The sequence below is a fragment of the Archocentrus centrarchus genome, chromosome 20 (assembly GCF_007364275.1).
Source record: "Archocentrus centrarchus isolate MPI-CPG fArcCen1 chromosome 20, fArcCen1, whole genome shotgun sequence".
Taxonomy (NCBI): Eukaryota; Metazoa; Chordata; class Actinopteri; order Cichliformes; family Cichlidae; genus Archocentrus; species Archocentrus centrarchus.
Genome location: NC_044365.1, coordinates 7,518,442 through 7,590,530, shown reverse-complemented (window position 1 = coordinate 7,590,530; position 72,089 = coordinate 7,518,442).

Genomic DNA, 72,089 nt, shown 5'->3' with positions numbered 1-72,089 from the left:
GGTGCACCCTTATTGATTAGCCTGTGATGCCAATCTCCAATTTGTTACCATATAATTTTTTGTGTCTGTTCTAGGATGTGGTTACTGTAAAGTACAGTACCAGTCAAAAGTTGTGACACACCTTCTAATTCTGTGGTTGTTAATAACTTAAAAATTGTCTGCATTGTAGATCAATACTAAAGTCATCAAAACTATGAAGGAAAACATTTGGAATTATTTAGCAAACAACAAAAAAAAGCATTAAATAAACCAGAAAATGTTTTATTTTTTAGATTCTTCAAAGTAGGTACCTCTTGCTTATATGACAGCTTTAGTTTCAGTTTTATGAGGTTGTCACCTGGAATGGTTTTCAGTTAACATCTGTGCCTTGTCAAGAGTCAATTTCTTGAATTTCTTGCCCTCTTAATTTGTTTGACACCATTAATTGTGTTGTGAAAAGGTAGAGTTGGTATACAGTGAATAGTCCCTATTTGAGTAATGTTCTAATCCAGGGGTGTCCAAACTTTTTCCAAGGAGGGCCAGATTTGACAATCTGAAAGTGCCAGAGAGCCAACAGTCCCTGATGACATTATTTTAAAGAAGATACATATATATATTGTTATTTAATACTTTCATTTCCATGCAGCAAACAAACACGAAGTAACCAAATGTAGAGCATAAAAGCTCTAAATTTCCAACTAAAATTTATAACATACAGAAACTGTAAAATACTGCTATATAATTCTAATAACAGAGCAACAGGTCAGCTACTGACACTAATGTGAAGGGCACAAAGGTACAGATGGCAGGTCTGGCTCCAGTGCAGTGGTAGACATACATAAAATGTTATGTGGATGGGAGTCACTTAGCCTTGATCTCAAGCAGTTCTTGTTTAAGTTCAGAACAGAGAAAATGTGTGCACATAAATATGTGAAGCCAAACAAACTGAACATTTTCTTTGCAAATATTTGCGTCTCTGTAAACTTGTTCTTATCCATCTGCCGGTGTTGTGCCAAAAAGTGATTACAGAAAACAAAAAGAACAAAAAAAAAAAAAAAAAATGATTTCCACAGTTTTTATATGATTTTGATGTTAGTAGTCTCTGCTTAAATTGGTAAGTAGACTGCAGTCAACAGGATTTATGAAGGCCTTTATAGAGCTGTTAAATTATATTTTTTGTAACTTCTGCTGCCTCTTGGGCAGATCTCTCTGAAATATGAGTTTTTACCCTGATAAATAAGTAATATATAAAAGTCACATTGCCAAAACATGACTGCAGCTTCTACCTGTAACAAGAGTGGTCTTTCTTGCTCAAAATGAATTAATATCCCCTTGGTGCCAAAGTGAATTCCGTATGTACGAAGGGAGCGCTGTATATACACAGGACAGCATCACTGGAGGATTTCAGCTTTCCAGGCTACCTTAAAAAGTCACGGGAGTCACGGGAAAAAGTCTCTAAATTTCTCACTAGTTGCTTTTTGAAGGGAAAAAAAGACACCAGGGGTTCTAGAAAGTCGCTAAGTTGGCAACACTGTGTGTCACCTATGACCACCACCCAAGGTGCACGGCATCACACAGCATGGGCCGTGATTGGTTAATCGTTCAGTCATCTTCTTTTTGAGGTTTTGAAGCAGTTGGCAGACGTCTGTTACACAACAGTGCCTCCATGAGTTAAAAAAAGAGGAATTGCATGCTGAGCTGTAGTCATTGCTTGGGCCGGTGGGCCAAAAATAACACATGCATGGACAAGACGTGCGGGCCATATAAAATCCGAGCTCGGGCCATATTTGGCCCGCGGTCTGTAGTTTGGACACCCCTGTTCTAATCCATATAATGGCAAGAACTACTCAACTAAGTAAAGAAAAATGACAGTCCATCATTACTTTAAGAAATGAAGGTCAGTCAATATGAAGACTTTACAATAAACTTGACTGGACTCACAACACTGATGCACTTTACAGGAAGGGCCAGAGCAGACTCTACCTGCTGAGAAGGCTGAGGTCTTTTGGAGTGCAGGGGGCACTCCTGAAGACCTTCTACGACTCTGTAGTAGCATCAGCCAACTTCTATGCAGCAGTATGTTGGAGCAGCAGCTTGTCTGCAGCTGAGAGGAAGCGGTTAGATAAGCTCATCAAGAAGGCTAGCTCTGTCCTAGGATGTCCTCTTGACCCAGTGCAGGTGGTGGGAGACAGAAGGACTCTGACCAAATTAACATCAGTGATGAACAAGGTCTCCCACCCCATGCATGAAGTTCTTTTTGAACTGGAGAGCTCCTTCAGTGACAGACTGTTGCACCCTAAATGCACAAAGGAGTGTTACCGCAGATCCTTCCTCCCAGCGGCTGTAAGACTTTAGAACCATCACTGCTCCCAACAAAACCACAGTCAATGGCATGCACATATTGTATGATGACATATAGTATATTGTAAATAGCCTGTCCTGTTCAAGGTTCAACACACAGGCACACCATGCACTCTTTTCAAGTAAACCCAAAACTGGTATATTTCTGTACAGTAATTATTATTATTATTATTATTATTATTATTATTATTATTATTATTATTATTATTATTATTATTATTATTATTATTATTATTATTATTATTATTGTCCTATTTTTCATATATATATATTTTTTTCAACAAGGTACATTTTTTATATCTGTGGCTGCTGTTACACCTAAATTTGCCCTCTGTGGGACAATAAAGGCTGTTTCTTCTTCTTCTTCTTAAACTAAGAATTCAGAGGTTAAAATTAGAATTTTGGTGACACAACCAGTTTTCTAAACTGACAAAGAAATAGAACTGTGAGAACAAAGTCAGAATTCTACCAACACATTGAGAATTCTAAGCTCAAAGCCAGTATTCAAAGATCATTTTCAGAATTGTGAGAACAATGTCTTAATTCTAGCAGCACACTGAGAATTCTAATATCAAAGCTAGTATTAAAGAAAGATCAAATTAAGAATTGTCAGAACAAAGTGAGAATTCTACCAACACATTGAGAATTCTAATGAGACAGTAAACATTTTAAACATAAAAATCCAATGAAAGTTAGAGTTCTAAAATTAACCTAAGAATTCAGAGGTCAAAATCAGAATTCTGATGACACAACCAGTTTTCTAAACTGGCAAATTCCATGAAATAATTGAAAATTGAAATAAATAAATTGGAAACTTCTGATATCAAAATCAAAATTGTGACAATAAAGTCAGAAGTCTAGCAACACATTGAGATTTCAAAGATCAAAGCCAGTATTCAAAGATCATATTCAGAATTGTGAAAACAAATTCAGAATTCTAGCAACACATTAAGAATTGGTAGATCAAGCCAGATATATCTATAACTGCAACCTGTTGTGCAAGACTGTCCAAAATTGGCACATCACAAGCATCTCTGCACCACTGCGCCAGTATATACACCAAGTATCTCTATCCTAAAAATATTCCCTTGAAGACTGTGGGTGCATTGGTCCCTTTTGTTGTTCATTGTATGACCCCATGACGACATACCATATGTCCCAGTTAAAACTTATCACTACAAGCCACCTGCTCTCCTGTCCAGCAGCTGACAAATGTTTGCTGACGGAGAGATCATAGATTCCTTGATCCTTTGTCATGGACCCTCAGCTTATTAGGGTCTTGCCAATCCACACAAGCCTGGTGGTTCACCTGGACACTTCCACTGAGGAGCGGTACTGTTATGATGATAGAAATGTCTCACCTTTTTCTGGGTGTCAAATCCTGTGCTGTTTCTGTATCTGCTCTTGGGTCAAACTTCTAAAACTTAATGCTTTTACTTGAATTAATAAATGCTGTAATTGTCCAAAATTATAGAATCAAAACTGGCATATGTGATGCAGTGTCTCAGTGCATAAGTCATCTTACCATCCCCCGTGTCTCAAGCTCACACTGACAATCTCATGCATTTTTTTTTTTCTTTAATGCCACTGTTTTTGTGTCCTTTGACCCCATCACTAGCATGGCATAAAGCAATTTAGCACCAAGAATAAAAGCTCTATGGTGTCCATATGGGAGCTGCTGCAGAAGGAGGTTCGATGTGTACTCTCTCACTTTCCCATTGCTCCAAAGACAAGGTGAGGTAAGTGTGGTGTGGTGCAGATGGGGTGTGGGTGGGGGAGTATTTGGTGATTGATTCCTGTCCTCAAAGCGAGTCCGATGTGAGTCCACAGAGAGCATGAAAGATAGAAAGAGGGGAAGGCGGACCTGGAGCTGTTTGCCTCCTCCTTCTCCTCTTGAATTACTCCAGTACATAAGTTGTTCTTCTTCAGCTCTGCTGTAGAATGGTGTGAGTTAAATACTCGATCGCCTGGCTTACATCCACTACAAAACCTCTCCTGCATATCCTTAGTAGCACGGAGATATTTTATACGTCGGTGATGTTTAAAATTAAAAAAAAAAAAAGCATGACCATCTTGTGTGCTCAGTCCACAGAGGAGAATACATAAAGTGGCAATCAATAGCAGCCCAACCATTACACTGATAGATAAGGGGCTGAAATTAAAAGAGACTTTAACACTAATGAGGGAGATAGGCAGAGACAGATACAGAGCTGTTTTGCCTTCTTTATCGATTAACAACAAGTGATGTTCTGGCTAATATGCATATGGACACGCTGAATAAGAGGAAAGAGTCAGGAAAAGCAAGGGGGGTGGTGCAGATTTAAATATTTATTTTATAAATACTTTGGACTTTTGTTAGCAGACGAGGATGACCAGGCTTTAATGTCAGGACATGCAAAAGTCTGAGGTTCCCCCAAACATTACAGTAACAGTAGGCCATCAGTTACTTTTTCATGCCAAATATAATTCTAGCATTATTACCAGCACCATCTACGTCCTTGCTGCACACACTGACCTCTTCTCACCCACCACTACCCTCTGCCTTCTCAGGTCCTTGATCCCCTTCCAAAACCCATAATGTTGTTTTTCTGCATTGCGACAGGAAAAAAAAAAAAAAGAAAAAAAGAAAAAAATCAGCCATTGATAGTCTCATTAGTTTTCCCATGTCCTTCCCATAGTGCCATTTTCATACAATATGAAGAAAGGAAAATAACAAATAAAGTGCTGTGTAAGGAAGAGGGAGGCAGCAGTGAGGAGGGATGGTGTGGGTGTTGGTAATGTGAAGAAATTACATAAAATTAAAGTTGCTTAGATTTATTACTAGGCTTCCCCCTGGATCTTAATTGGATATTCAGAAAAGCAATAGCACACAAAAAAGTTTGCTCTTCACTGCAACTGTTAGTTTGTACTGAAAAGTATTGCAAAAATGAAATAATTTTGGTATTTTTTTAATTACTGCTTAAAATTTTTCTAAACAGTGGCAGTGGAACTCAACAGATGAACTAATCTGTTCTCTCCTTGCACCTCTTGTCTCTCCTGTGTCAATGGAATCCTTGAGCATTACCTATTTACATACATTTTGATATGAACGTTGCTATAGCATGGGCCAGAGGTAGCTAGATAGATGCGCATATGGGGGACTGTAGTTAGGTAAAAGATAAAATAATAGGCCACGGAACACTTCTCAATGTTTGTTGATTGTTTGTCTTTGGATGGGTGAGTTGGTTGGGTGAGTTGGATGGGTGAGTTTGCTGCCGTCAAAACGCTACCGCCTTTTGACGGCAGCAAAGCCATGGAACACTTGTCTCTTACTTGTCTCTGTCTTTGGATGGGTGTTCTGAAATTCTGAAATGCTGTTATATGTTTTGACATGTAACAACAATAATTTGGTTCTTAATTGATTCTTGATTCTAAATTCATGTACAATGATTTGGTCCTAAATTTATTCAAAATTCTAAATTTATGTACAGCACTTTGGTCAACTGTTGTTGTGTTAAATGTGCTATATAAATAAACTTGACTTGACTTGACATGAATAATAAAAATAATTACTGCAGGTATGAATGCATCATGGATGGATGTTGAGAGCGGAGTGTGTGTGACTCTACTCTTGTGGAGAACTGGATGAGTTTTAATCGCAGGCTGAACTATTCAAAAAGCTTGACTAAAGAAGACACCACCCATCCAGGCAATCTGCAACAATCAGAAAATGTTGTAGTTTGCTATATATTAGTTTGTTTACATTAGCAAAATAAGAAAAGCATAGTTTGAACTCAAAGATAGGAGAAAAATGGAAATTTGTTACCTAGTGTTATTGATGCAGTTTTCTAACTAAGCTTACTAGCTTATAACTTAGCAGTCCAACCACTTACTTCCCCAACCAACCAAATATGGTGACCCCTGGTTCCAAAAAACAACACAGCTAATGTTATTGTCAAAATGTCTTAAAAATGATGAGTCCAGAAACGGATGGATGAAGTCACGGTGGCGATGTCTAACTATTATAGAGTCCATTCAATTCAATTCACTGTTATTTATATAGCGCCAAATCACAACAGTTGCCTCAAGGCACTTCATATTGTAAAGACCCTACAATAAATATATGCATTGCTATTAAATTAGAATTAGAACTAAAAATTAGAACTGCACACCTATAGGTAGACACAAACAGTTCATCGAGCAGTGTCAAGTGGCAATCTGTCCTCCCCGGCTGTGCTGTACTTCGATTTTGTACAAATAGAACTGCTTGTGAACTTTATACTCACACCCTGTATTACGATTAGCACAATCATCATATATTTAAAAATATAAATATAGTTTCTCTCTCATCAAATCTATATACAAGTACAAATAATGCCTTATGTGGACACACAGTGCTTATGGACCACGATTCAAAAAGTTCAACAACTGCAAATTTTGCTTTGACCACAGAAGACAACCACGCAGAGATTGTATTATGCTTCACAGCTTTTGTTTGTCAAAGGCTCAATTCAGATCCAACAAAGCGAGGCACTAGTTTGCATAAAGTTTCTCAGAGCTTTTACTCCACTGGTTTCCTTTTGCAGTACTTTTTTCTTACAGCTTGAGCTTAGTCAGCAAATCATACACAAAGCATACAGCGCCCAGAGACAAGAAACAACCTGGATTCTCTTGTAGGAGCTCAGACATGAGTAAGAACAAACATAGTTTTGTATTGATTACCTGTGACAGCAACCTTTTCAACAGGCTCAAAGATCTATGGGTATTCACTGAAAAACATACACAAAACAGGTATTGATTCCAGTGCATTATGCACAGTATTACGTCAGCGAAAGCAAAAAGAATTAGCAAAGTAAATTCCTCAGTCTCAGAATAATAATGTGCTGTAGCGTTGGGAAAGTTCAAAAAGCACAGGAAAAGTTACTGAGAGTATTTCATTTCCAGTATAATACAGTTCAGTAATTAATTAATTATATTAAATTGGAGACAAGATTGAAGCATCTTAAATGCCAAGTAAATCCTCAAATCCCTGCTTCTGTGGATCTTTTCTCATCTTTTCCTCAAATTCAAGAAGTGTGTTTGAATATTGACCTCAATTGTCTTTGAGAAAAGCATTTGTCTGTCTCTGGCAGATAAGCATCTGCCAGAATGAATTAAAATGGATCTCACTTTGTCATTTCAAATTACCTTCTGAACTTGTGACTAGCTAACTGTGACAAACTTAAAGGGCTTAAAATGTGCATAATACAAAGTGTACATTAGAATGGCTTTGAAGAATAAGAGGACAAGTCATTTCTGAAAAATTAGTCTTGTCAAATATATATATATATATATATATCCGGGGTGGGACTCGATTAAAAAATTAATCTAATTAATTAGGAGCTTTGTAATTAATCGAAATTAATAGCATTTTAATGACATTTAAATTTTTAACATGATAAATATTAATATATGTTTGGTTGATGAATGAATCAATATACATAAGCTTAAACTTCAAAATTTTGTTTATTTTCCCACCAGTCTACTACACAGACCAACGAAGGGTGGAAGTGCTCCTGTGATAAGCAAACTCCTGAAATTAAAGTTAAGCATCATAACTGGATAGTTTTATTCAACATTAATGTCTCACTTAATATAGTTAGAAATTAATCATTTGCTCAGCTGTATTCCTTGATGTTGAAATGTGTATGGTTGTTTTAACAGCTTATTTTGAATTAAAGATTTAAAATTAAACCACAAAAAGGAGCAAAAGTTCGTTCTCCGTTTAACCAGCTGCTTTTACACAGCTGTGCTTCGCACTCATGATTGCTAGGCAACATGAGCTATGCAGAGGTGAGGACACTGATATGAAGGCTAGCCACTCACTTCCGGCCTTTGCGATCTACGTGGGCTGGATCTTTCAAAGGATACGGCCTCGGAATTTTTGAGGTCGTGCATCTATACAATCTGTAGGCCTGGAACTCGCGCACTGAGAAAAGTTCCAGTGCAAAGTGCGATTAAAATGCATTAAAATTTTTAATTCGTTATTTTCCCCGTAATTAATTAATCGAAATTAACGAGTTAAAGTCCCACCCCTGATATATATATATATATATATATATATATATATATATATATATATATATATATATATATATATATATGAGAGAGAGAGAGAGAGAGAGAGAGAGAGAGAGAGAGAGAGAGAGAGAGAATTGAGGGGATTGCATTACCAAAAGGCAACACTGCAGACATTGAAGACAGCTACAAGTACCTTGGATCCCAAAGGAGAATGCGAATGACGAAGAGGCCGCTAGGAAAGCTCCAACCTCCAAGTACCTACAGAGAGTAAGGCAAGTCCTAAGGAGTCAGCTGAATGGGAAGAACAAGATCCTGGCTATCAACACCTATGCCCAGCCAGTTGTCAGATGCCCTGCTGGGAAAATAAGCGGCCAAAGGAAGCAATAGAAGCCACTGATGTCAAGACAAGAAAGCTCCTTACCATGCATGGAGGGTTTCACCCCAAATCAAGCACCCTGAGACTGTACACCAAGTGGAAGGAAGGAGGCCGAGGACTAGTCAGTCTCTTAACCACTATCCTAGATGAAACAGCGAAGAGCCATGAATATATCAGGAAAATGGCCACAAAGGATCATGTGCTTAGTGAGTACCTCAGGCGGCAGAAACTCAAGAAAGACGAGGAGAAAGAACAGGAACCATCATGGAAGGACAGGGCTCTGCATGGCATGTACCACCGGCAGATTGAAGACGTGGCTGACATAGAAAAATCCTACCAATGTATTCATCATTATTCATCACTGGGCTCCTGGACAGACTGAGGTTCAAACTGGAGGCATTGGATGGACCAAAACATAATTCTTAAGAATCTTCTACAGCGCTGTCTAGCTCATTCTTTTTCAGCTCATTCAGTGGTATAAATTCCTTCATCCTCCAGCTACTGTCTGCATATTCTCGCCACATGAGGAAGAAGATTGCAATGCACCAAGAGGACCCTATGCATCAGCATAGGGCCCAACAGTGGGACCTCATGGCAGTCAGGATGCCACTTAGCCTGTAGAGATTTATGTGTTCCTCCATGGAATGGCCTCCCCTGACCATCACTGACCCACTACCAAACCGATCATACTGAACAATGTTACAGGCAGCATAATCTTGTCCATGACTTCACCAGACCCTGTCATATTTGTTATTTAAACCTGTCCTTGGGCCACCCTCGTGAAGTCTGTTTCTGATTGTTTGGTCAGAGACATTCAGACCCGTGGTCTGCTGGAGGTCATTTTGTAGGGCTCTGGTAGTGCTCATCCTGTTCCTCCTTGAACAAAGGAACAGATATCAGTCCTGCTGATTGGTCAAGGACCTTCTACAGACCTGTCCAGGTCTATTAGAGTATCTGCCTGTCACCTGGAATCTCCTCCATGTTCTGGTGCTGGTACACAGCAAATCTTCTGGCAATGGTATGTATTGATGTGCCACCGTGGTGATGTTGGACTACCTGTGTAACCTCTGTAGGCACCGTAGCCAAATGAAAAACTAGTGAAAAGATGAGGGAAACATGTCAATGGCCTCTATCTGTAAAACTATTCCTTTTTGGGGGGGGTTGTCTCATTGAGGCCCCTCTAGTTCGTCTATTATATATATAACGTGAGTTGTGTTGTGGATAACTGTTGAGGACACAAATGTAGATGCATGCAGGAGGCCAACTGAGTGAACTGAAAACACAACTTTTATTAGATTGATGTATTGTCCAGAGAATACAAAGGAAAACAAAAACAGCATTAAATTTATTGAAAAACACACGAGTCAGCACAAAGAGACTCAAACAAACCAGTCCAGAAACAGTGTGTTTTAAGTATAGTGTAGTTAACTACAGTTAAAACTGTGCAGACCGATTGTCAAGAAATAATAATTTTGATCTATTTCAGTATATTAATGATTTATGTAAATTACTCTTAATTTAAGATTTGTCAACACATATATCCATATATACTGTACATCTGAATGTCACTTGAAGTGCACTCCTAGTTTCACTTAGTTTAAGAAACTGTAAGACTTGTCTTGTTTACAGAGAAATGTGGAGAATGTAGCTCACGTCCTACTGGTGAACATTTCAACACCAGCTCCTTGCAACATCCTGTGAGACTTGAAGATGTTGTGACGGAGGTTCAGTGAAAATCATATCTTTACAAACTGAAGATAGCAAATATCCAGTGGTTTGTGCTGAAGGGCATGTGTAAGACACATAAGCAGGCTTTCCATCAAGTACTTCAATAAAGCCTTTGAAGAAATGAGAAATGTGATAAAACTTAAATATACAATACAATCCAAGACTTATAAACAGTACACTTGTTTACATAGAAAGAAGAAATGTTTTTGGATGCTTGTGTATGTTTTGAAGAGACTTAATGTCAGAACCATAAAGGGAAACTAAACCACTGACAACTCCCATGTAGTTTCAAGCCATTGAGTTTCCACAAAATATTTTCCCAGTGTGCTGCATGAGCCTGTAGACACTGAATTCAGATCTGTTACTGAACTAGTTTAACCAACTCACATATAGGGTCACACTGTCAAAAGAAAATAATGATATGGGTAACTCTCATATTTGAAACAATTTAGTGACATACTCATCCTTCCAGCCAGTTTCTTTCTATTTTAAAAGTTGGTTGCATCAGTACCTTAAGTCCTTAAGGTAGTCCTTAAGAAACCTTAAGAAACACAAAAATGAAGAGAACAGTTGATAAAAGAGATAGTTAAGTGGATTAAACTAAACACAATTCTAGACTGACTCAATCAGTCCATTCATTCAGGCTTAGCATGTTTTGACTGTTGTTTTTTTTATTATTACACATTAGAAGAGAAAACATCTATAGATATACTGTAAGTCTTAGTACCATAATGTTGTCAACCTGTAATTGCCTGTGTTTTGTTACAGAGCTGGTGATAAACAAAGCTATTAAGAGATTTCTGATTTCAAAGTACTTCAAACTAAGATGTTTGTGTGGAGGACTGAGGACCCAAATGCTTACTGGAACTGGGAAACACCAGGGCAAGGAAAACAGGCGAACTGACAAAGGACGTCAGGAGACTAAAACCCTATATACAGATAGGGATAATTAGGGAAGTGGAGACAGCTGGGGAAACACACAGCTGAATTAAATCACAGGGTATCAGCCAAGGAAGCAAAACTAAAAGTAAAACACAAGGAACATGAACTCTCAAAATAAAATAGGAAGTAAGGTAACTAAACAGAGAAATCATAGGCACAAAAAACTGAATATATAATATTAATATATAATGAGGGGGCAATAAAACTAAAGCAACTGAGAACAGAGAGAAGACTAAATATACTTAGAACACTTGATACTAAACAAATCAAGAATCAATAGAATAAATAAACAACAAGAAAATACAAAAAAAAAAAAGGGAAATTATCCAGGTCCATGACAATATTGGATATTTCAAAATGGACTGCTGTGAAAATTGCTGCTAAGAGCTAATCAAAATCTTCAAGATTTAACTAAACTTGTTAACTTTGTGATGAATTCAGATGAGAAAACCACTGATAGTTCAGAAACGGCAAACAGACTCTTAATAAGTCAGGCCTGGCAGGGTCTGTGTAGGCTTTCAGTCATCAAGGTCATTATAGTCTTACCTAAAAAGACTGGACTTCTTTGTTTTTTTTGGTAGACATTTCACCTCTCGTCCAAGAGACCTCAGTTTTAAAACAACTGCCAATAACAAATAATACTGTTCTTTCAGACAACAATATTGAACATATGAGTCATCATATGGGCCAAGGCCAGAAAAATTTGTGATATTAATGTTAGCTTGCTGCTATCAAAGAATCGAAAGACGAACATTGAAGTATCAGTTGTAGTTATCCCACGTGACCTGTTTTATATTTGCATTCAAAATATTAGTTGGCATATATATATATATATATATATATATGCCAACTAATATTTTGTATATATATATATATATATATATATATATATATATATATATATATATATATATATATATATCTATATATATATATATATATATAATTTTGTATATATATATATATATACAAAATTATATATATATATATATATATATATTTTAGGGGTGGTCTATTTTTGCCTTCCAAGGTCGGGTCCTCTGCCTGGGAGCTTGAGGGTCCTGCGCAGTATCTTAGCTGTTCCCAGTATTGTGCTCTTCTGGACAGAGATTTCGGATGTTTTTCCAGGAATCTGCTGGAGCCACTCTCCCAGTTTGAGGGTCACTGCTCCGAGTGTTCCGATGTCTGAACAGTGGGAGGACGCCAGAGCACCTGGAGAAAACACAAGCAAGAACAGGGAGGACAGAAAGGATCAAGAAAGGTTGCTGTGAGGCAAAAGTATTTTGTGGTGGAAATGGGCACCATCCTATACATGTATACCATTTTGCATCCTATACATCAGGGGTATTCAAATAAAATTTAAAGAGGTCCAGTCAGACAAAATTTCATGAGGCCAAGGTCAGGAAGTCCAACTATTTAATGTATATATAAACTCAACAAATGATACCGTTTAAAAAATTGCATTCAACAACCAACTGTTCACAAAATAGCAGCATTACGTGTTTAATGTGTGTAATATTAAAGAAACACATGAACATCAACAGGGAGAAACATAAATAAAAACATGAACTCCAAAACTGAATAAACTCTATAACAAACTTCAGCGTCAGTGCAGAACACGTGGTTTAAAACATCAGAACACAGCAAAAACAAACTGAACTTTTGAAGGACTCAAAGCTCAAATCCAGCTGCATCCTGATGTTCTCACCACATGAAGCTGCTTCTGTTTTGGAGCTGCTCGGACAGCTAGCTTTGCGGCCTCTGTAGACAACCTACTTAAGTGGCCAACCACTTATGCTTGTGTAGCTGGATAGTGTGTGTTAATTACCTTGTGGTCGTGCTGGTGTTTTATATGCGGTGCCAGCTGGGACTTTTTTGGTCCTTGCTCTTTGTGCTCAGTTTTTTTGGCTGCAAACATATTTGTCCCTGTTTTTTCCACTTTCTTCATTTCCTCACATCCATTCCGATAGTTCCAGCAGTCTCCCTCCAGGAATTTGCTGACATTTGTGAGTCCTTATATTGATGCTTTGATTATTATTCCTGATGGTTATTCTCTCACTGATAAATTCAAACACTGCAGCAAAACGTAGCCAGAAACGCACAAGGACTTAACAGGTTAATCAAAACCTTGTGGGCTGTGTGGACCCGACATGTAGTTTGATTTCTCCGGAGGCGCAGGTCAGGTTACGTTGAAGGATCAGTGCGGTTTCTCGGCAGACCACTGCCATTACTTTGCGGACCGATGCGGTGAGCACGCACACGCACGCACACAGTTGCCTGAAGGTGCTCCCAGCTTAAGTGTTAGAGCGGAAAAAAATGATTTCATATCATTCCACAAGGGTTTTTTTTTAATAAAATTATGAAAACAAAGGTCATTTTATCTATAATTTCTGTTAGTTTTAGTTACTGTTAGTTTTAGCAATACTGTTTTTTGCTTTTAATTATAGATTTTATTTATTTCAGTTAATGAAAATGTTTGTTTCAGTTTCAGTTTTCATTATTTAGTTCGTTTTCGATAACTATAGTAACCCTGTTTGTTACAAAGTTTACCAGCCGGCAGGAATCAGCTTGGTGGTATCACGTGGTATAGCCAAACTCGCATGCAATTGGTCAGTGGGTTTCCCTGGACGCATGCAGTACTACCGTAAGGACTGTAAAAGCTGCGCCGGTAAACCAAAAAGTGCTCAACAAGATTTTAATTTAGTGGTTATTTCTGTTTTGGTATTAAGTTCGGGTCTGCTTGAGACATCATTTCGGTCTGGATCCGGACCAAGGTCCGCCTATTGGTGATGGCTGCTATACATGTTTAAGAACTGAGTAAACACCAAGAAAATATTGTGCTGTATGACAAAAACATTGAAGTGGTCACATTCATGGTAAATTATAATGAGAGAATTTTTATTTTAAGAAAATAAAGTATCTATTGTCAGGATGAACAGTCCAAATTTACAAAGTCATGTTTATTCTGAAGTTGCAGTTGGAGACTGAAATGAGCTGAGATGCTATGCTAAATTGAGTGGGTTGATAGTTGCTTGCAGTCACCACAGATTAGTTCTATAGCATGTGCTTTAACCCTAGAAATTTCAGTTAATTGGAACAGTTGCTCCACATTGACACTATGTTCAATAATGCAATAATAAAGTTGCTAAAAAACATTAAATGGACTGGTAGTTAAATAACACTGTTCTACGGTTACAGAGCACTCACTGCATGTCCTACTACAAGCTTCATTCACAGAGAGATTTTGTTCTATGCCTTTAAGCATTTTGTCTCACATTCATGCACCGTCATGGTCCTGCGCTAGTTGCCCAGCGTTTTGAGTTTTGGACTGTTTATTTGAATATTCCATGAGATTATTTGCTTGCCTAAAGTTTATATTGTTTCTCATTTATTTTCCCTTTTAGTATATTTACCTGTGTTCTTAACTCCTAGTCCTTTAGTTTGTTTTGTTATTCTTGTGATCCCTTAGTTTGTTCCTTGTTCCCCTTTGCTTTTGAGTTTATTCCTCCCCTCTTGTGTCAGTTTCTCCTGTGTTAGGTCACATGTACGTCACCCCTTTTAGTTTTCTCACTTCCTGTTTTATTTGGTTGGTCTGTGTTCCTTGTGCATTGCTTCCAATTTTGCTTCCTTTGTCTCATCTGTCTCATCCCTCCTGTGTATGTATCATTGGTGTTTCTCCATCCCCTTTGTCAGCTCATCTGACTGTTTTGGTTCCCTTGCCTTCACTGTTTTCCAGCCTCAGAGAGTTTCTCAGTCTTTTGTTTTCCATTGTTTTAAGTTCTCAGTGATTTTTCCTGTGTTATGTTTCAGTAATCTTTAGTTCAGTTCTGGACTGAGTCAATACCTGAACCCTACAAAGGTTACACATACAGTCCAACTCCTCCAGGATGGCACATCAATTTGTGCCATTGCCATTGTCTCTCAGCACAGTCTCCAGGAGACAGGCAGTTACTCTAGGAGAGCTGGACAGGGCTGTAGAAGATTCTTAACCCATCAGCAGGACTGGTATCTGCTTCGTTGTTCAAGGAGGAACAGGATGAGCAGAGCTTTGTGAGGGTGGCCTGAGCCTTCAGTGTCCACTAGTGGGCCCTGTGTTTACCGACTGGCACCCGGTGCCCAACTGGATTATTCTAGAATGCCGGAATTATCAGGTTTTCTTTGCTTTTCACAGATGACAGTAAATCCACCCTGAGCACATGTAACAGATGTGAAAAGGTCTAGGGAAGCCATGGAGAAGGTTAAGCTGCCTTTAACGTCGTTCAGCATGAGGAGTTTGGTAGTGGTTGAGTGATGGTCTGGGGAGGCATATCCATGGAGGGACACACAGACCTCTACAAGCTAGTGAATGGCACCCTGACTGCCATTAGGTATTCAGATGAAATCCTTGTACCCATTGTCAGACCCTACGGTGGTGCAGAATGTCTTGGGTTACTCCTGGTGCACGACAATGCCCGGCCTCGTGTGGCAAGGCAGTTCCTGGATGATGAAGGAACTTATTCCATTCACTGGCCCCCACGCTTTCCTGACCTAAATCCAATAGAACACTGGAACATTATGTTTTGGTCCACTGGACATTGTCAGTTTGCACCTCCGACTGTCCAAGAGTTCAGTGATGATGTGGTCCAAATCTGGGAGGAGATCCCCCAGAACACCATCCATTGTCTCATTAGGAGCATGTGCCAACATTGTCAGGCATACATACAAACACGTGGGGGCCATACAAATTACTGAGTGCCATTTTGAGTTGCTGCAAGGAAATTTTGGCAAAAGGGTCTACAGTAGCTTGCTGCATCATTTTATGACTTCAATTTTCTGGGTGTTTTTTTAATTCAACCCTCTGTAGGTTGATAATTGTCATTTCCATATTTCCATCAAATGTTTATCCAGTACATATCAGTATAGATATTCAGCATGATATCTACCCCCAGAGTATTCCTTCAATCCTTTTGAGAAATGTATATGAAAGGTCTTTTTACCTGAATTTTAATACCAGAATGCTCTTTTAAGTCTGTTCCTTCTGTGCTAAAATAATTTTTAACATTGTTTTTGCCAGTCAGCAGTGCACACACAAAACTCAACATCACAAATTGACTTTCATTTGTTCTGCTTTTGTTATTATTTTTTATGTCTTGCATATATGACATTATGTTGTTGTGCACAGCAAAATAAATAAATAAACAAAAGAAATTACCTCTACTATAGCTCTATATTGTTGACACCTGTGCCTTTCAGTTGTATTCATTCCCTAAGCAGTGGGGTAGAATCTGTCACATTGCTCAGGAGGACTTCCCAGAGGGAAGCAGCTGTTCTTTCATCAAGCTCTCCAGCAGTGTAGAGGAAAGGAAAGGAAAGGAATTGGAAAGTGGAGGAAGGAGGTTTGATACAGAAAAAAAACATGAAAGAGTGCAATACAGAGGAAAGGAATAGAGGCAGATGTGGGGGAGATGGATACGGTGGAGAAAAGGGTGGCTCTCTTGGGCTCTATGCCAGATACTCTCATAATGGTTTTTGCGCAATGTGTATATATTAGTACATGTTAATGACCAAATCCATGGCTGCTCATCACATTTAAAATGCATTCTGTTTTTCTGTTATTCTCTTTTTTTTTCCCTCTGGAAGAGAATTTTACAATTTCAGCGCCTTCCTTTAAAGAAACACTGTAGTGCTTTATGAAGAACTTTCATTCACACTGGACATCTCTGAGTGTTTTCCTTTTTAATTATTTACAAGCATTTGCCTATTTATTTGAATTGCAGATCTCATTCACTCAGCATAGCATGTGTTTTGGTCTCAGCTACAGTCTCGCATCCTCTACTTCCCTGTCTTGTCTTGTAGCAACCACAAGTGCTGTTTTAGTTTTCCTTTAAAAAAAAAAAATAAATAAAAAATCTGTTTTAATGAGAAGATCAAAAAATCATGTGTTTATAGAAAAGCCCCTCGTGATGTTGCTCTTTAGAGAGTGTTGCTTTGTGGGTTCCCAAGCCAAGCAAACAGACTGCCTGGGCAACATGTGTCCTATTAATTCTATCCATGAGGCTTAATAAACTGCCACTGCCATGGTTCCTGCAGAGGAGGAGGTGCAGTCACCATCAGGTCACCCATGATTCATCTCTGTCTCACTCCTCTGCCGGCTCCTAACAATAAACAAATTCATTAATTAATTGATTAAATGGTAAGAATACATATACTTGGGGGAGAAAATCTGCAGTGTTTGTAAATGCTGCAGTATTTCTACAGAATCAAAACTTATACTTCTAGCATTGTTCATGTTAAAAGGAGTGTATTTAATAGCTGTGCTCTGGTTTTGGAGAATTCCTCCCAAGAGAATTTCTAGAGTAACATCAAGATGTTTTACTCCATTAGCCATATACAGCCCAATTTAATTTCAAGTGGGCCACACCAGCTAAAAATCACTGCATGGTAGCTTATCTCCAAAACAAAACCCTTACCTTTAGTGTAAGAAGTGAATGAATCATCCATTTACAAATAAATGATGTGCAGTCTGACATGTCTTTAGACAAAAAGGTGCGACATTAAACATTTCAACACTACATTTTAAAATTGTATCTCATTAAAAAGAGACTGTATTAAAATTCCATCCATCCATCCATTTTCTTCTGCTTGTCCAGGGTCAGGTCGTGAGGGCAGCAGCCAAAGCAGAAAAGCCCAGACCTCCCTCTCCACAGCCACCTCCTCCGGCTCATACGAGGGGACCCCAAGGCATTCCTAGGCCAGCCAAGAGATATAATCTCTCCGGTGTGCCCCAGGGCCTCCTCCTAGTAGAACATGCCTCTCCCATGGGGCGCCCAAGAGGCATCCAAGTCAGGTGCCCAAACCACCTCAACTGGGTCCTTTGAAATATGGAGGAGCAGTGGCTCTACTTTGAGCCCCTCCCTTATGGCTGCACTCCTCACCCTGGCACACGACTTGGGACAGTTTGTAGGCTTTTCCATTAGGTCCTGGTACCAAGTACTTTTTTAGTACCCACTCAGCTGGGATTTGAAGCAATCTGAGGCCATCTGAAAATGTGATGTCAAAGCACAGCATGCCACTGATTGGCCAGGGAGTGGCCAGGGACCAGGAAGAGACTCCTTCACCAGAATTGACCGCGTCATTTTTAAAACCCGACAGCAAGAAAATGGAGGCACACAAAAACCAACACCATGGTCAAATGAGGAGGCGCAGACATTACTGTGCATGGTGGCAGATGAGAAAATCCAGAGGGAGCCAGATGGAGCGACGAGAAATTAGTTTATCATGAGGTCTCCGAGCTAATGGCTGCACATGGGTACCATCACACAACACAACAGTGTAGACATTGTGTTGTGTTTGAGTCGCATACAAATTATGTCAAGAGACTACTGCCTGCATTGCTATATCGACTCCACCCATATTGAGGTGGTACTCAATTGCAATGGGAACCAAACAAGACTGTGCCGAGTCATGTTGAGTTGAGCTACGCTGAGTAGGTACTAGTGGAAAAGAGGCATTAAACTCCTTGTTTTGAGGACCATGATCCTCCTATGGTTGATGTACACCCTCCAGTGGAGATGGGAACTAGTCTGCTAATCCAGTGGCACCACCCTAGATCTCCACATGACATTGCAGAGGAGAGTTGACCAAGACAACCCTACAACATCCAGAACATCATCCACCCCAGAGTTCCTGTCACCAAGGAGTTTTTTAAATACCTCAGTGATGGATGAGCCACCCCCTTGTCCCAGGATTGTTCTTTCTTTATAGAAGGCATGTTCAAAAATCTTTTTCCATGGCCTCACCAAACTCTTCCCACACCCTAGTTTTTTCTTCAGCCACGCTTTCAGCCACATTCCACTTTGCCTGCAGGTACTTCAGCTGCCTCTGAATTCCTACAGAACAACCAATCCAATAAGACTCCTTCTTCAGCTTGATAACTCCCTTCACGGTGTCCACCATCTGGTTTGGGAATTATCACCATGACAGGCACCAACCACCTTGCAGCATCAGCTCTGTGCAGTAGCCTCAACAATGGAGATACAGAACATGGTCAATTTGAAGACAATGTCCTCAGCTGCCCTTGGAATGCTGTTGAAGTTCTACTGGAGGTGGAAGTTGAAGCTCCCTTAGATCTCATGTGAGCATTGATGTCTCCAATTCTGTTGACAGAGTCACCGGATGGAGCACCCTTGAATTTGGGTACTCTGAACTGTCATTCATCACATAAGTGCAAAAGTCATGACCTGTTGTCTTCATGACTTGCTGTCTGGCCCAAAGGCAAAGGGAAGCAACTCTCTCATCCACCTTGTGAAAACTCTGAAGTACAGGGAGCAAGGCGAGGGGATGTATCCCTTAGAGGAAGAAAAAGGCAAGAAGACAAAGGTATGTTTCCAATTACAATATGTTTAGTTGTTATCCAGCTCCAAACGGTTATCTAGTTGCTTTCACTAGCTGTCTAGGTATCCACAGACTGAGCCTGGTGTCTCTATGATGTCAGATATCTATAAAAAACACAACCTGTCAGCCTGCGTCACTGACCCCAATGTTGAAGTGTTTCCAGTTAATATACATTTTGTTTGGATCTTATTGTCATGGTCCTGTTGTTGTGACCCAGTGTTTTCAGTTTGTGGACTTTAGCAAAAAATTCTGAATTAATAGAAAAACTGATCAGTTTTTCCTATTAATTCAGAAATTTTTTAACTTTCATCCATAATATAATGAACTTAAGCTTATGATGATATGAAGGACTTGTACTGCTACAGGATCCTTGTGAGCAAGGATTATGGATGCTGTAAAAAGTAAACAAAACCTTAAACATTTAGGTTAAGGTCTTCTAAAATAAATGCTTTGTCATGTCATGCCATCCATTAGCTAGTTAATCCTTGCATAGCACCTAAGATTTAAACTGCCTGCATTGTGTTGTTTTGTAAGCCCTTACTTCGTGTTCCCTGGAAGCATGTGCTAATGTAAACATTCTGAGTTTAGTCAGTTCACATGCAAGAAATGGAACAATATCTTATGATGCACAGTTCTCCAAATTTACTGATATGGTTTTGCCTGCATTTGCTGGTTTGCATGTTCATGCATGGAAGAGACAGTTAGTATCTCTTAAGAAAATGTGTTGTTCAAAGGAAAAGGAGGCAGTTGCAAGGATAGAAGGCTTGAGCAGAAAAACTGAAAAACAGCCTGGGGTTACATGTTTGTTTGCTGCTTTTGCAATACAGCTCTTTGTGTGTGTGTGTGTGTGTGTGTGTGTGTGTGTGTGTGTGTGTGTGTGTGTGTGTGTGTGCGCGCGCACACATCACATGCGTGGGCTTCCTGTAAGTGCCCCCCCGTTTGTGCAAACAAACTTGTGCTTTAATCTAATTTTATTGACACTGCTGTGTTACCTGCTGAAATTCAATGTGGGATGATCTTTTTCTGCCCCTCAGCTCAAGGTGCAGCCAGAGATATCCCACATGCTTCAAAACAGCCCTTCCGTGACGAGTTGAAGGATCAGCAGGAAGGCATGCTTGCTTAACTAGCAGTTGTTTACAATGGTAATTTACCTCATGTATTTATTTATATTTCATTTAGTTCATGAACATAGCATAGCAAAGAAGAGACAAGGCTTTAGAATGCATTTTGGGCATGATGTAAACACTTTATGTGCATGTTTTTCTGAAGACCTGTGCTGTCATGTGCTCAGTTACCTAAAGTTAATACCTGCTCAAGCTTAGAGTAGAGAATTAAAGCACAATTAAGGATGGATGATTTTCTTCATGGAAGCTTGTTAAAGCAAATTTGTTTAAATATTTTTGCTGCTTAAAATCGGAAATTGCACATTTAAAAATATAAGACAAGTGAGGAATGCCCACAAACATGGAAAATGCCTGCAGCCTCTCCTACACAAAAGTAAGACAAATGGAGTCAAAGACATAGTCTCATGGTCCAGGCAGGCCTACTCTCTTTTGTTTACTCTCCCTCTTTCTTTCTCTTGCTCTCTCTCTATTCTCAGCTAGAGATGGGCAGGCTTCGGCCTTGCCCCAACCCTAGGTGGGGTATCCCCGACCCAATTTCAGCCAGCACACTTGTTTGCCATTATCTCATTACCTCTTGGGAATAAAAGTCAGATTGTCCGTGATGTTGTGGTAATCAGGGTCTCAACTTATAATTTTTTTGTAATTGAGTTATCGCTAACCTGATTCTGTCATTGTTCATCTGTTTGGAAAAGACCTGAAAAGCTGGCTATTTGTTCAGTTACTAACCTGGAAAACTTACCTGCCTGTCCACGCGCTATCACCTAGTGTTCTGGAAATTCATGAGCCATCTACACCTGCAAAATAAACACAAGGACTTGAGTTAAAATGGTACAAGCAATTCTGGCAAAATACTCTACTGCGTTGACTCAACAATCCTCTCTACTTTGGTAGTTCTCTGGTGTCCCTCCTGCTTGGTCCCTGTGCAGAAAACCTACTAACCTGAGTTGAACTCACCTACCTGACTGCCTTTGATCCTGTTAATATAAAAACACTTAAAACTTGCTTTGGTCCTATGTGGTCTGCTTTTGAATCCATTCACTGCTCTAATTATGACAGAATGATCTGGCCGACCAATGGACTCAGCAGATCCGGTTGCACTCTTTGTTGAGCCAGGCCGTGCTACTTGGGCAGCGCGAATGGGTTTTGCCTCAGTCTTCCCTGCTGGAAGCACCGCCTCCCATCCATTTAGCTCCACCTGCATCTTTACTGCTGGTCCAGTGTTCTGGGAAGCCATCTCACCCACTCCTGAGAGTCCGTCCTCTGTGGTGGGTTCCTGCTTCAGTGCTCACTCGCATTAATCCAAACTCCCCAGTCATTTACTACTGACCAAGTTAAGAATTCTTATGTGATCTGCCTGTTAAAATGCAGAACTTTACAATGAACTGAGGCAATCCTGATTGCTAATATGACTGAAACTTATACATGTACCAGATTCCTGTCTGTTTAAAAAGGTGTTCAATCATCCATTGCAGGGAGAGAGAACCACTGAATAATTATTAAATCTATGCTGGGGTAATGAAAGTGTGTCTGAATACTCCATCATGTTCTGAATTTTCACCAGTTAAACATGGTGTGGACAGAGGATGGACAGAGTTATGGAGTTCTCAGGGGAACATTTAGACACTCACTGAATGAGCAGTTTAAAGATGAACTGGCCTCCTGAGATGATGCCACATCCTTAGACTCTCTAATTTCACTGGACATTAAAATAGATGACCAGTTGTGGGAGTGGGCCAGGAAGAACTATAAATCCTGCTATACTCTAATTATCTCTGTTGGTGGTGGTAAGTGGCAGCAGGAACTAGTAGATACACAATGAGGTGCCAGTGTAGGCATTCTGTCTACCCAGTAAAACCATAGTTGCCACTGGCAACTATGGGTGTGTTGGCAGATGGGATCCAAAAAACAACAGGCTGGGAGTTGCAAGTGTTGTTGCAACTCCCAGCCTGTTGTTTTTTTTTTCCCAGCCTGTTGTTTTTTTTTCCCAGCCTGTTGTTTTTTTTTGGCTGGGAGTTGCAACAACACTTGCAACTCCCAGCCACTTTCAGTTTCAGCCATGACTTCTTGTCATTTAAAGCCTTTGTTGATTATGATGTGAAGAAAACGCTCCTGGCAAAGTACCGAGCAAAGTAATTATGCATTAAAGTAGCGTTGTGTCTGCCTTAAATGGTCTACAGCAGGGGTATTCAACTACATTTTTCTATGGGCCAAATTGTCACGAGACTATTTGCCAGTGGGCCACATATTTCTCAGGACACTTACTCTTGTGCATACTTATCGGTCCAGTTGTCGTTAAATTTTCTATTTTCGCTGTCCACCTTACGTCTATTCTCTTTTGAATGCGACATGTTTTCATCAGAAACTGCTGTCTGGCCTCCCGCCAACTCCTCAGCAAGGAAAGTAGCTATTGGCTGTCCTAAAAGTCGCTATATGACATAATCACCTAATTTACATAATTGGTTATTTGCATGTAGTTGCAATCGAGGCTGTAGGAGAGAGGTATAACATGTTTGGAAAGACACAAAGTTAAGAAAAAATATGTTTAGAACTACTAGGGCTGGGGAATATGGACCAAAATAATATCTCGATATTTTTTACCTGAAAACGAAATATACGAAATATATCTTGATATTTTTTCCTTCTCAAAAGTATAAACAAAAAGGCGCCTCTGAGTCAAAGCCACATGTCCTAAATGTCACATAGACACTTTTATTAACATTCAGCTGTAGATGTATATGAGAAATTGCTCAAAAATAAACCACAGGCATATTTAAATAATAATGCTCCCCAAATAAATTAATGCCTTTTTTCTCCATAACAAAAGACTTGCAGCTGTGCTATTAAAATGTAAACAGAAAAGATACAGAGCTAAATAGCAAAAAACTGACTGATTCTTTTAAAAGCCAGTCTGCAGTGAAGTAGACTTCACCAAAGTGCTTCCTCCTGTGCAAGATAACAAACATGTAAACAGACTGAATGAACAAACTTCCATTCTTCAGTCAGCAGGATTTGTAAATCCATAGACATATATGCTGATGTATCACAGCAACGCTCTCACCCGCTCAATGCAGCGTCGTATCCGCCGGCTGCACGATCAGACTCACTTCAGCTATTAAGGTCACGTGACTTACAGTACATACCAACAGTTCGGTACTCTTGGGGGTCCAGGCGATGCCAAGCGTCTGAACGGACGCAGTACGAAGGCTGTATGTACACAAAACACGGCGACAGCGGAGGATTTCAGGTTAACAAAAAAACTCTCAAAAAGACATTACCGAGAAAACTCGCTAAATTTGTCGCTAGTTGCTTCTAGGAAAAAACTTGCTCGGGAGGTCTGAAAAGCCGTTAGCTCTAGCGACAAAGCCGCCAAGTTGGCAACACTGATAAAATGCCATTCTCCTTCTTTTTCTTCTTGAGTTTAATGGCGGTTGGTAATCTTTGGTGCATCACTGCCACCACCTGTAAGGATTGTGAACTACATGGTGTGCTTACAGTTTAGTCACAGCTTCTTTTAAAATTATTATTTAATAGAAGTAAATGGGCAGTGGGCCGGTCCAAAATGACTGATGGGCCAGTTCTGGCCCTTGGGCCGCCAGTTGAATACCCCTGGTCTACAGCTTGCTATAATTACTCACCAAATGGAGCCACTACAACTCATCATCTCAGGTAACCATCACAAGTATCTAGAATTCTTTATTGTCTATACACACCACATACCTCTCGTTCTGGGATACCCTTGGTAAAAGACTCATAACCCTCATAACAACTGGTCTGAAAATCATATTGAAGTTGGAGTTAATTCCGTTTGTCTTATTGTATAAAGTCCGCCATACCTTCTGTCAGTGATACGTCTGTTCCTTCTAAATCAAACCTACCTTGTCTCTCTCTTGTTCCAAAGGTGTACCATGATCTTGGATCTGTCTTCTGTAGGGAAACATGCTCTCTCTCTCCCACCACATTGCCCATATGCACCATAGACCTCTGCCCACCAACTCTCATGATGGAAATGACAAGTGATAGAAAAGTAAATTAAGGAACCAGACCCACATCAACAGTTCATTGTTGATTTGATGCCTCAGAGACAGGTGTGGGAGCCTTCTTCTGTCAGCAGGTGGGCCCTTGGGCTAATTACACCCTTCTGCTTTCTGTTCTGTTGCTTGTCACCAGCCAAAGAACATTATAATTTGGGAACCAGCAGGCTGCTTACTGTAAAGCTAGTACTCAAGGAATGGAGATATTGGTTGGAGGGGGTCGAACAACCATTCATTGTGTGGACAGACCAAAAGAATTTAGCTTACCTCTAATCTCCCAAGAGGTTGAACTCGAGGCAAGCTAGATGGTTGTTATTTTATTCTACTCATGCTGGCAATGAACATGCTGGTGAAGTCTGAGGAACCGGAGAGGCGGAGGCCTCACAATTGCAGCACAAGGTGCTTCTTGGGGTTATGGCTTGGGGTAGACCTGGGCTTGGCAGGGTAACATCAATCCAACTCAACACTGTCAGTGGGAAGGCGGAAACAGTTGCAGGAGGAGGTGTGCTCCGGTTTGGAGGAGGAGCGACTGACCAGTGCAGTTGCCATGCATCTGCAAAATGCTTGGACAAGGTGGGAACAGGCAATGGAGCAACATGTTACCTAGCGGGACAGGAAGTGGAATCCCCAGAGGATTTAATTCCTGATTCAGGGGGTCTACGATGTTCTTCCCAGCCCATCTAACCTTGTTGCATGGAGCAAGATTGAAACAGCAGCCTTTGTTCAAGGCCAGGTACCTTTGAGCATATCCTGAGCAGCTGCTCCAAGGCACTGGGAGAAGGCCATCGCTGTTGGAGGCGAAGTCCATCCTGGAGGCAGTCAGAAAGAGGATCGGCGATAGTAGGCTCACCAATGGCACGGCTGGTACCATCAGGTTTGTCAGGGCAGGCGAAGAGCAAAGGATCAGACTCAAGAGTGGACCAGGAGGCCTGCTTTTCATGGCACGGGACTGAGTCCAGATCAACTGACATCTCACATCACCCAGTCTGAATTGAGACCGGACATCATTCTGGTGTCAAGCCCCACAAGAAAGTTGATCCTTTTGGAACTTACAGTGCCCTGGGAGGACAGGATGGAGGAGGCACGGGAGAGAGAGAGCAAAATATCAGGAGCTGGTGGAGGCCTGCTGCGGGAATGGGTCAAGGACCTCGTGCATGCCAGTGGAGGTGGGCTGTCAGGGGTCTGCAGGCCACTCGCTCAGCAAGGCCTATGGAACTCTGGGTATTTGTTTTTGTTTGTTTGGTATCACAGGGTGGAGCTGGTCAGCCATTACAGAGTCTGGAAAGACCAAGGCAGCCCTGCTCAGGACAGCTGTCCAGAATTGCCACCTAGCCAATCAGTGGAGGACCCATTGAAATCACTTTCAAGGAATCTTGTTCCCAGATAATTTGGCCCATATGAAATTAAAAATAGGAATTAACACATCTCCTGTCTGATTAAAGTTGCCCTCATCCATGAAGATTCACCATAGGTCATCTCAGGTCAAGCCAATGGTTACCATATCTGTCTTTGCATCCCTGCCTTTGAATCCTGTTGAAATAAAAGCAGTTAAAACTTGCATTGCCTCATGTGGTGTGTTTTAGAGTCCATCCATTTTGTAATTATGACAGATATGGGTTGTGGTCACTTTCTGACTATTCTTTTTTTTTTTTTTTTTTACATAAATTTTATATTTGTCAATTTTTAACCTCACTGTTCTAATCATTTTACAGTTGTTTCACATGTACGTCATTTGATTCTTTTGGGAACTGTGTCACACTGTGTTCATTTTGTGCCTTATTGTAGTTGCTCTATGTCTACTTGCAGCTTCGTGTTTCTTTGCAGTGCACACAGTTGTGGTCCAAAATAAATTCAAACCTGGGTACTCATTCCTTGTTTTTAAAGTCATTAAAGATGTGTACTGTATAATCATGCAAAGACATGCAAAATTTCACTTTCATACTTTAGAAATTATTACAGGCCCTTGAAGTATAAAACAACCACTGAAATATGGGGCTTTTCCACTTAACTAATTTTTTCTAGCATTTGTGAGCTACCATAGCTTCTTCAGTGATAAACACATGGAATTTTGAGGGTAGAAAAGCACATTTAAGCTCAGTTTAAAGACAACAAACACTAAAACAAGAAAATCAAAAAATCTCTCATATTAACATCGTCGCACAGTTAAGGAAAATACAAACAGGAGGACTGTTCTTATGAGTGCTCTGTAAATAGATTTAGTCAAAGAGGACCATATACTTTTGCAGAGAGGCACAGAATGCCATTTGTCCTTCTGTGGGGTGAGAGTGCCTAACCTGCCACAAAAGAATCCGCTGTAATGCTAATGATAGTCCAGACATTATTTGTAAAACTAGTGATCTGACATTTATGTAATACCTTTTATAAATCATCTCATTAATGGGCTTATTTATTTATTTATCATCAGTCTTGACAAAGCTGGGAAAGGTGTCAGGAGGTTCCAGCATTTAAGAGACACTGTAATTAAAAAGTATTAAAGTGTATGTTTGTGGTGGGGGTTGAAATTATGGTTTTGGGGGCTGGGAGAGCTGTTTCCATTGTCATTAGGTACGAAGACCGGGTTGAATGCTAATGCAGCGTTAATTCTCTCCTACTTGCTGGCATACACATGTAGTATTGCACGATCCCAGTGATGTCTGTCATATCACATCTAAAATGCACCTTTCACTGAGAGGACCCAGCAATAATCAATTTACATGTAAATTTTGATTTCACTTTAAAAAAACAAAAAAAAAAAACATTAGCAGTGCAGTTAAATAATCATTTTATGCTTTGTTCATTAGTTAGCAATAAGCATTCTGTGCAAACGTGACCAACTCCTGCTTTGATGTTCAGTGTGCACAACTTCTTTATTTGCTGCAAGCAAATATCTATATCAGTGTTTTAAAGATTATATATTTATAATTATAGACCTCCTGAGCAAATTTAAAGTGTTTGACTGTGAATGAATGCACTTCCATTATTACTGTTCCTCCTGGTGGATACACTAGACATTACCAGTTTTTTCTAAATGCTGCTTTGGGGCATCATGTCACTGCATTGCCCATGTGGGTGACCTCAATACGGTCACGGACCAGCCAAGGATTGGCCATGGACTTACCGTGGTCTTGTCATGGACCAGCCGGCCATTTTATGTGGCTATATGTAGGTGGGATGTTTGCCTTTAATACTGACTCTACTGAATGCACATGTATGCATCCTGATTCAAATGGTCAACAACTCATGTGGTCTTGAGCTTTTTGTAGTCAAAAGGGGCGATGCTCTTTATTCTCCATGTAACATCTGGTCTCTGTAACAAAGCAATAGTACATATCGTATAAACATAAGTCTGTATGTACAATTAGTTATCGTATATAGGTCGTGGCTCTTAAGCATTGACTGGATCTCTTTCTTGCTGCAAGCGTTTCATGTTTCCACAGAGGAATAAAAAGAAGGAACTTGAGTGGCTGTATACCTTATTGTACATTAATACTTACCAGAGAACACATGAAATGCAGCAGAGAGCAACTGAATTCAATAAAGTCATCAGTGAGAACACAGTGTCAGATCCTCTGTAATGATTATTGAACACTGATTGTGACAATAATCCTTTGTGATTAGAAAATAACCTGAGTCTCACCACCTCTCTAATGTCAAGGCCAAAGCAGGGACTTATATTGTTATGAATCCGTGTTTTACTGCTATTTGCACTGTTTCAATAACAAACTATTGACTGCTGTGCATCTGATTGCAATTTATCATGATTATAACAATTTGCCAGCGTAGCACAACTTCATGAATAGTACCAGAACAAAATATATAAATAATAAATCTGAAAAATCAATAACCCATCCAGGTTTGTGTTTATGTGGAAATGAGGCCTAATAGCACCTTGTAGAGCCAGCTACTTTACTCACACCAGTGTTCTCAGTCCACTACAGTAGACTTCTTCTCTTTTCTTTTTTTAAGGATAAAATTGATAGATACTGACTATCCTAATATTTTGCTCTTATTGTTAAGACCCTGCGAGACAACAAAGTGTCCCTAAAGTCAATCAGAATATTCTGCAATTGCAAACACTTTCAGTATATTCCTCTAGAAAACAAGAATCTTTTGATAGCTCAGCTTCTGTTATCATTCCTATTAATTACTGAATGGAGCAGAACTACGGAGACAGCAGAGCTAAAAGTGCTAAGCACAGTGCTAAGCACAAAATGTTCCACGCCTGTATCATCCAAGGAGAATGTGAGGTCCTTGGGCAATAATTAGATGAACACAGTACTTATTAAGACCCAGGTGGAATACAGTAAGTGTACTGAAAAGGGAATGACCATCTCTGAACCAAGGAGGGTGCCTAAGGGTTCATCTTTTGGCAAAAGGTCTTCAGCCTCACCAGTGGTAGGCTTATTAGGCTGAAGGCCTGTTTGGCACACTTTTCAGTGGCATCTCGATCTGCACGTGGCGTGGCTCACTGCCTCTTTCCTTCCTGGTGCTTATGGGAGCCTGTTTACACCTGGTTGTACCTGTCGCTGGACCAGAAGAGCTGTTTCACTTGTCACAGCCCCGCTGCCTCCTCACACCTTGTCTCAGGCAGCACAGAGTAAATCTGGAATGCTTAACAGCCCTGTCTCGCTAGCTCCTGTCAGGATTGGCCTGGTGAATGCTAGATCCGTAGCAAAGACAACTTTTATCCTCAAGGATTTCTTCGTCTCCAATGGATTGGACTGCCTCTGTGTGATGGAGACCTGGGTCATGTTGGTGAGTCCCGTGTCTTTTCAGGACTCTTACCAGCTGACTTGTTATCTTAACTCCCCCCAGACATCAGGCTGAGGAGGAGGAATAGCGACTGTTTTTCAGAGTATGTGTCCACTGTCCTCTTCTCCAACCTTAAACTGAGCTAATTTGAGCTGTGTCACTCACTCATTGCTGTGTCCTGTAAGCTATCAACCACCTAAATATAATAAGGACTTTTTACATTGCTTTTCTGAATTACTGGTTGAAATCTTGCCAAAATATGACTGGCCCCTTATTATGGAAATTTTAATGTACCTGCGTGCTATCCTGACAAACCTATGGTTATGGACTTTTTAAGCCTAATCAACTCTTTCAGTTTCATGCAGTGAGTCTCTGGACCCACACAAGAAAATGGACACCCACGAGAGCTCGTTTTATTCTATGGTTTGTCTGTTTCAAACTGATGATCTGTGACGCAGTGTTTTTCAGATCATAAGCCTGTTTATTCGACACTGCTTTGCCCTGTGGCTCTGTTAAACCTCGCGCTCCTGCGTGGGGCTGTCGGGTTATTAACACGGTCACTGTTGCACATTTCTCTGCTTTTTTTTTTTTTTGATCAGAACTGTGGCATTCCCGAGTCTGCGTCTTGCAATACAGAGGAGTTCAACTTCTGTTTTCATTCCACCTGCCAAACTGTATTAGATTTGGAGGCTCCATTAAAACCAGGCAGCCTAACACTAAATTTGAGCCCAGGCTGAATGACATGACTCACACTGTCAATGTGAATGCCGAAAAACTGGACAAAAGTGGAAAAGGACAAGCTGCAGGTGTCGTTTCTAATATTATAGGACTGGTGGTGTCATTATCAGGCAACTTTGAAAGATGCCAAAAGAAAGCACCTGTCAAATATCATTTCATCAAACTGTCACAAGCCTCATGTATTATTTAATATTATTGATATTGCTCTGAATGCTCCTCAGACTGCCTGTTTTGAGCCTTCTCCTGAAGCATGTGAGAAATTTATCTTATGATAAAGTGAATAATGATTTTATTCTGATACATTTCTATTCTTATGTTCAGCACTTTGGTCAGTGGTTGCTGTTTCTAAAGTGCTTTATAAATAAAATTGGCTTGGCTTGGCAAAATATGCAGCCATTCCCCAACTCTGTGAATGGCACTCATGGCCGTTGATCATAGCTGGTCATGACAATTTGCACATTAACAATCATGGAACTGAGCCTATAGCTCAGTGTTAGTCAATGGTGCTAGTTTTGGTCATTATGGAACTGTAATGTTTATAATTTTAGGGAAACCTGCAGTCAGCTGAGACTGAAAAAGTCACTTAGATGGGTGACGAAATGTTTCTCCTACTGGAAACACTACATCCAGATGAACAGAATCAACTTTCTGGAATATTTTTTCCTGGACTACATTGGCTCGCTGCATGAATCTCATACTTTGTTTTTGATTCGGGTATCAGATGATTTCTGGAATGGATTTCGAGCCTGATGTCTGCTTTAATTAACACCACATTCTAGGTTGAAGCAGAATAATGTGTCTCATGCACCAAAATCCTCTGCATACAGAAAGATAAATTGTATTTTGCACTTCCTAACATTAAATGGGTTGAGTATAGCTCCCCATGTACCATTCATTATCAACAAGCTAACTATAACAAATAGGGTCCAATGAACAAATTGTTGTGAACAGCTAGATAAATCCCAGCGGGGAGAGAATGGGCCATGATGGCGGCTTTCCTGGCTCAACATATGAATCAGTTTGACCCTTTGGCATAAAGCATCATGCCGACTGTCACGGTCCTGGCCCGGAGTTCTTTTTGTGAAGTTCTGTTTTTGTTGTATTTTCTGGTTGTGTTTGTAAGTTTTTCATATGGTTTAGCCTCTCAGTTTGTTATGGTTTTGTATTCTGTTTATGGTTATAGTTATTATAGTTATTTGTTTGTTGTTCTCATTTTCCTGTGTTCTGGTCTTCCTCTGTCTTTGTGCTCCTGTGTCTGTGTTTCTCTTTGTGTCTGTCTCCTCATGTCTTGACCCCTGTTTAGTTCTCTCTGTGTCCCAGTCCTCCTAGGTGTGAAATCTGCGTGTACCACTTTGGGTTACTTCCTGTTTTATTTTGACAGTCTTGTGTTCCCTTTACTTTGTGTTTAGTTTTGCTTCCTCTGTTATTAGTTTCATTTGTTTCACCTGTTGTTCTCTGCTGTTTCCACTTGCGCTGATTACCTAGTGTGTGTATTTGAGCCCTCAGTTTTTCTCTGTTCATTGTTGGGTCATCGTCTGTGTTTCCCCTCCCAGCTGTGTGTTTCCCAGTTTAGGTTTTTCCCTTGCTCTCCCTGGTTTGTTATTTTGTGTTTACTGCCTTGGTTGAGATTTTGTTGGTTTGCTCGAGTTTTTGTTCATTTGTTAACTTCCAGCAACAAAAGCTGTTCCTAAGTTTAGTTTTGTCTCCTGCGTCCTGCGTTTGGGTCCACCCCTCCTGCCACACCGTCCGCATATGACACAGACACATTTGCACAAGCACTTTCTGCTCCATCGCAGAGGTTTTTGTAACCTTTTACTGTGTATGTGCGTATGAGATGATTTTTTTTCCTCACTCATCCCTATATGTTTCCACTATTGTTTCTGTCTTTTTAATGGCAGCGCCTCCAGAAGGGGGGCAGCATGGCCACAGTTCACCTATCTCCCCATGTTTGTTTGTTTTGTCTTCTTGGATGGGTGTTCTGTTAACTGTAATTTCCCCATTGTGGGATCAATGAAGTATCATCATAAAGTATCATCATATTTACCATAATTACACAACAGTTTGTCCTTTTGGAAAAATTAAAATGTTTCACACAACCCCCTATGAGCAGCACTTGGTGACAGTGGAAAGGAAAACTCCCTTTTAACAGGAAGAAACCTCCAGCAGAACCAGGCTCGGGGGGGGGCAACCATCTGCCATGACCAGTTGGGGGTGACAGGAAAGAGAAGATAGCACATTTATAATTAATTTAATCAACACATTATCAAAACTGAATAACACTGATAATGCACACATCATGTAACAGTAAGTACATAATTCCTGCTTTTTTCCATTATGGGTGTAGTTTTAGTTGGGATATCACAAAGTAATCATAATCCATGTAGTGTATCTGCTAATGCAAACGTGTTGGGCCTGTGTAATTATTCCAATTTTATTTTCAAATACTATTTTGGCTTTGAGGGATTATGAAAACATAATCAAGATAATGCAATTATTAAAAACAGAGCACCTTTTCCTTGTTTTTGACCAAATAAAGCTATTAACCTTTGTGATTAGGATGTTGGGAAAATCTAGCAGATCTATCAACATTACTTTCATGCCTTGAAAAATATTAAATGAAATGTTCACATTAAACAAATAACAACTGATTCCTTGAAAATATGTTTTGTAGATTAATTAAGGCAAAATATTACTGCAAATCAAATGAATAATTCCTCCACCACTTGTCTTGTGTGTATAAGATGAACAAAACTGGAAACATACCCAAAGAAAAAACAACTGCTTAGTAATGCCCCAGTTTTAAAAACTCAAATGGGAACCTATATGTTTAAAATTACATTTTCCCAGAAAGCTAACATAGTTTTTATTGTTTTCTTCACACCATGGAGCCATATTCACTCATATTCACACAGAGGTGGGTGGAGTATGATCATCACCTCTCCCTGTCTGACTGATTTTCAAGCACATGGACGTTTTACAAACCTTCTTTTGCAGTGTGGATAAACTGCACCCCTCCAGGTTAACAGCAATTCCTCATCGTAGCTCCTTCGAAAGATGACAGTCTCAAAATCATGCAAGTGACAGCCAATCCTCACACTAACCATACATGTCATTACCGTCACCTGGCAACCTCTCTGTGTGGGTTGTCTAACACTGTTTGTGTGTGAGCGCATTACTGTCACCTAGCAATCAGCCATCATCTTTCCACAGCATCTCCAACGGAAATGTTTTGCAGCATGTCAGTGAATAATAGACAGGCAGAGCCTCTAAACAGGGGCACTTAATGAAGACCCAGTCCCTGACACTGCCACTCACCCTGCCACTGATGGACCTGCGTTTGAATGATAGTCTTGTTGTTATGCAGATATGCAGTTGGAGCTTTCCTCACAATAGGTTTATGCTAAAATAATTCTGTTATGCATGACTAGCACAGCCCAGTGCTAAAAGACAAATTCTGCAACAAAACAGCTCCACAAAGGGGGGGGGGGGGGGGGGGGGGTACATCTAAGATGCATGTAGCTATGGGATTGCTATCCTCCCGTAAGTTCAAATTAAAGTGCATCTTTAAAAGTTTAAAAGGGTAAACTTGACAATTAGGTGTTGAATGAAGGATGTTCTCCCACTTAAATAGTAGCCAGCAATGAGCGATCACAGGTGAGGGCTAGACTGAACAGGCTTTAACTGAGATACATGGACTACAAGGTGAATCTTCATGGACTGGGGCAGCTTGAAATGAACAGACATTGGATTAATTAGAGACTCCAGTTCAAAAGGACCAATGTAACTGGGAGACAGTTTTTTGTTTTGTTTTTTTGTGTATGGAGTCGGAAGTGTTTAGTGGATAACCAGACCTTTCAACCTGGGGGCAGGAATCTGGCGACTTTATTCAACAAAAATCTATGCATTTTTGGAGTATTTTTGTTGATTTCATAACCAAAAAACTATCGTGTTTAAAATTATTTAATTTTAATTTTGGTGATTTTTTCCTTTATCTTTTTTTTTTAAGTCATAAAAGATATATGCTCATCATCAACCCTGGAATAAAACAATTCAAAGAAATCATTAGAAGCCCAAAATTACCATGACATTCATGCCAGTGATGACGAGTATATATAAACTTTTGACCACAGCTTTATGGAACTCAGTATTTCAGATTTCAAATGTCTTTCTGCAGAACCTGAATGTGACATCTGCAATATATTTGATATCATTATCATTACCAGGTACATAACCAGATTTTTGGATGAATTCTTGTTTTTACCAGATCATTGGTTAGACTGCTGGCTTACTTGTGGTTCCTAGGATACTTAAGAGTAGAATGGGAGGCAGAGCCTTCAGCTTTCAGGCGCCTCTTCTGTGGAACCAGCTCCCAGCTTGGATTCAGGAGACAGACACCCTCTCTATTTTTAAGATTAGGCTTAAAACTTTCCTTTATGATCAAGCTTATAGTTAGGGCTGGATCAGGTGACCCTGAACCATCCCTTAGTTATGCTGCTATAGGCCTAGGCTGCTGGGGGGTTCCCATAATGCACTGTTTTTTTCATTCACTTTATTTACTCTGTTTATACTCCACTCTGCATTTAATCATTAATTGTTATTAATCTCTTCCACAACATGTCTCTTTTTTCTCTCCCCTCAGCCCAACCGGTCGCAGCAGATGACTGCCCCTCCCTGAGCCTGGTTCTTCTGGAGGTTTCTTCTGTTTAAAGGGAGTTTTTTCCTTTCCACTGTCACCAAGTGCTGCTCAAAGGGGGTCGTTTTGACTGTTGGGTTTTCTCTGTATTATTGTAGGGTCTTTACCCACAATACAAAGCGCCTTGCGGTCTCTGTTTGTTGTGATTTGGCGCTATATGAATAAAATTGAATTTAATAAAATGAAGGGTTCAATTGATTGGTACATAATCAGTCCATTAACTTTTGAAATATTTTACAAAGCTCTTGGGGATGCCCTTTGGGGGAAAAAGAAAAAAACTGATGGTGGTGGTGGCTGGGGTGGGGCGCAGCCTTTCAAGTTGCCAGTTGCCTAAATGTCTGTTAAGTCACTGTTATTATAGGTAACACATTGCTAAGTAAACCTAAGGCCTTTTCATGAATGTGTTGCAGTATCACAAACTGGATGTCCATGGCAACTTTCAACATCTATTTTAGTAAGATTGTGATGGCGATTGTTGCCTAACAAAATGATTGCCTGTCTTCATGCCCAGATGTGTTTTATTTATTTATTTATTTTTATTTTGTTTGTTTTGTTTTTTTCAACTCCTGATTGAAAAATAGTTCTAAAATGAAAGTTGAACTGATGTTGCAGACATTAAGCTGACATTGGTTCGAGGTACTTTTTCAGTGTTGCCTAAACATCATTCAAATTTTTGAGCCCAGTTCTTTCTCCGCTGATCTAATTATCTTCTTGCTCACATAGTCTGATATGTTAAGTCCACCATGCAACAAATGAGCCATTGCTCATTTTCTTAAGAAACAGGCTCTGGTAATACTAGTCTGTGTATATGGAGAAGACATTGTGTGGCCATCTGTTCATAACCATGTACTAACCATGTACTACTTGTCATTAAAACAAAGGGTCCATTTCATTTCTTCACTGCAATAATCTGATGTATATTGCGCACTTCACAAGAAATAATCTGACTAGACCTCTATTCTATGTAGAAACAACTTTTCCATCTACGGTTCAGTTTAGCAGTCATGTCATGACCACTTTGGACCATGTTTGCTGGGTATTTAAAGCCAGCTTTGAGTTTTACTTCCTTTCCAGTGTCCATGAATGCTGATGCCCCTTTAACGACATGAAAAGGGCTATAACCAATACGAAAGGGATATTGTTAATACCTCTTTGACATATGGAAAAAGACTACCATCAAAGCAAAAAGGGATCTTGTTCATACCCCTATTTGTAACTGAAATTAAACCTTAACTGATGCTAATGATTTGAACAAGCCAAATATAAGTCTCAAAACAATACTCAAAAGCTTTAGCACTGAATTTAAATGCTGCTCCTGCCAGCAAGTATCTCCCTTGCATGTAGACTCAGTTAATCACTGAAACCATCTAATTACTGCAAATGTCTATCTCAAATGCCCCCAAGTGTCAGAGAGATTTTTACAGTCCATTTTTAAGTTGAAACTTATTAATTGTTCCAATATAGAACTAGATTACATTTTTTTTTCTTTTTTTTTTCAGATTTCAGCTGTGAGAGGGCTTGGTGTCAGCCACAGAATGGAAAAAGCAAAGTCTCTATCTGGAGCCGTCACTTCACACTGACATTCAGCAGTCATACAGGAGAACATCCATCACAGAGGAGGCAGACATACCAATTTCTGTGCTGACAGTAGCTTCAGCAGACCTTACTGCACTACAGTTAGAAAACATGCTGAATTTCTCTCTCTTTTCACTGGAAACTCTTCCTCATTTACCATTACTGTCACCCTGGCCAGCTTGTTTCTCACCTTTTGCATATGAAACAACTAGATACAGCAAGTCAGGTGTTTTTGTTTGTTTGTTTGTTTGGGGGGGGGTCATTAGCAATTCAATATTTTCTTTCCACATTGATTGATTGAATGTGTAGGCTTCTCTAAATCTATGCTCAGAAAGGAGGATTTTGTAAATTAGCAGTCACACCTCCTTTTTCTGACTCCAAAGGCTGCGCTTTTAGATTTCATCTAAATAGTAACGTGAATGAATAAGGTACTTTTCACAATTACGGAAGCCTAATGGGAGCCCAAGGTCAATGATTGTCTCCAGATGATGAAGGAGAAACTGATGTGCTTAGTGTTCACTGATTTTTACCAATTATGAGTAACTCTTTGAAAATATCAGTAGCAATTTCTGCTCTAAAATCGTCCCATAATTTGCACTTCTCACTGTCTTCTTTGACCTTAGTCTTCATCATTAACTTACCTCTTTTCCTATAAAGGGAGGTTTGGCCAACAGATGTTCTCTGTCAAGTTATGTTCATTAAAGTCAACTAAATCAGCTTATTATATACAGTAAAAGTCAAAAATTGGTGCTCTATATAAAAAAAAAAAAAATAAATTACTGTCTTCCTTAACATATGAAGTGAGTGGCATAATCGTAAGAAAGTTTTGAGCATCGTTGCAGTTGTCAGTGGGATTTCTTCTAGAATGATACCTGAGAGTTCAGGTTTCACTTTGGGTCTTTGTACAGTGGAACGTCCATGTATGAGTTCTTAATGATGCTTTAATGTTCCATAGCATAGCTTTACCTACGAGTTAAAGTAATAACAGATGATGTGCTCTTTGGTCTTGGGAGCCCTGCTTAGTTTTTTGCTGTGGGCAGTAAGCCTCATACAGTGTTTTATTCATGTGCCTTTATACTCACATTTTTGAGTAATTTATTACATTTATGTGGCTCAAATTAAAGACAGTGGCATATGAAGAAACCTGAAGCTTGACATATGTAGTTATGACTGAACAATTTGCTGTTGGGGGAATCTGGATTACCTGATGGATTTTTAGTTGAAGAAATGACTAAACTGACTGATTTTACCTGAGGTTTGTTTCATGACTGGTCATGAAACAAACCTTTAGCAGTCACTAAAGAAACATGGTTCTATATTTACACACATATAAGAGAAATTATAGATGCTGGAGTATAGCAGAAAATACCTTAGATGTCTTCAAATGTTGAGAGTTGAAACCGGCCATTTTCTAAACTTGACAGCTGTCATTTTTCCTTAGATAAAATTGTCCAAACATTGGACAGCCCATTCAAGTTACTATACAAAAATAAAGGCAACTGCTGCTGGCCCATACTCGTCATCCTAACCTTTTGAGAAATGAGAGCAAGTCCAAGTTAATAATTATATTAAAAGCCTACCCTGGTGATGCATTATCCTTTGACACAGCCATTTGTCACAGTGAAATGCTTCCCCCTGATAAATATTTTCAGGGATCACAACTGGTGTGCTGTAAAACATTATTGAGAGAGACTCCCAATAATGATATTTCTCCCACAAGGCAACAGTTGGCATTTAAGAGCTCTGTACTAAATAAAAAGATATCGATTTGTGTAAATGAATGCTTGGCCTAACCTTCAGGACTACATGAGTTAGGGGCATGTGTCATGTAAGTTACTGTTGGCCAAGAACCTGTAATATTGCAGGAAACTTTGTAGTACTTCTAACACTGTGGACATGTACTGTGCATCATGTAATAATATTAGACCTCACTAGCTGAGCAGAATAAACTTTTGTTTTATGAGTTAGGGGCAGAGCCTAGCAGGAACGCTGCTGGTTGGCACAAAAGTTGACAGTTTCTCAACCTCTATTTTACTTACAAAATTGCTGACTTTGACCTGTACTAGCTGCAGTGTGGTTTTATAGGTCCGTGTGGGACCGGGCTTGTAAACAGAAGATGAGACAATAAATTCCCACTCTGTGAAACTGTCAAGTGATTCAGTTTCGGCTGTTGTGATGTTCCCAGATACACAAAAACCTGAAATATGGCTCACCGGAATGACAACAGAAGCATCTGACATGCCTTGTGTAAAAACTTTCTCTTTAGTTATTCCTGGCTCGCATCAACAATGGCCTTACAGAAATGCAGAGGACAATTCAGACTGGCTGTCACATCTCAGATCTATCATCCGCTATACCAACCACTAGACAGACACAGTTCATTCATACATAGATGGCCCCAAAGATAGATGATGAAAAGCTAGAGATAGTAGCTCCTCAGAATAATGCAGTGAAACACCTGTTTTATGGCATAATGTTAGTTTATAACCACCCGCTGCTGTTTAGCTGGCTTTCTGTCAGCTGACCGGAGACGGGTGGGTGGCGACAATATCGGGAATAACTAAGCATGTTTATAGCTCGAAATGTCCTCCGATTGCCATACACCTTTTGTCCTCTGGGGTCAAAATGACCCTTCATATTTTGACCTTTTTGACCCCATAGGACAATATATGTTATTAAATTCAATAAAGACCCATAATTCAATCAAATTACTTCAAGTTTTTTAATCATGAAAAGCATAGTATTGAACAACCCCTAGTATTTTTAAATCTTTTGATGAATACAAAACATATTTTGTTTTTTGTTTATTTTTTTACAAAACATATTTTGATGGCAACAGATTTCATTTGGAGACATTAAAAAGGCTATGCACTTTTTTCAGAGCCCTGACCTCAGTTCAGGAGATGAGGCTTGAGCTGAGGAGGAAGAGGATGAGCTTTAATACAGATGCTGGTCACATTGTCTCTTTCCTTTGCATTTTCCATTCATTGGTGAAGGGGACACTTTCTCAGATGATAAAACATTGGTATGATCCTTGATACCTTGGGTCTGAAGGTGCAGACACAAATTAAAATTTGCCTCCACCACAAGTGCACTCCTTTGTATTCTCCTTTTCTCCACCTTTGGCATACTAAGTATGTGGTTGGTCTCTAGTTTTATTTATATATATATATATATATATATATATATATATATATATATATATATATATATATATATATATTGAATTGAATTGAATTGAATTGAATTGAATTGAATTGAATTGAATTGAATCCCAGTAACTCTCCTCCCTTTTTCCATAGACTCTCCCCAGAACCCTCCCCTCTGTGCTTCAAGTGCTTAGATGAGTGAAAGGCCCTGTATTTCCAAAAACCTGCCAGAGCTCTTCTGTTCATCCCGTTTGAGTCTCCACAGAATATCTGTGTTTTTCTTTTTTCACGCTGTGAATAAAGCATTCTTTGATTTTCATATGGCTGATCATTTGGGTCCCTGCAATTGAGTCCTCATTTCTGAGTACAGCTCATCTACATGTAACACATGGATGGACATGGATTTGTTGGAAGACTTAATTACACACTAATCAATGTATATTTGTGAGTACAAAATTCTTGTTTTTTTTCTATTAAATAATCACAAAATTATTGACTGCACATTTAACTACAGGTTATATGCTTTATTTAATTGCATAAGATAATAACAATTATCATAAGTATTAAATACCATAATACAGCAACTGATTCTGTTTTTATTCTGCTCTAATCACAGTATCCTGGGTTTTGGTAAGGCATGACTAACTGAAGAATGAGTACAAAAATCTCAAAGAGAGTTATCAATTTTTTTTAGTTGTCCTATGAAGAAAGAGAATCATTAGCTGCAGCATGCCTGCAGAGGCTCCAGCAGATGACAGTTGCTTAGCTGGGCTGCTCATCCCAAGCAGCCGCCTCTGGTTAGGAGTCCCATCACTTTGTTTCCCACTCCCAAGCAGCTGATAAATGCAGAACTTTCTTTTCTTTACTCTGCATTTACCTCACCCAGATATTTCTTACTTGAGGTAAATAAATGATAGTAACCAGTGTACAGTAGTGACAAATCATGGAATAGCTCCAAAGACTATTGATCCAAATACATGCACAAGAATCTTTAGTTTTGTTGTGTGGATGAACCACAGACAATATAAAAGGTGGGTCTGAAAAGTGAAGCCAATCTGAAAAGTCCCTTGAACCTGCATTCTTTTCCACCAGGGGTCAATACCTGTAGTTGCAAATCTAAAAATGCAAAACGAATGAAAAAAATAATCAGAATAAGAAAAAATGTCAGTGACCTCCACCTGTAAAACCATTCCTGTTCTTTCTGCCACTACCCAAAGCTCGTGACTATAGGTGAGGGCTGGGACGCAGATCGACTGGTGAATCAACAGCTTGGATTTCACGCTCAGCTCCCTCTTCACCACGATGGACTGTTACTGCATTCATGTCACTGCAGCCAAGGGCCCAGTCCATCTGTCGAAATGTCACTCCCCTCTTCCCTCACTCGTGAACAAGACCCCGAGATACTTAAACTCCTCCACTCGGGGCAGCAACTCGTCCCTGACCCGGAGTGGGCGCTCCACCTGTTTAAAACTGGAAAAAATATGTTTGTTTTTTTTGTTTTTTTATGTAAATGGAAAAGGGGAAACAGCTTTTATTACCACATTGTTTTTAGTTATCATTGTTTATAATTATCACAATATAGAAAATGCATATATAGAACCAGTTCACTTTATTTATTTTTGCAGGGACAGTACAACTAAACATAGTCACACATGGGCAACCAATGCCGTGTACTCAAGGCTTCTAGCCACAGCCTGATTTGCAGCCCCATCCCTGGTTAGGCTTTTTCATCCGAGCAAAAGAATTGGTACAAGTTAATAATGTAGATAAATAATGCAGGTAGTTATACAAGATGGTTAGTAAACAGGTTGCAAGAGCAAATAAAAATACACAATGCAAGTAAATGTAAAACATAAAATCTCACCTATGTATATCCTAGATGAGCTGTTCAGTGTTCACACTGCTGTTGTTCTTTCAGCCTTGAGAGTTTTGCAGAGAAAAGTCTGATGTCTGACACTGACTTTAAATCTAGTGGTAAAGTGTCCCGTGACTGTGAACATTTGACTGAGAATGATGATTGACCCAGAGTGCTCCTGTGACTTTTTACTCTGCAGTTCTCATTTACTCCAGCACTTGTCCTAACAAATTCATTTTTTTTCTTTGGCCTTTTTGTCTTTATTAGATAGTGAACAGTGAAGATAGACAGGAAAGCGGGGAAACAGAGAGTGAAAGACACGCAGGGCCATGGGTCTGATGTGCACCTGGGGTAGCTCCACTGCGGCCATATATATATATATATATATATATATATATATATATATATATATATATATATATATATATATATATAAAATATGGTCGGCTGCTCACCCACTGAACAACCCAGTGCCCAATAAATGGTATTTTTGAAGAATATGGCCGAGGTGCCACTTCATTTGTTTCTGATCAAATACTTTTAGAGTTTGTTTTAAGAGTAATTATAGCAATATTCTAAACCTGGGAATACGCCGATCCCATTATCTCTAGCAGGGATTAGAACCTATGGATAATAAAGGACAAAAGTCACTGTCAGATTTCACAGTGCATTATAGAGCCTTTCAGTGTATTGGTAGCCACAATGCATTAGATTGCCCTAATAATTTATGTTTCAGCATTTTTATGCAGGCCATGTGGCCCTCCTGCTTTGTGCTACTGTGGCAATGCAGATGTGTTATTTCTGCTGTAACACCTTTATGACATCTCTCCTTCACACACTCTGATGCACGATAGTGTGTGGTTCTTTTATTTCTGTCACATACATGTGCATAAATTCTCTTTCTCTCTCTTCTCTCTCACACACACTTCTTCAGCTATTATATTTTCTCCTATTTTTCTGCACTGCATGTTTTAACCTAGGAAATATCATTAAATGATACTGTGTTCTTTTGAAATGTTAGGTGACACAATTATATAGATAACACCCTTGTATTCATTTTCAAATGGGAGTTTTTTGTTTTGTCCACTGGGCATTTAAGGCATGTTTCTAAAGGGTTTCTAACAGGTGTTCACATCAGTCAGACCACCACTTCACTCACAAGTTGGATCATAATTATCTCTGCAAAGGAGTGATAATTGTCACTTTCCTTTTTCTTTCTTTAACTATCATGGGGAATACTGAAAAAAATTATTGATGGATTTGTAGCAGAAAAGTCACTAGAGATGGGGTTTGGCCCATCTTATGTCATGGTCCTGGGCCGTCTGCCCAGCGTTTTGTGTTTAGTTTTATTTTCCCTGTGTTTTCCCAGTTTGTCTTGGTTTTCATCGTTCTTAGTGCTGGCTTTATTATTTGTGGATTTCTTGTTCCTTCATCCCTGGCGTCTGTGTTCTGGTGTCTGTTTGTCCTTTTGCCTTACCCCTGACCTTCTTTGTTTCCGTATTGAGTTTTATTCCGAGTGTTGTGACTAGTCTGCGTTTCTGTCCCATGTCTGTGTCTCTGTTTCCCTGTGCCGTGTTCCTTCCTTAGTCACTTCCTGTTTTATTTTGACAAGTCTTGTGTTCCCCGTGCTTTGAGTTTAGTTTGCTTCCCCTGTTATTAGTTTAATTTGCTTCACCTGTTGCTCCCTGCTGTTTCCTCTTGCCCTGATTACCTGATGTGTATTTAAGCACTCAGTTTTCTTCTTTTCTTCTGTTCCTTGTTCCTCCCTAGTTTTAGTTCTGTCCACAGACCAGCTGAGTTTATTTGTTTATACTGCCCTCTTTTTTCAATAAAGTCCTTTAAGTTCATCTTTGCACCTTTTTTGAGTCCTGCTTTGGGGTCTGCCTTTCCAGCCTGCTACAGCAACAATGACATCTTAGAAATTAGGAACCTTTGCAGTATGTGGATCTGGATCGAAGACATTTTGAAAGGATTCTGTGGATCTCAGTGCATAATGGTGTCCTGGGGGGTCTCATCCCAGATCTGGACCAGGGCATCACTGAGCTCCTGGACAGTCAGAGGTGGAAGCTGGTGGCATCAGATGGACCAAAAAAAAATGTCCCAGAGGTGTTCTATTGAATTTAAATCAGGTTCTTCAGGAACTGCCTGCATACTCTCGCCACACGAGGCCATGCATTGTCTTGCAGCAGGATGAACCCAGGATCCACTGCACCATCATCAGGTCTGACAATGGGTTTGAGGATTTCATCCAAATAGCTACCTGCAGAGGTCTGTGCATCCCTCCATGGATATGCCTCCCTAGAGCATCACTGACTCACCACCAAATCAGTCATGCTGAACGATGTTGCAGGCAGCATAAAATTCTCCATGGCTTCTCCACTCCCTTTCACGTCTGTCACAGGGTGAGTCTTTTCTCATCTGTGAAAAGCACAGGGCACCCACGGTGGACCTGCTAATGCTGGTATTCTCTGTCAAATGCCAATCGTGCTCCATGTTGCCGGGCAGCGAGCAGAGGCCCCACTAAAGGACGTCGGGCACTACTGGAGACAAACAAAATGATACATTCACTCATGTGTGGTGTTTGCATGTTCTCTTCGTGTTTGTGTGGGTTTTCTACACGTACTCCAGTTTCCTCCCACAGTCCGAAGACATGTACTTGTGGGGTTAGGTTAATTGGTGACCCTAAATTGCCCATAGGTGTGAATGGTTGTCTGTCTCTCTGTGTTAGTCTTGTGACAGGCTGGCAACCTGTGCAGGGTGTACCCTGCCTTTCCCCAATGACAGCTGAGGCTCTAGCCCCTTCACGACCCTGAAAGGGATAAGTGGAAGAGGATGGATAGATGGATGAAATAAAGAAAGAAAGAATTGCACACAAAGTTCCTCATACTACAGATTCAAAAGCATATGTGCAGGTTATATCTGATACTGGCAGAACCTAATTTCTCATTTATTGTTTGCTGGGATGCGTTACATTTTTTTTTATCAGTTTCCAATTTAATAATCTGATTTATGCTATAAATTCATTTAAACTTTAATGCTGTGCAAAAGTCTTAAGCCACGGTTATTTCTTCATATTTTGCATAGGAGAAACCAGATTTTCAGCACTATCCACAATTCATGAAGCTCTTTCAAGGTTGTTTTTGGACATTGGCTGCTTTTAAATTAATTTTCAATCCATTTTTTTTTTTTTTTGGTTAACCCACTTAACAATGAAGTATATATTACTCAAAAATGGCAGCCAGACTTCAAAATTACTGAAGTAGTGTGGGGTCATCTTGACAGAGAAGAGAACAAAAGGCAGCCAACATCCAAAGAAGAATTTTCAATGTCCTTCAAAAAGCCTGGAGAACTATTCCTGAGGACTACTTAAAGAAATTACACAAAGTTGCCTCATAAAGTTCACACTGTACTGAAGAATAAAGGTACCAAATATTGACTTTCAAGCTCTGTTTTAACTTTATAAAATGCATTCATGTATATTTGCACATTTTAATAAATTTCTACACCTATTTCCTGTAAAATATAAAGAAATTTGAGATTTTGCCACAGTACTGAACCACCAAATTAAATTGTATTAGACCAGTGCTAACTTCATGGATGTGGGGGCAGGGAAAAGGTCTTTGTAAGTGTGACTGAGGCAGCAATGCTCATGGTGCCTTCCAGAAAACAGGACATTAGAAGTGTTGTCTGCACTACTATGGGAATTCAGTAAATTTAAGGTTTTCCAACTTGACATTCGTTTTTTTTTTTTTTTTTGGTTTATTTTGTGCTGTTGATTTCTCCTGAGTAGAGTCCATGACTCACTATTGCTCCAACTTAACAAGCATGGAGTGTCGGAGTTTTCATGAATGCAGCCTGGAAACAGTTTTCTGACCGAGCTGAGCCAAATAAACTAAACAGACATATTCTAATTTATCAGATCATTCCATCAGGTGGAAATGACTTATGCATATTTTTAAGTAGCACTTTATTATAAATTCAACACCTTGTCACAAAGTTTACAGATGTCTTAACACCAGTTTGATTAATATACTCTGGGTTGTATAGTTTTAATAAACAAGATTTTAATAGTGGCATTCACTCAGAAATTTGTACAGGCATGCAGAGATGGGGGTGGGGGTGGGGGGGTGGGGGGGCTTCTCGTCTGCAGGAAGCGTCTTATTTCACACCTGATCATTGAGAGGTGAAAAAGTTACGCTGTGATGCAAATGGTGTGTGACAGCTGAACAACAAGTACTAAAATGAGAAAAACAAAAATCTCTCATTATAATGTGTTCCTGCAGTTCAAGAAAATGCAAACAGGAGCACTGTTTTTATGACAGCGTTCTGTAAATACTTTCTGTCGATTTCTCTGAAGAGGTCCATGTACTCTGGCAAAGGGGCGCAGAGTGACATCTGTCGTGGGGAGGGGGACTAACCTGCCACAGAACAATCTGTTGTGATGCTGATGATATTCTGAGTTCTTACTTCTCTGCAAAGGTAGTTTTTGCTCTTAAATTACTGTGGCAATTTACCAGAGATATGCAGTATTCATTTATTTTTTCAGAGTATGCAATTTATATTTGAAAGAATAGCACAAAGTGGTTTGTTGCATTTTAAAATTATGTGGTCCATAAATTATTTGTAAAACGGGTGATAGGACATCTATGTAACCGTTTATAAATGTTATTAATGTGCTTATTTATTCATTTATCATCAGTCTTAAGAAAGCTGGGATAGGCATCATGAGGTTCCTGTATTTTAAGTCACACTCACACACAGTGTGATTAAAAGATACTAGAGAGGTATGTCTGTGGTTGGGGTTGAAATTCCGTGTTTGTGGGGCTGGGAGAGCTGTTTCCATTGCCTTTAAGTGTGAAAACCAGATTAAACACTAATGCCACGTTAATTCTCTCCTGCCTGTCAGCAGTTTTTGTTACCAATAAATAAATAAATACTGCAGTATCCGGCTGGACACTTGTGTCTGTTGTTGCATTTGGTCGCTTTCACAGTGGAGAGAGTATTCACATGAATCACAGAGGAGAAAAACTAAGACGGGGGTGTCCAAACTTTTTTCAAGGAGGGCCAGATTTGATAATGTGAAAGTGCCCAAGGGCCAACAGTCCCTGATGACATTATTTTAAACAATAAAAGATACATGTAAATATTCTGTTATTTAATATTTTCATTGTCATGCAGCAAACAAACAAAAAGTAACCAAATGTAGAGCATTAAAGCTCTCTGAATTTCCAGCAGAAATTTAAAACATACAGAAACTGTTATTATAAATACACAGATTTTTATTTTACAGAATAACAGGTAATCATGGTCTGCCACTAGCTGGTCTGCCTGTCACTCAGGGCCAGGAGCATTGAGCTGGTTTCCACCCTTCTAGGCAGAGCCCAGACTCTCCCACTCCTCAGCTGTGCACCTGTATTCCATCCAGCCCCATCATCCACAGTATTTCAGGACCAGCTCAACATCCAGTCCCTGCTGGATTATCTGCTTCCTTGGAGCAGTAAACATGCTCAGACCTATACTGGTGTGCTTAACGTCATTTCTCTCTGTGCTCCCAGATTGGACTCTCCTGCCTGCCTCGGAGTGGACTACCTCTCCTGATACTGGACCAATCCCCCTTTGGACTCAACTGAAGGCTCACCTCCCTTTACGTCTACCTACCTGCTCACCCTCCCTTGGCACTCTTTCCTTTCCTTCAGTAAACGATCAGCTAGTGAATCAAGACCTCTGCTCTCTCCCTGGACCACCTGTCAAATCCCAACTTGAAACCTGGATCTGCAAAACCTGGCCAACCCCTGTGCCCTCTGACTTTAATCCCCGATCCCAGTGTATGAATAAAGAAACTAGTGGTTTAACAATAATTCCTCCTCTGTCGTCTCTCGGTTGGGTCTAGCGCGTGAGTCCATTGCCTGAGGTCAGCCAGGTCAGGACACAGGTAAAGTACTGACACTAATGTGAAGAGTATATATAAAATAAAGAAATCACCTGTTTTGCAAGTATCTTTACCCTTTAACAGTGGCGATCAGTGCCGATGCACCTCTTACCTGCCCTTACTTGCCGCAAACAGCTGATTAACACCGAACATATCACTGCTGAGATGTCTGATCAAACGCACTTTGAATTACCGTAATTATGTGACCATTTGTCCTATCCGAAAAAATCAAACAGTTTCTGAAAGCTGAGAAATTGTGCTTCACACCCAATTTGGGATTATTACAGTAAGGGTTTGCAAATGGGCCTGTGGTAAATAAAGGTTTCCTGACTGTGTTATTGTATCTACATTATAATCAATCCAGTCCCCTTTGGCCACTTCAACTATCTTTATAGAATTGTGATGTTATAGTTGTTGCAACTTCTGATTCCCCCGTCAGCAAGATCTGTCTGAAAAAAAGACATTTTTAATGTCAATGGCATTTTTTGCCCTGATAAATAAAAAACATATAAAAGTCACTTTGCCAAAAAGTTATTGCAGCTTCTACGTTGTGACAGGATTGTTTGGGGTGGCTGTAGCTCAGTAGGTAGAGCAGGTCACCTACTGATCGGAAGGTCAGCGGTTCGATTCCTGGCTACTCCAGGCTACATGCCAATGTATCCTTGGGCAAGATACTTAACCCCAAGTTGCTCTCCGACCATCCTGTCGGAGTATGAATGTGTGTGAATGCTAGTTAATTAAAAGCACTTAGCTTAGTATAAACATGGAAGTGCTTGTATGAATGTGAGTGCATGGGTAAATGTAAACATGTTGTGTAAGCACTTTGAGTGCTCTGACTGAGTAGAAAAGCGCTATATAAGAGCTAGTCCATTTACCATTTCTTTCTTGCTCATAATGAATTAATTTAATTATGAGAGATGTTCTCATAATTTTTTTGGCAAACACTAAAAATCACTTTTTGGCACAACCCCATTAAAAAGGCACAAAGAAGGAGATGCTGGTGTCGGCTGCAACATTCACTGACACACTGAAGCTCACTCGGCTACAGCTGCAGGTGAGATGGAGCACCAACAGGGTGAAGGGAGAAGAGAATAGAACATGCACAATCCCACTGCTCCCTGTCGTAAATGCGCTATTCGCTATTGACAGAACCCAGCAGTAATCAATTCACGTTTAAATTTTGCATTTAATTTTTAAAAAAAAAACATTAGCAGTGCGTTCAAATAATTGTTTTCTGCTTTCATGTTCATTAGTCCTCCTTCTTACAATAACCATCGAGGGCAAGCAGCTTGTTTGGTGTGCACATCCTCTACTTTATTGTCTGTGAGCAAATATCAATATCAGTGTTTTACAGAAAGGGGTCACCATTATGATTCTGTTACAATTATAGAACCCCTGAGCAAACTTAAGATGTATGAATATACAGCGTAGTAGGCTGTAGATGAATGTGCTTCCATTATCACTGCTCCTCCTGGTGGATCCACAAGACATTACCACCAGTTTTCCAAAATGCAGCCCACGTCACAAGCAGGGAATTTTATTTTTCTTTCTTTTCCTAGCCTGTCATGTCTAGCAGTTTTCACAAATTGAATCATGATCCGAATGCATTATTGTACCAAACATATTTGCTTTTACAATAAGAGCTATGTAAGTTCTCTATAGGCTACTCTTGTTAATGTTTTTCGTTTCTTTTATTCATTCATTTTGTTTATTGTCCACAAAATATGACTGCCAGGTCTGACAGGCAGGAAGGAAAGAGTGAGAAGTAGAAGAGAGAGGGGGGGGTAAAAAAGGAGGGAAGACAACAGAACAAATAAGGGGACAGACCTAGGTATACATATATACACATAGACATATATATACATACACACGAATATATACGCACATACACACACACACACACAATCTTGCTGTGTTATGTTTTAATGTTTGTGTGTGTCTCTGTCATGAAACATAATCAATAATGAGGGTGAGAAGCCGCAACCATGCCCCCGGGATCTAGAGGTAAACAGGGAAAGACCCAGGGGACCCGGGCCATCCACAGCCTACCCGGGGGTCAGGAGACCTGCGGCTACACATCTCGATGACATTCGCAAGCAGACCCCAGAGGAGGAAGGAGGGAGACCCTAGACAAAGCTCCCATGGTCAAAAGGCAAGAGCATATTGAAACATATTGCAGCCTACTGGATAAAAAGTAGTGATAAAAATTTGGTACTTCTAGACTACCACTGCATTTTGGCTTTTGTAACATTTTTAAACGTATTCGTGAAAGTTTGTTTTTCCATAGAAATTTTGTCATGTTTGAGTCCAGTGTCTTAAACCATGCAACAGAAGATTTTATTAAGGATCAGTGAGAACAAATAGTTAATTTTTGGCAAAACCATCATTTTAATGGTGGAAACTCTCCCCATGAGTGATATAAGTAAACTATTCCAATGTGTTAGATCATTCTCTATCATTTTTACTAGAGGAATGTGATTTAACCAATATTTAATGTGGCTTGACTGTAGTGAGGTGGTGGCGGTGTTCTGAAAATTACAATTCAGAGGCAAAACTGTTGATTTACTCCAGTTGATGGAGTAATCCGATATAGATGAGAACTTATCTATCAGTGTGATTGTCTTCATAAGAGAAGCTTGTGCATTCCCAAGGAAAAGTAATACATCATCAGCATAAAGGCTTATCTTTTGGTCTGTGTTTTCAGTTTGAATTCCTTTAATATTTGCATTTTCAGATTCAGATTCAGATTCAACTTTATTGTCATTGTGCAAAGTAAAAATACAGAGCCAACGAAATGCAGTAGCATCTAACCAGAAATGCAAGATAGGGATTATATACATCTGATGCTCAATTAAAGTGCAGGAGTAACCAGACAGGTAGAATAAAAGACATAAAAATTGAGACTATTAAACGGGTAACATTGATTGTACAGTGAATACACTAACCTATAGTTATAGAGAGAAAAGTTGAATAAATAAATAAAATTGGCTACATGAATAAATAATGAATGAGAGTAAACAAAATTAAGTATATGGCAAATATATACAGTATATACATTATTGTTGGGCTGGTGTAGATAGTGCAATAATACCATGTGCAAATTTACAGATTATACTAGTCCTGATAAAACATTTATAAGAACATTTATAAAAAGTACAAGGTTTAAGTATGATACGAAGTGCAGTAATGTTTTACAATGATGAACTGGAATTTAGCAGGGTTACAGCCTCAGGAAAAAAACTCTTCCTGAGCCTGCTGGTACGAGAGCGAAGGCACCTGTAACGCCTGCCAGACGGAAGTAGGGTGAAAAAACCATGATAAGGATGAGAGACATCCTTGATAATGTTCCTCGCTTTACCCAGGCACCGTTTACTGTAAATGTCCTGTATGGTGGGTAACTGAGTGCCGATGATACGTTGGGCAGTTTTAACCACCCGCTGAAGAGCTTTCCGGTCAGCTGCGGAGCAGTTGCCGTACCACACAGAGATGCAGTTTGTAAGAATGCTCTCAATGGTACAGCGGTAAAAGTCCACGAGTATTCTGGGACACAAGTAAGCTTTTTTGAGTCTCCGAAGAAAATAAAGGCGCTGTTGTGCCTTTCTGACCAGGACTGACGAGTTGAGGGACCAAGAGAGATCTTCAGAGATGTGGACGCCGAGGAATTTGAAGCTGGGCACCCGCTCTACTACTGCACCATTGATGCAGATGGGGGTGTGTGCCTGACTTGCAGTTCTTCTAAAGTCCACAATAATCTCTTTCATTTTCCCTGTGTTAAGCTCCAGGTTGTTGTCCTCACACCATGCAGCCAGATGCTGAACCTCCTCCCTGTAGGCCGTTTCATCGTTGTCTTTGATTAGGCCTATCACCGTAGTGTCGTCCGCGAACTTGATTATGGAGTTGGAACCGTAAAGAGGAACACAGTCATGGGTGAACAGGGAGTATAAGAGGGGACTCAGCACACAGCCTTGTGGCACGCCAGTGTTCAGGGTGATGGAGGCTGAGTGGAAGTTGCCTAACTTAACAGACTGGGGTCTATTAGTTAGAAAGTCCAGAATCCAATTACAGAGTGACGTACTGATGCCAAGCTGACTAAGCTTTGAAATCAGCTTGGAAGGGATCACTGTGTTAAATGCTGAACTGAAATCAATGAAAAGCATTCTAACATAAGTGTTATGGCATTCCAGGTGGGTCAGTGTAATGTGAAGTGCAGTGGAGATGGCATCCTCTATTGACCTGTTGTGACAATAAGCAAATTGATGCTGATCTAATGTAGCGGGTAGACTGGCTTTCAGGTGAGAGAGGACTAGTCTTTCAAAGCACTTAGAGATAATGGGAGTGAGAGCAACAGGTCGGAAATCGTTCAGTACTGAAGCAGTTGAATGTTTTGGTACAGGCACGATGGTAGCTGTTTTGTCTTATTGCTGTTGTCAGTGGCTCAATAAAGATGACAACAAGTGAGGGAGAGAGTGGGCAGCCCTGCCTGGTGCCCCACTGCAGACTGAAGCTTTGGGAAATAAGATCATTTGTTCTAACATGTGCATTTGGGGAGCTGTGTAGTGTTCTGATCCAGTTTATGAAGGATGAACCAAATCCAAATTTCTGTAGAACTACTAATAAAAATTTTCAGTTAACCCGGTCAAACTCATTCTCTGCATTTAAAGAAGCAACTGTAGTTTCTAATTTGTTAATGGAACAATAGTCTATTACATTTATTAGTCTGCGTGTATTATTGGCTGAGTGTCGACCCTTGATAAAACCTGTTTGATCAGGGTGTATTATGAGTGGAGTAATATTTTCTAAACTTCTAGCAAAGACTTTGCAAATTATTTTAAGGTCTTCATTTATGAGTGAGATTGGGCGGTAGCTGAACGGGAGTGTGGGGTCTTTGCCTGATTTAAGAAGCTGGCTAATGTTGGCAGAGTTTCTATTTGGAGATAATGTGAGATCATTCTGAATCTGAGTCACCGTTCTCAAAAAAGTGTGTGCTAGTTCAGACCAAAATTCTTTATAAAACTCAGGTGGAAAACCATCTGGACCTGGGGCTTTATTATTTGGGAGATGCTGTAGGGCTTCTTGGAATTCAAACAGTGAAAGAGGTGAGTCCAGAGCTGAACCTGTTTATCATTTAGTTTTGGTAAATTTATACTGTTAAGAATAAGGGGATTTCATTTTGGCCAAGGATCCATCAGCCACAGAACTGCCAAAGTCCTTTCAAGGATCGGCCAACAATTTTAAGTGGCTATATCTGTAGGTGAGGACCAGTAAATTCACTGCTTTAACTTCAAACTTAACTCTTTCTTTACCACAAGAGACTCTACAGTGTTAACATGTATACAGACCCTGCACCAATGAATCTCCCACTCCATTCTTCTATCAATCCCGAAATGCTACTCACAACAAACTGTGATGCACTGTGTATTCACTGTGTATTCTGACACCCTTTTATCAGAACCAGCATGAACTTTTTCATCAATTTGATCTATAGTAGCTCGCCTGTTGGATCGGACCACATGGGCCAGGCTTCATTCCCCACATACATCAGTGAGCCTTGGCTGCCCATTACCCTGGTTCACCACTGTACCTTCCTTGGACCACTTTTGATAAATAGTGACCACTGCAGAACAGGAATACCCCACAAGAGCTACAATTTTAGAGATGCTCTGACCCAGTTGTCTAGCCATCTTCAACGTGCTCATTTTTCAAATTTTCGTGATTCTAACACATTATCTTTATGGACAAAATGTTCACTTGCTCCCTAATGTATCCCACCCACCAACATCCCCTTCGAAGGCATAGCGTTTTGGAGCTAAATGCGCATGCGCTCTCGTGTAGTGTAAATGAAATCAGTGTTTTTGAGCTGTACTGTGTTGTTGAATTTGAGCAGAATAACATGAAACACAATTAGTTAATCTCTCTTTGCCTTTAACTGGGATATTTTGTAATGAGCAGACAGACATTAAACGCAGTGGTGAACGTTTTAAAGGCTGGTCATTGGCGAAAGCCTCGAGCTCCAAGGGGAGAGAAGCTAGAGACTTGAGGCTCCAGCATAGCACGAACAGTTCAGAAACAATTTGAAATGAGAGAAAAAAAAAAAAAAGCTATTTATTAACTGATTAAGTTATATTTTAGACTGCTTATTGCTAGCGGATCTATTCTGACCCAAAGTGCAAACATGACTAGTTCCGCATGACAGATTCACAGCAGACAGCTGCTCCCCCTCTTCCTCTTCTGGCACATATATATAGATGAAATATACCTTCTAAAACATGAGAACATGCTTTGATAATGAGAATTTATCAAAGCAAAGTCTCCATACTGACCTGCTCCAGATAACGTAACACTAACATTAAGCTAATGTTATTTGCTTACTTTACAATAAGGATATGGCCCACAGTGGCCCTTGTGGGCCTGCCCACAGTTGCCCTTTACGGGTCCCAAGAGAGTTTGCTGTTTGCTGGGTTCATTCTCTTCCCAAAAAAAAAAAAATCAAACTGAAGGAGCAGAAAGTACAAAAGGTACAAAATAGGACATCAATAATTTGATCTAAAAATGGTCCCCATGTTAAAAATGGTCCACTTGTGCATGAGAAGCTGATCTCAAAAGGGAGCTCAGCCTAATTTAAACGAGGTAAGGTTCTTAAATTTCAAGACTGAGAGAGCCAGAAGAGGTGCAGCTGTCAGGAACCACATGGCATTCGTCCCTGAAACTGAACCTGCAGCTAAATAGTGGCAGCTAGACACAGTTTGAGTCAGCACTGTCTCACAAGGCCAAATGTGGCTCAGAGAAACTACAGATATAAAACCCTTATTGTCAGTGTAGTGGTTGACACAGTCATCTAACTAGGAAAAGATCCCTGGTTTTGGACTGAGAGGAGACACATATTCCTTGGGGTTGCATCAAGAAGGGCATCTAGTTTAAAAAACTCCAAACTCAAACATGAGGCCGCTTCTGAATGAGCAGAAAGTAGCTTTTAGGGTGAATTGTTGTGTGAACACTTTTTAGGCCTGTTGGTTGGATTGTTATTATGAAAATTGCTTCTCGGCCAGTTCTCATCTGGATATAAACCATTTTTTCTTTTAAAAATAAAATAAAAACACATCAATTTAATCTTAGTCTGAACCCAGCATGTCTATTTTCAAAAATCTTTACTCTGTATTTTTGTTTAAAGATTTTTTTTTCATGTTGGAAAGTTTTATATTTTTTGGTCTCACTGCTTAAAGCCCAGCCATGGTGGCTGACTCAACATACTGTAAGTTGTATTAAATGAGCTCCACTGGGTGTTGCTATGGTGGGTCTCAGTTTTAAGTAACCTGGTGAGTGCTGAGTAAGTTCTGTCAGCTACAGGAAGAAAAAAACCTCTAAAACAGGCTAGAGCGGTTAAGGGGAGAAACAATTAATTATCTCAATAAAACAAGATCAGGAGAAACAGATAGGTAAAAATTCAAAGTCAAACACTATATATATACATATATATATATATATATATATATATATAAGAGGCTTCCTACAGGCCTTTCATGATTTAAAGTCAAATAGGCACAAAGCACCCTCTCACTAAAGAGATCAAAAGCCACCAAGCTTAATTTCCTGCACACAGACAGCCTGAAACCTGTCCAAATAGCCCACTGATGCTAGTGATGCCTCTTCTTAAATGTACTTACAGGTGTGGATAAAACTAAGCCTAAATACCTGCTGCAGAGGGTAGGCCAGACAACACACACATGTAGTTAAGATGTATATGAAAAATAACACTGGTCAACAATGACTTTGCTAACTGGAGAAAAATACCTGATATAAGGTATTTCAGGTATGCTGATTCCAAATCTATAATCAGGATTTCTCTAGCACATCAGGTTCTTGAGTTATGCACATGTCAATATTTAGCTAATGTATTGCTGTACTGGCGCTTCTCACACAAATGTAGAGTGTGCTAAGATTTTCTCATTTTGAAATTGAACAGAATTTTGCAATAATTTGGGTGATTTTGGGGTGCTGAATCCAAATATGGTCATTAAAATTCAATCAACTAAAATTTAACTGCCAATACTGAGAATCAACAATGCCAGAAATTTGTCATTTCTTATAGTGACACTTTGATCTGCCACTAGATAAAAACGAAGTTTTAGTGCTACATCAAGTGATGGAATAGTGTTTCTGGGGCAGTCCAAAGTGATGCCAAGCTTAAAGCTGGGATCTTTGATGGACCCCGAGTCCATGAACTTATTAGAGACAAAAAATTTTCCATCTAAGCTCAGACCCCTTGAACTAAGAGCATGGGAATCATTTGTTCAGGTGGTACAGAATTTCTTGGGCAACCACAAAACCACAAACTATGAAGAACTAGTTGATGACATGCTCATATCAAAATGTCACTTAAGATTCATTTCCTTCACTCTCATCTTGACTTCTTTCCACCCAGTTTAGGTGATGTGAGCGATGAGCATGGAGAAAGGTTCCATCAAGATATCTCTGAAATTGAGACCAGGTACCAGGGGCGCTATAACACAAACATGATGGTGACTACTGCTGGTTTCTACAGCCAGTGGCGGTTTCTGATATGGGCGACATGGGCAGCCTCCCAGGGCGGCATTTCATCTAGGGCGGCATGACCGCCCCCCTTCCCCCAATGCATTGCGATCACCGCAGCAGCGCCTACCGCACTACTCCACTTGTGGGGTAATGGGCGCCCTCTGCCTGCTGTGTATTGCATGTAGCTTTCTGCAATGGTCAGACAGGTTGTAACAGAAGGAAAGGGGCAGGCGGGGGATTCTCTGTCTCGCTGTCACTGCTTCACTAGATCGTCACACACACACAGCGCTGCCCCGCCCCCTTCTCCTCTCAGCCTGGGGTGCGAGTCAAGTGAAGCAGTGATGGCGTGAGAGTGAGACAGTCAGCCGGGTTCATTCATTCATGCCTGTACAGTTTTGGCCTGGTTACAGCCAACAGTAACTGCTGAATTATAAATAAAGGCAACTCACCCAAAGCTCTGTATATTTACCTCCGCCAAGGAGGTTATGTTTTCGGTTGCGTTGTTTGTTTGTCTGTTTGTCTGTCTGTTTGTCAGCAGAATTACTCCAAAAGTTATGAACGGATGTCACTGAAATTTTGTGGAGCGGTTGGAAATGACAAGAGGAAGAAGTGATTAAATTTTGGTGGCGATCCAAATCACGATATGGATCCAGGAATTTTTTTAAGGATTCTTTAGTATTGCGGGATACAGGCAGAGCCTTCCCCTTTAAGAGACACCACCCACTTTTCTCTGCCCCGTGTGTGTGTATGCGGGCTAGCGTGGGAGACGAGCGCGAGGGAAAAAGTGTGTTCGGTGGCGGTGGAAAAAGGAATAAAAGTTCTGTTGCTAAAATCCTTCGACTTGCTGCATTTCTCCGCCTTGCTAAAGGTGACCCACATGGATGAGCAAGTTAGTTACCAGCCACGAGCCAAGCGAAGTAGAGACCAGAGGTCTCCCTACTACGGTTAGGAGCCGCGATCTGGTCGAGGTAACACACTATTGCGGGATAGGGGGTTATTGTTGTCTGGGAAAGATGAAAGATTATTTCAAAGTATTTAGATACACGTATTACAGCGTCAGTGACCCTATGGCCTTGGCGGAGGTTTGCGCTCTCTGAGTGCTTCTAGTTAAATAAATATCACACCTGGTGCTATTAACATGAGTTTCAATGGAGGTTTTGTTGTGTTGGGCTGGCAACTGTCAGTCAGATCTGACAACCCTGTGGATGGGTGGTGGTTATAACCTATTCAGCTTCAGTGCAAATTACGGCAGATGGAAAGGAAAAGGTCAAAGCCATCAGGTGTGCAGTTTAGGAAAAAGAGAAAAGAACAACAGGAGAAATAAGCAAAGATGAAGGTAAGCAGAAGCTGTGTAATATTTCAGTTTCTTCCATGTTTTTTTCAAATAAAATTTAAAAAATTCTTTTTTTTTTTTTTTTTTTTTAATTTTTAAAAAATTTAAAAGAAATTCTGAGTGTGCCTGTGATGGTGGGGAGACATTCAGTTAAAAGCTGTCTGTCAGACCATGGCAGAAAGCTACATGCACCACACAGCAGGTGCTCATTACCCCCCAAGTGGAGTAGTGCGGTAGGCGCTGCTGCGCGATTGCTATGGGGGGTTGGGGTGGGGGTGGGAGGGCGCCGGCAGGGATGCTCGCCCAGGGCGCCAAACAGGCTAGGACCGCCACTGTCTACAGCATTAAACCTCAGTGAAGCACAAGCTCAAGTGTTTGTCACACTTTTGAACTGTTTAGATTCCTCATATGAGTGATTTTGGTATCTGTGTATTCTTATTTTTTTAAGATATTTTTTTGGCTTTATTTGATAGTTCTCCAGTGGAGATAGACAGGAAGGCAGGGAGGAGAAACGGGGGAAGACGCAGCAAATGTCGACAGGCCGGGACTCGAACCTGTGCCGGCCACACATCCAAGTGGCATACATGGTCGCCTGTTCACACCCTGAGCTATTCTGATACCTCTTTTTTTGGTGTACTTTTCTAATAAAATCATTGATGTCGAGTTTGGCGATTGGCATTTATTGGCATAGTTACGTAACTCTCGATCCTGACGTGCTTGAGAAATTCTGTTAGCATATTTGGAATTACCCAAATTAGTAAAAGTCAGTTGTTTTTCCTCAGACAGCAGACAAAAGGTTTTTTTTTTTTTTTTTTTTGTTGACCAGTGTAATCTAATTTAAAATAGATGTTATAGTAAGTTTCAAATGATCACCTGGAACATTCAGCTTCTTTGCCATGTTGCATAGGTTTTATTTATTTAGAAATTTGGATACTGTGTAAAATATAAATAAACACAGTGTAATACAGGTACATTCAATTCAATTCAATTCAATTCAATTCAATTTTATTTATATAGCGCCAAATCACAACAAACTGTCGCCTCAAGGCGCTTTGTATTGTGGGTAAAGACCCTACAATAATACAGAGAAAACCCAACAGTCAAAACGACCCCCTATGAGCAAGCACTTGGCGACAGTGGAAAGGAAAAACTCCCTTTTAACAGGAAGAAACCTCCAGCAGAACCAGGCTCAGGGAGGGGCAGTCATCTGCCGCGACCGGTTGGGCTGAGGGGAGAGAAAGACATGCTGTGGAAGAGAGCCAGAGATTAATATCAATTAATGATTAAATGCAGAGTGGAGTATAAACAAAGTAAATAAGGTGAATGAGAAACAGTGCATTATGTGAACCCCCCAGCAGACTAGGCCTATAGCAGCATAACTAAGGGATGGTTCAGGGTCACCTGATCCAGCCCTAACTATAAGCTTTATCATAAAGGAAAGTTTTAAGCCTAATCTTAAAAATAGAGAGGGTGTCTGTCTCCCGAATCCAAGCTGGAAGCTGGTTCCACAGAAGAGGCGCCTGAAAGCTGAAGGCTCTGCCTCCCATTCTACTCTTAAGTATCCTAGGAACCACAAGTAAGCCAGCAGTCTGAGAGCGAAGTGCTCTGTTGGGGTGATATGGTACTATGAGGTCTTTGAGATAAGATGGTGCCTGATTATTCAAGACCTTGTATGTGAGGAGAAGAATTTTAAATTCTATTCTAGATTTAACAGGGAGCCAATGAAGAGAAGCCAATATGGGAGAAATCTGCTCTCTCTTTCTAGTCCCTGTCAGTACTCTAGCTGCAGCATTTTGGATCAGCTGAAGGCTTTTCAGGGAGCTTTTAGGACAGCCTGATAATAATGAATTACAATAATCCAGCCTAGAAGTAATAAATGCATGAATGAGCTTTTCAGCATCACTCTGAGAAAGGATGTTTCTAATTTTAGAAATATTGCGCAAATGCAAAAAAGCGGTCCTACATATTTGTTTAATATGTGCATTGAAGGACATATCCTGGTCAAAAATGACTCCAAGATTTCTCACAGTGTTACTGGAGGCCAAAGTAATGCCATCCAGAGTAAGTATCTGGTTAGACACCATGTTTCTATGATTTGTGGGGCCGAGAACAAGAATTTCAGTTTTATCTGAATTTAGAAGCAGGAAATTAGAGGTCATCCAGGCCTTAATATCTTTAAGACATTCCTGCAGTTTAGCTAATTGATGTGTGTCATCTGGCTTCATTGATAGGTAAAGCTGAGTATCATCTGCATAACAATGAAAATTGATGCAGTGCTTTCTAATAATACTGCCTAAGGGAAGCATGTATAATGTAAATAAAATTGGTCCCAGCACAGAACCCTGTGGAACTCCATAATTAACCTTAGTGTGTGAAGAAGACTCCCCATTTACATGAACAAATTGGAGTCTATTAGATAAATATGATTCAAACCACTGCAGTGCAGTACCTTTAATACCTATAGCAAGCTCTAATCTCTGTAATAAAATGTTATGGTCAACAGTATCAAAAGCTGCACTGAGGTCCAACAGGACAAGAACAGAGATGAGTCCACTGTCAGAGGCTCTAAGAAGATCATTTGTAACCTTCCCTAATGCTGTTTCTGTACTGTGATGAATTCTGAAACCTGACTGAAACTCTTGAAATAAACCGTTCCTCTGCAGATGATCAGTTAGCTGTTTTACAACTACTCTTTCAAGAATCTTTGAGAGAAAAGGAAGGTTGGAGATTGGCCTATAATTAGCTAAGACAGCTGGGTCAAGTGATGGCTTTTTAAGCAGAGGTTTAATTACAGCCACCTTGAAGGTCTGTGGTAGATAGCCAACTAATAAAGACTGATTGATCATTTTTAAGATTGAAGCATCAATAATTGGAAAGACTTCTTTGAACCGTCTAGTAGGAATGGGATCTAACAAACATGTTGCTGGTTTGGAGGAAGTAACTATTGAAGTTAACTCAGAAAGATCAACTGGAGCAAAAGAGTCTAAACAAATACCAGCAGTGCTGAAAGCAGCCGAACATGAAGAATAATCTTTGAGATGGTTATGAATAATTTTTTCTCTAATGTCTAAAATTTTATTTGTAAAGAAATCCATGAAGTCACTACTAGTTAACGTGAAAGGAATACTTGGCTCTACAGAGCTCTGACTCTTTGTCAGCCTGGCTACAGTGCTGAAAAGAAACCTGGGGTTGTTCTTATTTTCTTCAATTAATGATGAATAGTAAGATGTCCTAGCTTTACGGAGGGCTTTTTTATAGAGCAACAAACTCTTTTTCCAGGCTAAATGAGCATCTTCTAATTTAGTGAGACGACATTCCCTCTCCAGCTTTCGGGTTATCTGCTTTAAGCTGTGCGTTTGTGAATTATACCACGGAGTCAGGCACTTCTGATTTGAAGCTTTCCTTTTCAGAGGAGCCACAGTATCCAAAGTTATACGCAGTGAGGATGTAAAACTATTGACGAGATAATCGACCTCACTGGGAGCAGAGTTTAGGTAGCTACTCTGCACTGTGTTGGCACATGGCACTGAAGAGCATAACAATGAAGGAATTAGATCCTTAAACTTAGTTACAGCACTTTCAGAAAGACTTCTACTGTAATAAAACTTATTCCCCACTGCTGTGTAATCCATTAAAGTAAATGTAAATGTTACTAAGAAATGATCAGACAGGAGGGGGCTTTCAGGGAATACTGTTAAGTCTTCAGTTTCTATGCCATATGTTAGGACAAGATCCAGAGTATGATTAAAGTGGTGGGTGGGCTCCTTTACATTTTGAGAGAAGCCAATTGAATCTAACAATAGATTAAATGCAGTGTTGAGGCTGTCATTCTCAGCATCTACATGGATGTTAAAATCACCCACTATAATTATTTTATCTGAACTGAGCACTAAATCAGATAAAAAGTCTGAGAAATCAGACAGAAACTCTGAGTAGGGACCAGGTGGACGATAGATAATAACAAATAAAACAGGTTTTTGATTTTCCCAATTAGGATGGACAAGACTAAGAGTCAGGCTTTCAAAAGAATGAAAACTTTGTCTGCGTCTTTGATTAATTAATAAGCTGGAATTGAAGATTGCAGCTAATCCTCCTCCTCGACCTGTGCTTCGAGCATTCTGACAGTTACTGTGACTCAGGGAAGTTGATTCATTTAAACTAACATATTCATCCTGCTGTAACCAGGTTTCTGTAAGGCAGAATAAATCAATACGTTGATCAATTATTAAATCATTTACTAATAGGGACTTGGAAGAGAGAGACCTAATGTTTAACAATCCACATTTAATTGTTTTATTTTTTGGTGCAGTTGATGAAGCTGTATTATTTATTGTTTTTGAATTTTTATGCTTAAATAGCTTTTTGCTGATTTTAGCTTTGGTTTTTGGTGGTCTGGGAGCAGGCACCGACTCTATGGGGATGGGGTTTTGGGGGGATGGCAGGAGGAGAGAAGCTGCAGAGAGGCGTGTAAGACTGCAACTCTGCTTCCTGGTCTCAACCCTGGGTAGTCAGTTTTTAGGAGGGTTAATAAATTTGGCCAGATTTCTAGAAATGAGAGCTGCTCCATCCAAAGTGGGATGGATGCCGTCTCTCCTAACAAGACCAGGTTTTCCCCAGAAACTTTGCCAATTATTCATGAAGCCCACGTCATTTTTTGGACACCACTCAGACAGCCAGCGATTCAAGGAGAACATGCGGCTAAACATGTCGCTCCTGGTCTGATTGGGGAGGGGCCCAGAGAAAACTACAGAGTCCGACATCGTTTTTGCAAAGTTACACACCGAGTCAATATTAATTTTAGTGACCTCCGATTGGCGTAACCGGGTGTCATTACTGCCGACGTGAATAACGATCTTACCAAATCTACGATTAGCCTTAGCCAGCAGTTTCAAATTTCCATGAATGTCGCCTGCTCTGGCCCCTGGAAGACATTTGACTATGGTCGCCGGTGTCTCTAGCTTCACGTTTCTCAAAACAGAGTCACCAATAACCAGAGTTTGTTCCTCGGCGGGTGTGTCGCCGAGTGGAGAAAAACGGTTAGAGACGTGAACAGGTTGGTGGTGTACCCGGGGCTTCTGCTTAGGACTACGCTTCCTCCTCACCGTCACCCAGCTGGCCTGTTTTCCCTGCTGCTCGGGATCTGCTGGGGGGGAGCTAACGGCGGCTAAGCTACCATGGTCCGCACCCGCTACAGGGGCCTGGCTAGATGCAGGATTTTCCAGGGTGTGGAGCCGAGTCTCCAGTTCAGAAAGCCTGGCCTCCAGAGCTACAAACAGACTACATTTATTACAAGTACCGTTACTGCTAAAGGAGGCCGAGGAGTAACTAAACATGTGACACCCAGAGCAGGAAAGTGCAGGAGAGACAGGAGAAGAAGCCATGCTGGTAGTGAGTCGGCTAAGGGCTAAGCTACTAGCTGAGCTAAGCTAGCGAATTTCTAAAAACAAATAAAGTGAGTAATGTGAATACAGGTGATTCAGCAAAGAGTATGCTATTTAAAGTAGGTGAAGATTACACTAAAATATGTTATTATCCAGATAAATCGAGTTATACAGATATAACAGCTAACAGACAGCAAAACACTGTGCTCCGAAACAGGAACAGGAAGTGATACAATACCGCAGTGAGAGCCAACACCAAGTGCCAGCCAGGCTAGAGCGGTTAAGGGGAGAAACAATTAATTATACTACATTTAATTGAGTATATTACAATGTCATCATATCAAATGATAATAGAGAACTTTTTTTTGCCCTAGAGGGCATTACTTTTACAATTGACTAGTATCCTTTCAGAAGATAAATTTTAAAAGAATTTAGGGAATGCATTATTTGTGGTACAAAATATAATTAAAGATTCATAAAAAAAAAAAAAAAAAAGAAAAATCTTCACATAAGACTGAAATGCGCTATCGTATAGCCTAGTTGTAATCTTTTGAAAACAACATCTACAATTTAAAACCACAAAAATAAATTATAAACAAATCCCTCTTGGCTTCCATATGGCCTGAAATGAAATGAAAAACTGACCAACCAAAAAAGGCAGGAGTTTGAGAAATTTTTGTCCTTTTTAATTAGGGAAGGCCTTGCTTATTTCAGCAAGACAATGATAAACACAATCCTTTATATTTGCCTATTAGAGATGATACTTATTACACCAAATATCCAATAACCAATCTAAAACCCATTAATCTCTATTAACAGCGCTGAAAAAGCTACAGCAGCATGGATCCATACCAGAACCATGATGCTGAATGGCTCACAAAAGTGTTGTTAAAAGACAGCAGTGATGCAACAGAGTTGTCGTAAACACGGCTGACTTTTTCTTGAAACATGTTACTGGTATGAAATTACATTGAGCATATCCTCAAAAACCTAAAATCATATTCCCCAGTTTCAACAGCTGAGATGTTTTGACTATTTTCAGCTAAATAAAGCTTTACATTATTTGCAAATCATTGCAAAAAAAGTGCACATAAATAGGTCAACCCTGGGACCTGTTTAGGGGTTAGGGGTCAATTTAGGTATTTTTATTATTTAAAAAAAATCCTGAAACTTTTAATATTAACAAGAAAAAGTTGTGCAACATTGGTACTGTGGACACTGTTTTGTTGTTGTTTATTTATTTTTGCACGGATGCCTGATTCCAATGCAATTGGGATAAAAAAAAAAAAAAAGTTCAGATTTGACTGAGCACTGACAAAAAAATATTTCCAAACATAATTCTTCCTTTTATGTGTACTGATGGTGAATAAAACCTGAATCTATGTCTGTATACATAGCTCAAATAAGACATTTCAGATTCAATCAGAGGGGAGCCAATTACAACAACCAGGGAGACCCTTATTGAAGGACAGATTGCTTCGTTTAGGGGTGAAGGCACAGAGGAGATTACAGTGAAATAAAGCAACAGGGGGAACGTTGAATGTGGCTGTGTGGGTAGAGACGGGAATAGACAAAAATGGCTTTGCACTATTATGTTACATCAGTGTGGCCATGTAGCTCTGGAAATAAGTTATCTAGATTTTTTCTTTTTGTTTTTTTTCAAAATTATTGACGATTTTAAACTGTGTGAGTATAAATTGTTGAGATAGAAAATCAACACATCTGTGTGCTTCAACAGAAAATTATCAGCCATCAAAACCATGTCCTTACACAAAGGTGAGACAGCTGATTCATGCGTGATAAGGCAAACCTGATGTCATTTGACTGTCCCTGCATGTGTGTGTGCACAATCCTGTATGAACCTATTTTTTATGATTATGGTATGGCATTTAAACTATGTCCTCCATCACATCAAACTCATGCTGCATGTCTGAAGACTGCATTAGACCTAAGGGAACTGTGCTCTGTAATGGCATCGATTTGTGCCCTTTTGTGTGTGTGCGTGCACACATCCTCACAAATATACGCTCCCTGTGACTCCATCCATCAGTCTAATTATGCATCAATCCTGTTAATTCTTCATTATCATTAACCTTGGCAATCTCCCCCTAAGAACACAGCCATCTGGTAATTCTTTCAAAACTTGCTATTTGAGATTACTCCATCCACGTGTATGCAAACACACTTTGGTGAGTGCATAAAGAAACACACACATTCTCTGCTGGTATTCCTGCAGCACCACAGAGGACTAATGTGTCTCTCTGAAGAGACTCGAGTGGAGAACTAAAAGTTGGGGCTGCACACGTCTACCTCAGTTAATGAACCCCCTGCTGCTGAATCCTTGTTAATGGATTAGTCCATTATGATTAGTCTATGATAGCCGCAGTGCCCCTCCTGTGCCTGACATTTGTTATTTTACATGGTACAGCAAGCTTCCCTCATTAATTCACATTAATCTGTTGATCAAGAAGTGCTGTTAAATTGAAGAGTGATTGATTGATGAAACCGAAATATTTCTCATATCACTTTTATCCTGGTTTTGCAGCCATTAATGTGCTGTTAGATGATCAACAGGTAAGCAGGACTCCAAACTCCATGTTTATTATAAAGGATGCCATGACCGACCAGGTGGCAAGGATCATTGAGGTGATTTATCAAATGTCAACTAGTATACTGGCAGGCAAAAATACATATATAGGTCCCCATTATTCTATATAAAATATGGACATAGTTATAGTGTGGTGGCCACATATATGCACATTTCACACCAGAATGCCCCAAGCTCTTATTGCGAAGAGAGAGACCGGAATAGAGAGGGAAAAGGCGGGAGAGAGAGGCCTGGGATAAAAGGGCTTGACTCCTCCTTTTGCAGGAGTTATATTTGGAGTTCTAGTTTGTTGTGAGTTTACCGAATAAAGCTGAGACTACATACCTGCTCGTGTCTCCTTCCACCGACTCCTACATTGGTGACCCCGACTAAAGAACATGTCTGCTGACGACAGCTCAACGGCCGCGGCCGCTGTTTCCTCACCAGCCGCCGCCGTTTCCTCACCAGCCGCCGCCGTTTCTCCCGCTATTTTTGCGGCCACGGTCAAGCTCCCGGAGTTCTGGCAGCACGATCCAGAGCCTTGGTTCCAGCATGTGGAGGCCCAGTTTCACCTCCGCGGGATCACCTCAGACGACACCAAGTATTACCATGTCGTCGCGGCGCTGGACTCTGCTTCTACCCGCCGGCTGATGGGACTGCTCCGGGACCCGCCGCCTGCTAACAAGTATGGAGCGCTGAAGGAGAACCTGCTGCGGATTTATCAGCTTTCAGACGAAGAGCGGGCTGATCGCCTGTTGTCCCTGAATGGCTTGGGAGATGGTAAACCCTCCGAGCTGATGGAGCACATGCTGGCTCTGCTCGGCCCGGGCGACGCTTCGTTTCTCTTTACGCATCTGTTCCTGCGCCAGCTCCCCCCTCCCGTGCGCACCGCGCTAGCCAGCTCCGCTCTGATACGGGCCAAGGATTACCGCGGGCTAGCTGAAGAGGCGGACAAGATTTTGCTGGCATCCAGGCATTCCGGTGTGCATGCACTTTTACCGAGTGCGGCTCTACAAGGGACGGAGACTAGAGAAGCTGGTGCTGTGGCCGCCGTCGCAGAGCGCCGGAGGAAGGAGAGCGTGCTCTGCTTCTATCATCGCCGGTTCGGAGTGAAGGCGAAGCGCTGCATTCCGCCGTGTACCGCCAGTGCTCACTAGCAGCTGTGTGCGCTGGCAGCTCGGACAAGCTGCTCTTCATTGAGGACACTGCTTCGGGACGCCGTCTGCTTGTGGACTCGGGTGCTCAGCGTAGCATCATGCCGGCTTCAGCTGCGGACGCCTTGGGACAATGTCACGGACCCCTGCTGGACGCGGCGAACGGTACCCCCATTCGCACATATGGAATGAGGTTGGTGACTGTGTGTTTCAAGGGACGTCAGTTTAACTGGGACTTTGTGATAGCGTCTGTGTCAGTACCTATACTCGGCGCTGATTTCTTGTGTGCTTTCAGGTTGTTGGTCGATGTAGCTAATAGGTGCTTGATAGATGCTGTGTCTTTTGATACCTACCCCTGTACACTTGGTAGTCCTGGCCCCCTGCCCCTCGCTAACATGCTTGCCACAGGTGATGAGTACCAGCGTTTGCTTGCCGAGTTTCCCACCCTCACGGTTCCCACCTTCTCTGCAGCCGTAGCTAAACATGGTGTGGAGCATTACATTACCACTGTGGGTCCGCCGGTTTTTGCGCGTGCACGCCGTCTCGATGCCGCGAAGTTAGCGATAGCCAGGGAGGAGTTTGCAAACATGGAGCGCCTTGGTATTGTGCACCGCTCAAACAGCCCGTGGGCGTCCCCGTTGCACATGGTCCCTAAAGCTGACGGTGGGTGGCGCCCTTGTGGGGATTTTAGGCGCCTTAATAATGCGACGACTAATGACAGGTACCCGGTTCCCCACATTCAAGATTTTTCGGTTCATCTTGCGGGGGCAACTATTTTTTCAAAGGTGGATTTGGTGAGGGGATACCATCAGGTTCCTGTCCATCCGCGTGATGTGCCCAAGACCGCGGTTATCACTCCTTTTGGCCTTTTCGAGTTTTTGCGAATGCCCTTCGGTCTGAAGGGCGCGGCACAGACGTTTCAGCGCCTCATGGACTCCGTTTTGCGTGGTATGCCATTTTTGTTCGTCTATCTGGATGACATACTGGTTGCCAGCCCTTCCGCCGCGGAGCATTCAGTGCACCTCCGCCAGTTGTTTGAGCGTCTCAGTGAGCACGGTTTGATTGTGAATCCAGCTAAATGCCAGTTCGGCCTGCCGGCCATAGAGTTTTTGGGACACCTCGTTTCGCCCCAAGGGGCGTTTCCCCTGCCCGCTAAGGTGGAGGCGGTTTCTGCTTTTCCGCGCCCTTCCTCAGTGAAGCCCCTGCAGGAGTTTTTGGGGATGGTGAACTTTTATAACCGTTTCATCCCCCGGGCTGCTCACCTCATGCACCCTCTGTACAATGCACTTAAGGGCAAGAAAGGCAACCAAGAGATAGAGTGGACACCTGAGCGGGTGCAGGCATTTGACAGTGCCAAAGCTGCTCTTGCCAACGCTGCCCTGCTGGCCCACCCGTCTCCCGAGGCGCCTGTTGCCCTTACTACCGATGCCTCCGATTTTGCAGTCGGGGCCGTGTGCGAACAATGGGTGGGTGGTGCTTGGCAGCCCCTCACCTTTTTTAGCAGGAAGCTTCGGGATGCGGAGAGAAAGTACAGTACGTTTGACAGGGAGCTCCTTGCCCTTTTTCTCGCGACGCGTCATTTCCGGTTCCTGCTTGAGGGCCGTGACTTTACCGCTTTTGTAGACCACAAACCTCTCACATTTGCCATGGCAAAGGTTTCAGAACCATGGACTGCACGGCAGCAACGGCAGCTTTCTGCTATTTCAGAGTTTACCACTGACATTCAGCACGTCGCCGGCAAGTGTAATCGGGTGGCTGACTGTCTGTCCAGGGCGCAGGTTAGTTCTGTGCATTTGGGAGTGGACTACTCTGCCATGGCTGCCAACCAACTTACGGATACGGAGATTCAGGCTTTTAAGGCGGCCGAGTCCAGTTTGTGTTTGGAAGATGTCTCATTTCAGGATAGTGGCGTAACCCTACTTTGCGACGTCTCATTGGGCAGGCCTCGCCCCTTGGTTCCTGCTTGCTGGCGTCGGCGGGTTTTTGAGGCAGTTCATTCTCTTTCGCACCCAGGAGTTAAAGCCTCAGTTAAGTTGGTAGGGGCCAAGTTTGTGTGGCCCGGCCTCCGGAAAGAGGTCAGGGCGTGGGCTTCCTCATGTGTTGCTTGTCAGCACGCCAAAGTGCAACGACACACCAAATCCCCTCTGGAGCACTTTCCCATACCCCAGAGAAGGTTCGAACATGTCCATGTAGACCTGGTAGGTCCATTTCCCCCTTCCCGGGGTTTCACCCATCTCCTGACAATGGTGGACAGGACGACTCGGTGGCCTGAAGCAGTTCCTTTGGCGTCAACCACCTCAGCAGATGTTGCTCGTGCGTTCGTCTCCTCCTGGGTATCTCGGTTTGGCGTACCGCTTGACTTGACATCTGACAGGGGTCCTCAGTTCACGTCTGAGCTGTGGACTGCTGTGGCGGAGAACCTTGGCGTCAGACTCCATCGCACTACCGCGTACCACCCGCAGGCCAATGGCCTTTGCGAGAGGTTCCACCGTACCATGAAGGCTGCCTTACGGGCTGCGCTGGTGGACAGCAGCTGGGTTGACCGCCTTCCTTGGGTCCTGCTGGGCCTGCGTGCGACACCTAAGGAGGACCTGCAGTCTTCTTCAGCCGAGCTGGTCCTGGGCCAGCCTTTGAGGGTTCCAGGGGAATTCCTTCCTGGTGCATCTGCTTCGGGGGCCGACAAAAGGAGCGGGCCGGTTTTCCCGGGGAATGATAGGTTTTTGGCCCCAGTAGCGGCGCATCACTGCCTTCCACAGTCATATGTGCCAAAGGACCTGATGTCTGCCAAGTACATTTTTATCCGCCATGACGCGCACCGTTCTCCACTTCGACCTCCTTATGATGGTCCATTCCGTGTGCTAGAGGTGGGACCTAAGGATTTTTTGGTTGAGCTGGGAGGTCGTCAGGAGCGGGTTTCGGTGGATCGCCTTAAGCCTGCTCACATGTTTCCGAATGGTCCTATGGAGTTGGCCCAACCTCCGCGCCGCGGTCGTCCTCCCGTTTCTATGCCTCACTCGGAGGACCTGCCCCCAGCTGCTGTTTTTTCCCCTGCGAGGGGGCAGTCTCGCCGTAGTCGGGGCTATGCCCCTCCCTCGTTTTCACCACCTGTGGTCGCCAAGCACAGCCGTAGCGGCCGCCTTGTTAAACCCCCTAGGAGATACTCTTGATGTGGTATTTTATTTTTGCTATGTTGAGTTGAAAATGGTTGCTGTTTTTATTATTGTATTGTTTGCCATTCTGTGTGTTCAGGGGGGGCCTGTGTGGTGGCCACATATATGCACATTTCACACCAGAATGCCCCAAGCTCTTATTGTGAAGAGAGAGACCGGAATAGATCTGGAAAAGGCGGGAGAGAGAGGCCTGGGATAAAAGGGCTTGACTCCTCCTTTTGCAGGAGTTATATTTGGAGTTCTAGTTTGTTGTGAGTTTACCGAATAAAGCTGAGACTACATACCTGCTCGTGTCTCCTTCCACCGACTCCTACAATATTTTATATATAACTATATTTTATATATAAAATATAGACATATTTTGGAAAGCGATGCGACCATATTTAGATGAGGGCATGGAAGTACCAACTTATCAGTTAAACTGTATGGTTTTAATACCAACTAATTAGTATTAAGGAAAAGACTAATACTAGAATTTCACTCAAATGTCTCGGATGTACTACACACAGGTCATATTATTTATCAGATTTTTCAATTAGAAAGGCACAGACAGTATCAACATAATAGAGAAGTACTGGCTCAAATTTGCAAAGATGAAGCCTAAAAACACCAAGAGGCTACAGTTAGCTGTGTACAGTCATGGCCAAAAGTTGTGAGAATGACACAACTATTGGGTTTCACAAAGTTTGCTGCTTTAGTTTTTATAATGGCAATTTGCATATACTCCAGAATGTTATGAAGAGTGATCAGATGAATTGCAATTAATTTCAGATTCCTTCTTTGACATGAAAATTAACTAAATCCCAGAAAACCCATTTCCACTTCATTTCACATTTCATCATTTCAGTGATGCTCACATTATCACAGGTGAGAGTTTTGATGAGGGCGAGGCTAGAGATCACTCTGTCATGCTGATTGAGTTTGAATAGCAGATTGGATGCTTTAAAAGGAGGGTGGTTCTTGAAATCATTGTTCTTCTACCATGCTTACCTACAAGGAAACACATGCAGTCATCATTGCTTTGCATAAAAAAGGGCTTCACAGGCACGGGTATTGCTCCTAGTAAGATAGCACCTAAATCAACCATATATCAAATGATCAAGAACTTCAAGGAGAGAGGTTCAATTGTTGTGAAGAAGGCTTCAAGATGCCCAAGAAAGTCCAGCAAGCACCGGGATCATCTCCTAAAGGTGATTCAGCTGCAGGAATGGGCCCCACCAGTGCAGAGCTTGCTCAGGAATAGCAGCAGGCGAATGCGAATGTATCTGCACGCACAGAGAGGTGAAGACATTGAAATTGTGGTCAATCTTGAAAAGGCAGATTGAGAAACAAAAGCAAAAACTCCAAGCATTGATTACGCAAGAATAAGTCGCTATCAGTCAGGATTTGACACAAATGTTGATCGACAGCATGCCAGGGCTAATTACAGAGGTCTTGAAAAGGAAGGGCCAGCTCTTGCAAATATTGACTTTTTGCATAATCTTAATGTAATTGCAATTAAAGCCTTTGAAAGTTATGAAATGCTTGTCATTATGCTTTACTCTACCACTGAAACATTTGACAAAGAGATCTAAAAACAGCAGACTTTATAAAAAACAATACTTTGGTTTTTATAAAGTCTGTCATTCTTTAAACCTTTGACCACAACTGTAGTCAAAGACTGTAGCTGCACCCCAAACTGTAAGCCTGCCCATTATTCAGATGGAATAAATGGCACAGTCTTATGATGGTAGAAGCTTCCCACAAAGGCTAAAATATTTCTGTACCAGTCTGTAAGGGCTGTATTTCACTGATTTAAAAAAAAAAATCATTTGTTGTCTCTTTTGTTGTTGTTTAGATGTATTTTATGACTGAGATTAACCATAAACTGAGTTGGTTAATTCTGAGATTGGTAAGTGTGAGTTTCCAGTTCCAGAAAGGCTGATCAGAGTAAATACACTCAACTCTAATATAAACCTGAGTTAAGTGTATGCATGAGTGGAACACAAAAGAAAGCTGAGCAGAGGCTTGATTTTAATCCAGTGGACTGAGGAATATGAATATGTGCGAGTGTGGACCACGCCATTTACTTGAAAAACGGGACAGGAGAACGGAGTAATTTTAATGACCTTGAGTCACTGTGTCATTATCATAGACACTATAAATGCTTGAAATAAAATATATAGGCCTAAATTTGGAAAACTCGATATCCCAGTTTTATATTTGATTTTTAAATCTAATTATTCACCTGTGGTTGGATGGGACAAAATGCATCAGTAAGTGAAAATAAAAATATGGAAAAACAGATGAGA